Below are 60,363 nucleotides of genomic sequence, written 5' to 3' on the forward strand. Positions count from 1 at the left end.
CAATAGCTTAAGTTCTCTCTCTCTTTGAAGTATTGTTCATGCCTATCTAATGAGGTGTTATGCTTTTGTTGCTCTCTCCAACCAAGCACTCTTGCTATGCTCATTAGGAATCTATTCCTAATGAAACGCTCACTATGTCTATGTTATTTTCCGCTACACACAAGTTACTAGACCATTAAATGTTACACCAAATGCGCTGTACTTTTGATGTCACACAAAGTTTTCGACAAGCTTCCTATCTTGGATAAAGAACATGCACAAGCTATGCATGCATCAACAAAATGCTCGACTGTTTTAAGCTAATGCAAATCGAAAGACTTGCCTTTTTATGCCGAACACATCTTATTTTCCTAAGCTTGCCCCGATATCTACACCTGCAATGCCCTTGTAGAGGACATGCTTGTAGTGTTAAGCAAGATAATCACATAGAGAAACGGATTCATGTTGAGATTGTTGTCAAGGATACTTGAAAAAATATGTCATCTAATCAATGTGCATGCCAAATGCGGTGTAATTTTGATGCATGCAAAGTTTTCAACGAGCTTCCTATCTTGGATAAAGAGCATGCGGAAGCTCTATCCCCCCCCCCCCCCCCCCCTCTCCTCGGTTTGTCTCTCTTTGCAATTATTACCTTTTGTTTATTCCTCCCTCTCTCCATGCTCCCAAAAAATAACTATGCTTTTTGTGTGTGTGCATGCAATTGTTACTTTTGTGGCTTCCCATCCCCCTCCCCATCCTCTCAAATAATAAATATGCTAGACATACAATATATCTTCTTCCCCTTAAATGCTAGACTCGATTAGAAGCATGAATCCACAAAAACTACGAATTGTGTAGGTAGAGGAGCCATTGATAAACGGGGGTCCTCTTTAAGGCTACTCTCTCCTCCTCCTCCTCCTCCTCCCCCCCCACTTTAATACCAATAGGTACCATTTAAAGCACACAAGCAACCAAGAATTGATTAGTTGATTGCAAATGTGTTAAGCTCGTATTCGTGAAGGTGGAGGTTCTGTCATTGTTGGCAATCGCATCTCTAAATACCCCTTGGAGGGTATTCTTATTCAGCCTTGTTTTTGTTACATATGTTTTTAAATTTGTTGTCGCATTTGAGCTATATAGCACCATTCATGCTGCGGTCTTTTGCTGCAGATGCGAGTCGTGATGCATGAGATGTGCCCTCCTCTGCTATGTGCAAGTGGCACCAAGATTATGGCGCCTCTAAACTGGCTCCTCTACCCTTGGACCATAGGTTGAAAATACACACATTAGAAGTTGAAATGCTAAGATAGCAAGCAAAGCACCTGATGCGTAATGGACAACCTTACGTGAGTGGAATATTTGTGCTTAATGGAATTGTTGTAGTGAGTTGTACATTGTCGCTGATCTTTGTCGCGCGGGTATCACTGCCATTGGTTGCTGTTCTTTGATTCCACACAGAAGTCGAGATGGGTCGTTGACACACACTGTCTCTCTCTCTCGCACGCACTTGCGCGATCTGAATAGGTTGTGTCTTCTCTTGTGAGTGGACGGGAGAGCAGAAATGAGGTTGGAGAAATGCTGCATCTGAAGCCACCGGCGTGGGCAGAAGCGTTTTCTGCAAGGGAGGAGGAGGAAAAGAACGGGCAAATAGCTAGCGGCAGGGAAATCAACACATCTGTTTGTTCATCGTCAGAAACCTCCTCGTCAGTGTTGCCACTGCCTTCTTCTGCATCGCCAGCCTCCCCCTTAATTGCAGAACTTGTGAGCTCTTTGACTCACCGTCGCCTTTATCGGGAACTTCTACTTGCTCTTCGTTTGGGCCTGGAAAATGCACAGGCAGACTTCTCATTCCTACGGGTCAAGGGCCTCAAGGCTCTTATCAAGGCTCTTTCATCTCTCTCTGCATCCGATGTCTTGATCCGTCTATTCCAAGACAGCCAAACAGACAAAACTTTGCAAGGTTGGTGCTTTGTTGTCTTTCCTTTAGCTTGAGTTGCTTTCTTAATTTTTTTTCTGGGAAGCTGTTGTCTTTTCTTGATTGTTCTGCACAAGACAATAAGCAGAGAGTGCTTAAATTGTGGGCTTGGATGTTTTTGCTCTGAAAGATGAAGGAAAGGTCTATATTCGACTGAAGTGTTCAAGCTCTTCATTAATTTTTGCTATTAGTTTTTAAAAGGTTGGGTGCTCAGTATAGCTGCACATACACCATTGGCACAAGTGTGTCGGAACCCTCCTTTACTTTGTTATTTGCATCTAATGCAAAAAAGCTTGCAGCGACGTCTGTTTAGCTTAATTTTTTGCTCAAATCAAAGCTTTCATGAAGACTGGAGCAAACTCTATGCTGCAAAGACTTTGTCTGCAGCTGATGGCTCATGTATTTGAAACTTGTGTATTGTGCTCTACTTTGCATTTTGGACAGAAGATGAGCTGAATTCAAGATATATGGTAGCAAATTCTGAAGGAGAGTATAAACCTAATTGGTATCTTATTGAATACCAAAGCAGATAGGATGAACAAGGATTTCATTGCTACGCGAAGAGAGAGGCGGAAAATTGAAATGCCTAGACTTGGTGGGCGAGCCTACTTCTGTGCAAGGAGGCGACTACAACATGGATAAAATTCAATCATGTTTTCACATTTGCATGGCTCACTGAAGAATATCTGCTTGGAATCATTTTAGGATGACCAAGGAGTATGCACGCCGGCACATTGATGTACTCGACGGGCAGGCCAATGTCTGCTCAAAAGGCGCCAACTCCGTTCAATGGTAATAAGAAGAAGGGGAAACAACAAAAGAAGAAGCCAACCGGCCCTAAGTCGTCGGCCGAGCAGCATGCTGAGTGCTATAAAGAGGGCAAATGTTACGGATGTCGGGAATAGGCGCACCTTCTTGCAAAGTGTCCTAACAAAGCGTCCGATGAACAGACCAGGACAAGCCAAAGAGTTCCAAAGCGGTAGAGGAGCTAGCAAAGAAAGGAAAGACAAAGGCAGGACTGGTTCCGGATTTGGCTGAGACTAACTAGAACAGACTAATGAAAGTACGGAGCTTTGTAGAGGGTGGAGCAAAGTATGCGATTAGGAAGTCCTTATCTTCTTTGACGGAGGAGCCAAGGCCAACTTCATCTCGACTGAATTGGCGGCTTGCTTGGGAATCACACCAAAGGAAATGGGACCACCTATGGAAGCAGTTCTAGCGGCACCAGGGCGGGATGTTGCCATTACATTTGTCATATAGGCAAACTTCGGTTGCATTGTTGGGGGTATGTAGGGCACGAGGACTTCTGCATCATGCATTTGGAGGGTGTGACGTCCTCTTGGGAATTTCTTGGTACGTCATTGTGGTCGACAAACGGGCTCGGAAGGCCTCGTTGAAGAATGAGAAGGGCAGAGACATTATTCTTGACGTAAAATTAAAGGGCGAGTGCATCCCACTTGTATCGCTTCGACCATTTCAAAATTAATGAAGCCCAATTTTTTTGTTTACTTGATCTACTTGAATGAACTAAATGAAACTAAGATGTCAAATATGTCGGACTTAAAGAAAGAATGACAAGACTTTTTGCAAGCTTAAGCCGATTGTTTCTCTGAGGGTTTGCCGAGAGAGCTAGCTCCTTAGCAACGTGAGGATCACACGATTGATTTGATACCCGGCAACACGCCATGGAACCGGCCACCTTACAAAGTAAGCAGAGCTCAGAATGAGGAAATTATGAACCAAGTGAAAGAGCTTCTTGAAAAGAGTCTAATTCAACCAAGTATATTACCTTATTGTTCGTCCATGCTTCTCGTATTTAAGAAAGATGGATCTTGGAGGATGTGCATGATGAGCGCGCGGCGGTGTGTGCAAGTGATAGAGCACGCGAAGATGTGTAGGCCTTGAGGCTTGAAGCGGAGGCACTGTGCTGCAGAAGGGAAGCGCTAGCAAAACGAAGAGGGAGAGAGAGAGAGCTCACGTTTTTTGGGAAAACCAATAAGTGAGTTTTGGGTTTTCCCACTTTTATTATAAGTGACCTTTAAAAAACGTGTCCAGGTTCATATTGAACCTGGACAAAGTATAAAAATGTACAAAAAGGGGTTATTTAGGCCTGTAACCCAACAACCTCCCACTTAAAGGCATAAATGACGCCTTTAAGTTAACCAACTCCCACCAGCTGTATGCAATGCTCATGTTGAGCCTTAGCAAGACTCTTGGTGAGAACATCTGCAGGGTTATCCTGTGTGTGAATCTTAGTCAAAGGTGACTAGACCATCCTCCAATACCTGTCGTATGAAGTGGTATCGCACATCAATGTGCTTTGTCCGTGCATGAAACATGGCATTCTTGGCCAAATAGACAGCACTCTGGCTATCACATCCTAAGACAGGAGTACTAGCAGGCATACCAAGCTCTTTGACAAGTCTGCCCAACCATATGGCCTCTTTAGAAGCCTCAGTGGCTGAAATATATTCAGCCTCAGTAGTACTCAATGCCACAATTTTCTGCAGTCGTGAACACCAAGAGACAACACCACCAACAATAGCAAACACATAGCCACTAGTGGACTTCCTTGTATCCAAGTCACCTGCCATATCTGCATCACAATAGCCCTGCAACTTCAGGTCACTTTTGCCATAGCATATACACCTAGATTGTGTACCTGACAAGTATCTCAGAATGCATTTCACAGCTTCCCAATGTGCTTTGCCGGGATTGGACATGTATCTACTAACAACTTCCACCGCATGGGCAATGTCAGGACGAGTGGCAACCATAGCATACATAAGAGAACCACAAGCTGATGCATAAGGGATTCCCTTCATAGCATTCACTACCACGTCATCCTTTGGGCAATCGGCTTTGCTAAGTTTTGTGTGTGGAGGTAAAGGTACTCCAAGTGACTTAGCTTCAGCCATGTTAAACCTGTCAAGTACTTTAGCAATGTACTTTTCTTGAGATAAGAAGAGCAATTTCAGCTTTCTATCCCTCTTGATTCTCATGCCCAAGATGTGCTCAGCATCACCTAAATCCTTCATTGCAAAAGATGAATTCAACTGATGTTTAAGAGCATCAATGGTAGATTTATGCTTCCTAGCCCCCCATTGTCAGATCTCAGACATTTAAGCTTACTACCCTTTTGCGTGCTCACAAAAGCATGAAACCTCATAAATGCATTAAATGGCTCACTCTTATTCTTTAACAAATATGCCCAGCCTTTCCTAGTGCAATCATCAATGAATGTAACAAAGTATAATGCACCACCAAAAGACTTAACAGGCATTGTACATACATTGGAGTGAATTAAATCAAGAGCATTAGCTTTGCAGGAGACACCATAATAATAAGAAGACTTCTTTTGTTTACTATACAAACAGTCATTACAGAAATCTAACTTGGTGCCCTTTACATCAACCCTCTTCAAAGAGGAGAGCACATCAAGTCCCTTCTGGCTCATATGGCCAAGTCTTTTGTGCCACAACTTCAAATGAGAAGCAACTTCGGCCACTGCAAGAAACTTGCCAGGCAAAGCTTTGCCATGTAAATAGTACAATGTACCACTCTTGCATCCCTTGACAATGAGCATTGATCCCTTAAGTAACTTCTATGACCCCCCATCAAAAATGGTTGTATAACCCTGTGCATCCATCTGGCCAACAAACAATGGACTCTTCTTGATGCCTGGTACATATCTGACATCTTTAAGCATAAACTCTTAGCCATTGTTTAATGCCAAGTGCACAATGCCCATTCCTTCAATGTCACAAGCATGATTATCCCCAAGGTAAACCTTGCCATACTTGCCTGCATGATAAGAAGCAAAACACTCCACAGATGGAGTCACATGAAATAAGGCACCCGAGTCTACTATCCAAGACTGTGTAAGGCCATCATTTGCACTTAGAAATGCATCAATGACATCTCTACGTGAGATAAGCATGTCTTCTGCATTTGCTACAACAAAATCTGAGGGGCATGAAGCTGCAACTAAGATCTCTTCACTGTCGGATAACTCTGTGATAACCACACTAGAGGATACATTGACAATCTCCGAATCCTTGGAGGAGGTACGTGCTGATTTTTCCCCTTTCTTATCCTCTGTCTTCTTCTTCTCCTATGATTCCTTCTTTCTTTCCTGCTCTTTCTTGAAATACCTGCAATCTGGCTTCTTATGGCCTTTTCTGCCACACTGGTAACAAGTCACATCCTTATCCCTAGACTTGCTTTTGCTCCTGTTTTGAGTCTTGGTACCTGTATTTTGCTTCTGACTTCTGCCTCTCGCATTGTAAGCAGAACTGCCACCTTCCCCACCATTAGACTTGCGTCTAATTTCCTCATTTAAGATGGAGCCTCGCACTCCATCATATGTGAGGTTGGGGCTATTACTCAAAGAAACCACAAGCGTTTCCCAAGAGTCTGGCAAAGTCATCAACAAAAATATGGCTTTCAACTTGTCATCAAAAGGTTGAAGCCCAATATCTTGTAGCTGACTCATAACACCGGTGAAAGCATTTAAGTCCTCAGAAGCCGACTTGGCTTCGTCAAGCATCATGTTCACCAGTTTGCGCATCAAATGCACCTGATTCACAGGGGTGGCATTGTCATAAGTGGCCTTCAACTTATACCAAATTGCATGTGCACTGTCCAAGCCCTTTATGTCCACCAGAATGTCATCGGTCACAGCCATTTTGATATAGGCCTTTGCCCTCTTGTTGAGCTTGGCCTAATCCTCATCTGGCATATCCACTGGCGTTACAGCCAAAAGGGCGTCCTCACAATCCTTGAGGAAAAAAATCCTCTGCATCCTGTCCTGCCATAGGTCGAAACCTGTACCGTCAAATCGCTTGATTTCCATCAAGCTCTTGGCATCAGTCGACGAGGAAGTAGAGGCCATTTGCACGGAAAAAAAATGCAGCAGAAAGTGTCTACACAAAATCTGAAAATTTCTAGTGATCACAATGTACTGTACGTTGCATACAATGTGCTGAAAATTTCAGCAATTAGCAAGTATCCCCAATGCGTACTTGCATAAACCCACAAAAGGCGTACATAAACCTCAATTTGTGTACATAAAAACAGTCCAATTCTGAATTTCTGCAAATTTATTGTTTTGGCGCATCAATTTGCATCAAATGGACCTGTTTTGAGTGGGAAAAGCAAGGGGCATTCACGGGGATTGATTTAGAACACTTGCGTTTTGCTGTTTTGACTTATAATTTTTTAGTTTTTACCTGTTTTGACCTAATTTCAGCCTGTTTTAGGTTGTTTTGGGAACCCTAATCACCCTAGGTGACACCCGAAGCAAGGGGCTTCGCGATGAAAGCGGAAATTTGACGCGAGAGAAGCCTGTCCAGCCACTTGCGCAAAGCTTCTGAAACCCTAATCTGGCTCTGATACCAGTTGATGAGTGCGCGGTGGTGTGTGCAAGTGATAGAGCACGCGAAGATGTGCAGGCCTTGAGGCTTGAAGCGGAGGCACTGTGCTGTAGAAGGGAAGCGCTAGCAGAACGAAGAGGGAGAGAGAGAGAGCTCACGTTTTTGGGGAAAACTCAATAAGTGAGTTTTGGGTTTTCCCACTTTTATTATAAGTGACCTTTAAAAAATGTGTCAAGGTTCAATACGTACAAAAAGGGGTTATTTAGGCCTTTAACCCAACAGTGCATTGACTATAGAGCTCTCAATGATTTCACCCTCAAGAACAAGTTTTCAATATTCAGGATCAACGATATGTTGGACATGTTACAAGGTTCTATATGCTTTAGCAGAATCGACGTGAAAAGTGGTTATTATCAGATCAGGATCGCTCTTGGAGATGTATGCAAGACTGCTTTCAGGACTTCCTTCGAATTGTACGAGTATTTGGTGATGCCTTTTGGTCTCACAAACGCTCCTGCAACATTCAACAAGATGATGTACATGATTTTCAGAGAGTACATGTCATTTGTGGGCACCTTTTTTGACGATGTCATTGTATTCTCCAAGAGTGAAGTAGAGCACATACATCGTCTCTTACAGGCATTATGGCAACATAGATTGGTGGTTAACGGGAAGAAGGGAGTTTTTCTTGCCAGAGATACACTTTTTTGGACACACCGTCTCTTCAAAGGGTGTAAAAATGGACTCGACCAAAGTAGAAACTATCAGAGATTGGCCAGGTTTGAAAAATGTACATGAAGTTCGCAACTTTTTGGGCTCATGTTTGTACTACAGGTGGTTCATTCAAAAGTTTGAGGAGATTTCTTCTTCCCTAGATATTTTGACTTAGAAAGGAGTTTCTTCTTGTGAGGATTCTAGGTACTAATCCTTTATTAAGTACTTAAACTCATGATTAAGACTTAAAAAACTGAACTGAACTCAAAGAAAGACTCAGAAGACTCTGTGTTTGATTGATTGAATGACTGTTTGAAACTGAGTACAATAGGCTCCTTATATAGGAGACGAAGAGACGCAAATGAAGAGACACATCTCTTGGTGAAGAGACATGACTTTAGACGTAAAGACACATCCTTTCGGCGAAGAGCTACAACCATTGGGCGAAGAGTCGCACCCGTAGAGCGAAGGGGTGTGACCAGCCGTCGAAGGAGTGTGGCTTTTGGCGAAGAGGCACGTCTCTTGGGCGAAGGGGTGTGACCATCCAAGCGCAGGGGTCCTCCTTGGCATGGCACTTCTGGTATCTGCAACTAGGAGTAGATACTGCAACAGTCACAATCGTGACATTCCCTCCCTCTTTAAATAAAACCCAGGGTAGTTGTAGAAACTCCGGGAAGAAGGAAATGTATTGTTGTTGTGCTTCTGCATCCAAAGCTCTTTCTGTAAAGTCCCACGTCATGGGAGTGTTATTGACCATGACTATTCTGCCAAACTGAAATCTGATCATATCTGCAACTTGTCTCATCTTTGTCAAACGTATGAGTATCACATCTGCAACTTGATTATTGCCTTTGTCAAAGTCATTTGTAACTTCGAGCTTTGTCCAAGAAAAGATTGAATCTGTATCTGCGTCGAGTGAAATTATTGGTAAACTGACTTGAGTTTTATATTGAGTGATGACTACTGGTTGGAAATCTGTAAGGGATTCCATTGGTTTATCTGGAACAGTAAAATCTTCCTGAAGGGCTGTCGCAGACTGAGAGAGAGTAGCGTCTGAAGGTATATCCATCTGTAAAGGTTTATCATCACTGGAACAAATTGTATCCAACGATCAATTGCAGCGACTGAAGTCGTGCTACAAGAGTCTGTAATTAAGTCATCCTATGCACTTTTTGAGGTAAGGAATTTAGTCTTCAAAGTTAACGAGGAATTTTCATTCACCACGGCATTGGGTATCTGTTCAAAGACAAGGACTTTATTCTGCCCGGGCGATAACAAGGCTACTGTTTTTGCCTGGATCACGACCAATGAAAGGGTTTTGTGCTTGTTGGGTGTTATACAATAACCTGAATCTTTAGCTTTCTCAGCGGGTATTAAGGCTTCCAATTGAGAAGGGGGAGGTCAAGGGAGTTGTTGCCTCTTAGACCTCTGAAGGATCCTCTTGCACAAGGAAAGGATCAATTAATCTTCAACTTTACCACCATCGAATAAGAAAGACTTAAATGTAGTGCATGGCTCGCGAGGGGGAACTTGTCCAACGTCGTGGCATTCACGACCGAGTACTTGACTAGGGTCGGATATATGTGCCACTAAGTAAGCCCATCTTGATATTGCTGATGATCCTTTGGAAGCTTCATATTGCTGCTTTTGTTGCTGATGATTCCGATAAGAAGTTGGTTGCTTAGAACTGTAAATTTTCCAAGAATATTGATGCTGAGACTTTTGCTGCTCGCATGAAGGTACTTTGCGTCTAGTTGTCTTTGAGAAACCATGCTTTGGGTGGGAAAATTTAAGTTCCGAAGGCTTTTGTTTGAGTGGTTCTTCTTGGTCGACCATTGAAGCGTTGGAAGAAGATGGCAGAGAAATTGCATGTGTAGTCCGAGAAACAGTATGATGGCTTCGAGAAGAGTTTTGTGTCTGCATCTGCTCCAATCGAGTGTTGATTGAAGCGAGGCTTATGGAAAGTGCTGCCATCTGCTCCTTGAGAACTGCTATCGGATCCTCGGGTGGAGTAGAGTTCATGCCATCTTGTGATTCGGCCATGCTGACTCCTTATAGAAAGTAATTGATAACTTGGAATAACCTCACGCTGAGGCTCAAGAACTGGAACCTGTGCAGAAGTAGGTGTTGCTGCAGGAACAGGTTTTGGAACGAGTACTCCGGGAACAAGAACGGTTCCAGCTTCGGGATATCGGGAATGCTAATGACCTCAAGTGCAAAGAGAGGCTACGCGCCCCGATCCACCAAACCACAAAACTTTGCTGCGAACACTCGGCTGCGCATACCCAAGCCCACAATCACACACGAAAAGCAAAGCTTACTGCATCTCAACCAACACAATCGATTCTCGATTCTCAACCACACATACAACACCTCTCTCCTTCTCCCTCTTTGCACACACACCAATTGGTTCGGGGGGCTCACACACACCCTAGGGCCTACACACGTCGACGCCTTTGCACTAGAGAAGAGAAAAGAAGAAGGAATAGGGGAGACAATTTAGAAAAAACACGTTTTGCAAAAAATTTACAGAATAGGACTTTTTGGTTTTCCATTTGCAAAAAAGCTGGGCCACATATCCACTTCCTCTTTTATCAGTAACCACATGCCCTTCACTCCTCCACTTGCCCTTCATGTCCCAAGATGCTTTTCACATAGAGAACCCTCTTTGAAGCATCGGATCTCCACCATAGTCCATATAGCCATATAAATCATACACATCACGAACTTCTTCATCGGCACTGGATCTTCACATATGCTTTGACATCTCGACACACATCTGCAAGCACCTTTGATACCACTTTTCACGTTTTCTGGCATCGACACCTTTTGGCTCACCATCATTGCCAACCCCCTTGTTGAACGTTCATGTTCAACCAAAAAAGATCTTTATTTACCTAGAAACTGCAACCCTAGCAAACATCGTGAGAAAACCGAAAGAGTCATTATCATATGCACAAAACCCTACTTCTGCGTCCTACTGCCAATCCTAAAGTGGATTGCCCCACCCCCTCTATAGTCTGTCCTCCTGGATCAAACACCTCGCTCTGCTCACTTTCATCCATCGTCAACAACCTCCAATAGTGCTTTACCCAAGCACGTAGCCATCCATGCACACAAAAGGCCCATAGCACTCTAGCACCTCTTCGAACATCATCTTGCCTCATCAATATATAAGGCTCTGCAAAGATATTACCTGAACCAACCAATACACCTAGTTCTGCAACCACATTATCTGTATGAACCAACACTTATGACCATCCCTCCCAACCATGTAAAGTAGAGCTCCTCTCAAGGGATCCCCGTATTCGATGGATAACATACTGCACAGCTGTACTTACAAGCATACCTTTCAACCATGAGTTGCATATCTCTTTTGAAAGCTTGGACACATCCTGGGAATCACCTTCATATGCCGTAGAACACATCTCTTGCACTGGCTTCATGCTCTCTTGCACCTCCTCTTCGAACTCAATTACACTGTCATCAAGCCCTTTATCATCGATTGGCCCTTCAAGATCAATCAGCACCACCGCTTTGTCAACTGCATCTGCCTGCTCTTCCACTTCATCCTCGGCCAAAGAAGATAGAGAATCATTCCCTACCATATTGCCTTGGTCTTTTCCCAAATCCAAACTTGCTTTACCTTTCATGGCATAACTCCGTATGTCACGAGGACGTGGCAACTGCTAACCTTAGTTGTTGGTTTCTTTATTATGATTTTTGTTTAATTTTTGAGACCCTCTTTTTGAAGTTGCAAATGGTTGGACGTTGTATGGCCAATGTGAACGGTAGTTTCACCCGCTGACGGGAAGTTGGTCGGCATTGGAACTCATAAAGTAAAAGGATGTCTAGGCTCAGTTCAAGATCATGTAGGTTCCCTGCGTCGCACTTAGCAAGTTGGTGGATACTAGGAAGTGAACTCAATAAAGGAATAAAGTCAAGGTGGGATCACCAACAGAAAGTATCCGACAATTGGGCCACATTCCACTTTTGGATGCGGTCCCAATGAGGGTAGATGGTCAGATGAACAGTGGGAGCCCAACGGAAGTATCTCCTAAAAATTACGGAATTGCTATTTTGGGCCGTGAAATGTGTTCGTGTCATTACCTTTGGTATGACCAGGGGAACATTTTATTACTCTGTTGCAAAGTCAATTGATGCACCAGTTGAGAGATTTTTAAGCAGGAATCCCAATGCGGGGAAATTGCATGCATGAGTGCCAAGTGACACTTTTTGGTCAATTTACCAAGTTTGGGAGAACAAAACTCGTACCTGACTCTTTGGAGCAGTTTTTGAGGCTGTTAACTCTGATTTTCAGCCATTTCTCTCCATTTTTGAGCTTCCCATGACTTTACTTAGTTCCAAGGAGCTCATTTTCAGCATTGGAAGGCATTAGATGCGTGTTTACAAGGCTGTTTTGGTGCGTTTTCAGCGATACGCAGGTTTTGGCAGCCATGGAAATCTTCCCCTTTTTGCATCTATTTGTTCACAGATGCATTACAGGTCAAGGGCAGAAGAGGGGGCGCTTGATTTATGCGGGGGGGATGCTTCATTGAGAACTTGTCACAAGTTAAGAGCTATGGAGTGCTTTCTTTCCCTCCCATGTATAGTGTGGTGCTAGAGTGATGCCCTGCATGCTACACACCGCTCTCTCTCCCCCCTACATGCAATTATGTGATGCCCCACAAGAGGGCTTTTCATTTGACTGATGTACAGATGTGTGGTTTCATGCTTTTGTGCTGAGGCAAGAGCCTCCTTGAGCAAGAACAGGGGTAGCTAGCTGCTACTCCAAAGCAGGCACCGGTGAGGGTCATAACCTCACCGTACAGGTGCAAATTCAGCGCTGTGTATGCGCAGAAAATTGACTGTTTTTCAGCCATACGGACGCCAGAACCACTGGGAATCGTGCCCCACTGGCAGAGGACAGTTAGGGGACTGTTTGGGGCTGAAAACAGGGCAAAAACCAGTACATACAGCATGCTGATTTTACTGTTTTTGGGCAGGAATCAGAGGGTTTATGCCAGTGGAAGAGAGTTCTAGCAAGGGAATTGGTTTCGCGCAAGTTTTGGAGCTGTTATGTTGCCGAAATTTGACCAAAACAAGTGGTATCTAGCTTGATACGAATAAAGGATTCCCAGGACTCTTCTTTGTAATTTACCCTCCTAAAGAATAAAGAAATACCGAAAGGGGCGCCAATTGAATAGTGAAAGAAGCACGGTCAGTGTTCGGCTCGCTGCTGCTGTGCTCTCCCGCTGCGCCTTCGCCTTCGCCATCGCCTCCCCCCCCCCCCCCCCCCCCCCCCCCCCCCCCCCCCCCTTCCCCCCCCCTCCCTCGCGTGCTCCCTCGCTCTGCCCTCAGCCCCCGCTGCCCCTCGCTTGCCTGTCCCCTCCCGCCTGCCCTCTGCCCCCGCTGCCCTCCCCTCGCGCTGCCCTGTTTCAACCATTCCGCCCGCCCTCAGCCCCTTGCTGCCGCCGCACGCCTTCAGCCTCAGCCCCTGCTGCCACCGCACGCCCTCAGCCCTCAGCCCCAACCCGCTTTATCCCCCCCCCTCCCCCGACTCGGCCCGTTCATCCATTAGTTTGGGCCCTCCGCCTCGGTTGCTCCCTGCAGATTCGGCAGTTTCGGTAGCTGTTTCAACTCCTTGGAGCAGTGTTGGCGCGTCCTTTTGCAGCATCCTCCCGTCGTCCTCTTCTTACGCCACAGTAGTAGACACAGATGGAGGCTCCAGCTTTGACACAGAGGGACTCGCCAGAAGCCCCCTCGCCCGACCCCGCTGAGCCCACCATTCGACTTGCTCTCTCGCCTACAGAGCAAGCGAGCCTTGCCGCCGAGGTAGAGCGATTGCAAGCAACCTCGGTCATCTGCAAGATTCTCGGCACCTGACCTAGCAGAGGAGAGCTCCGAGACCTTCTCCAAGCCCGTCTTCTCGCAGAGGTGGGAAAGATTTTGGATGTCCAGATTCTCGGACGGGGCTACTATCAGATCGAGTTTGAGTCCTCTGAGATGGCGTCCAAGGTCATAGCTATGAGTCCACTGGCCATCCGAGCCTCACGTGCCCACTTCCGACAGTGGCGACATGGTTTTGACCCAGCTTCGGATGTTCCAGTAGAGGAGGCAGACATCCCCATCTCAGTATGCTTTTCGGGTTTACGGAGGGAGTACCTACCACTTCTTCCCAGGATCGGTTCCGCCATTGGGACTGTCCTGGAGACACCTCGCACGGCAGCATCAGTAGCTGCCAAGGCGGCTGGCATTCCCTCAGTTCGAGTTTTGGTTAGAGATACCCACACACTCCCGAAGGTTATCCTTCTACCTCGGGTGAGTGGGGGTTGGTTTCGACAGAGTGTGGAGTACTCGGGCCTCCCGAACCAATGCTTCATTTGCCGCCAGATGGGCCATCTAGTGAAGGCCTGTCCACGGAGGAGGCCGCGACCTGCACCACAGCCTCAGCCCCAGCCTGCCAGGGCTGGCCCGCAGCCACAGCCAGCGGCACAGCGTACAGATGCAGAGCCACCGTCCGAGCCTGGGGCTCCAGCGGAGGAGGGGTGGCAGCAGGCCCGTGGCCACCGATGCCAGGTGCCACAGCGACAGCGTGGCACTCAGAGTGGCCCTCAGGTGCTGACTCAGCAGCAGTGGGTTCCCACGGGGAACCGTTTTGGTCCTCTTGAGCAGGAGGAGATCCCTACGCCAGCCTCCACCTCCACTTCTCCTTCGACAGCCGCACCCCCCCCAAAGTTCCCTCCCTTTGCCTCATCCTCCCCGCCTTCTGCCCCCGTCGCCTCTCCACCCCGCCCCTCTACCTCTGTCGCCCCATCCCGCCCCTCTTCTCCTCCTCTCGCCCCAGCTCCCTCTCCTCCTCCTGCTCGAGTTCCTCAGTCGGCTCAGGCGACTGGTCCCTCTCCGGCGGCTAGGAGATCTCTTGGCAGCGCTTTTGCCACGAGTCGCCTAGCGCGAGAGGGTCAGCCCTTCTTGCGGCCCCCTCTGCAGATTCAGACATCCTCCCTTGCAGCCATCCCTCGTGGGCTGACGAGCATTGACATCAGACGCCGCTGGGACTTCTTCGACTACGGGTTCACTCGTTTTCTCGGCGACTCCGCAACAAACCATGAGGCAACCTGTTTCAGGGTCCATGTTTTGTTCCTCGCCGCTAGGGGGACAGAGGCCCATGACTCGGCAGTTGGTTTCTCCTTCCCCCTCTGTGGTAGGACCGATACAGAGTGGTCCCTTGACTCAGTGGTGGGATGGTTGCATACACAGGTTTTAGAGTTCTCTCACCACATGGGAAAACTTGGAGTTACAGATATGCTGCAGACTTTGTGGCCATTGGCCAAGTTTGCGGTGACACCCCCAGATTCAGCAGGATGTAGGCACATTGTGGTGTACTTCTTTGCTGATACGCAGTGTTTGCCTTGCTATGTATACATTCATGAGGACTCCTGGACAGAGGAGGTTGCGCTACGTACGGCTCGCTCTGCTTGGGCTTGGGCTAGGCACTCACTGTAGTCACGCCTATCTAGAGGCCGCTCGGATGCAGATTACTCCCCATCCAAGCCTGCCTCGAAGATAGCCCGTCTGGCTGCTGCGGGAGCATCTGTTCTCTCTCGCTCCCCATGAGGATCGTCTCATGGAACGTGCAGGGACTAGGTGGGCCCCAGTTTCAGCGACAGCGGGGCCGATTGCGTTAGGAGCTTCAACGTTGCCTTGTGGGAGGAGAGATTGATCTCCTTATGCTTCAGGAGCACCATCTGTGTGAGAGCCGCATTCGGCGTTGTGGTCAGATTTTGCGTGGACGGTATGATACCTTTTGGTCAACTGCTTTTGGACCTGGAGGCATCCAGGGAGGGGCATGTATGACTATTGCGGACTCATTGCAGCAGGCCATTGTAGGCAGAGGGATTATTGTGCCATGCAGGGCTCAGTGGATTACTATGCAGGTTCAGGGTGGCCTTGTGGGCTTCCTGAACATCTATGCGCCCAATGTGGCGAGTGCTCGTGCAGAGTTTTGGTCACAGATTGTTGAGTCTTTGCCGCAGGCCGATCATTGGTGTATAGGAGGGGACTTCAACATGTTGGAGGACCCTTCTGATAGGATTGGTGGCAGCCATGCTACTGTGCATGGAGTCGAGTTGGTTGCTTAGGAGAGGTTTTGTATGACTTTGAGGGTCTCGGATACATGGCAGCACTTAGGTTTTGTGAGGCCTCCAGACAGTCTTGCCTTCTCTAGATCGGACCGTAGAGTGGGAGGAGTGAATCTATCGCGGATAGATCACTTCTACACTAGTGACCACTTCAGTGAATTGGGGGGTTCAGTGGGCATCCTGGCAAGGACTTCCTTCTCGGACCATGCACCAGTGATCCTCACAATGGCAGACAAGCAGAGGAGTGGGAGCATCCCAGAGAGGGTCTTGTTGGACTCGGCACTCACAGAGAGGGTAGAGGCTCTCTGGACAGAGGGTATGGACAAACAGGATTCACCTGCAGACAGAGTGGCCTCAGGCCTAGCTCAACTTAGCCACTTTTTTCTTCAGGAGTCTTTGGCTCGCCGCGCTGCAGCGAGAGAGGCGGAGCAGCGTCTCAGACTCAGCCTTGTACTTAGATGGCCAGGACGCCAATCTTCACAGATGTGAGCAGGCTTTGGAGACTGGACGCTGAGTTTGCCGATGACTCAGCCTTGTACTTAGATGGCCAGGACGCCAATCTTCACAGATGTGAGGAGGCTTTGGAGACCTTCTGTTGTGCATCGGGCGCAGTGATCAACTGGAGAAAGACAGTGGCTTTCTCGGTTGGTAGTGCTCCTATGCCAGATTGGATGCCAGGAGAGGGTTTCAGGTGGATTCCCCCAGGGACTGCAGTTCGATACTTGGGTTGTCAGGTTGGTTTGGACTTGTCTCCCGAGCAGCAGATTGCTCCTCTTCTCCTGTCCATCAAGAGAAAGCTGTTACATTGGAGCTCAGCACGTCTATCGCTAGCTGGTAGAGTGGAGTAGTTGCCAACCAGGTGCTGTTGGCGACTATGTGGTACATCACCTCCTGTTGGATCTTCTCGAGTTCTTGTATCAGCCAGGTAGAGAGGCTGATTAGGCACTTCCTTTGGTCAGGACGTGACACTCAGATGGCCCGAGCCAAGGTGGCTTGGTCGGTCATCACGCTTCCTTGTTCTCAGGGAGGGCTTGGGATCATTGATTCAGCACAGCAGAGCAGAGCCCTTCTAGGGAAGTTCATAGTCAGAGGACTTCTTCCAGGTGAGGAGCCCTGGAAGGAGTTCTTGTTGCAGAGGCTTCATGCCAGGGTGCCTCAGTCATGAGGCCCTTGGCAACCTTCGACCAGATGGATCTTTGCAGAGATGCGCCGAGTTGGTTTGAGCAGGAGACTGGAGGACTGTTCGTTGTGAGTTTGCTTCGTTCTTGGGAGCTCCTACGGCGTGGCCTAGAGCAGCGACAGCCGATGTGCACGAAGGAGCGCCTACGGCAGCCCCTTGTTTGGAACCCCATGGTTAGCACTCAGAGAGGCCACTTGGTTGGTAGTCGACCTCATGTTTCCTGGGGTCCCATGGCAGCAGGTCCAACGCGCTCTCTAGGTGACTGGCTAGAGTTCACAGGTTTTTCAGAGGAGGTATAGGGTTTCCAGCTACTGCAGGGCATGAGAGGGGTGCAAAGCATGTGTCAGGACATCTCAGAGTCAGTTCCAGCTGAGTGGCTGACGCCTCTCGAGCCAGTAGCACCCCGGTGGATGGGAGCCTTCACACGACTGGAGGTTCTTTCAGTCAGGGCCTGCCCAGAGATTGTCCCAACCCTGTTCTTCGAGCTTCAGGGTGGGGGATGACTACAGCGAGTTGCAGTAGAGGCCCCGCAGGTAGCTGAGTGCTGTTTTCAGAGGATCCGAGTTGTGGGCATCTGTGGGAGGACTTGTGTCATAGACCCTGACCTGTAGCTCTTGAGACTGGACACTGGAGGCTTTGGGCTTGGGAGTGCTGTGCTGTCCACTGGCACGAGTACAGTGGGATCCTGGTGAGTGGCTATGGAGGGACCCCTTCTCTTCTGCAGACCACCCAGGAGTCCCCTTCTTTCAGTACACTGTTCGGCTTGGACAGCACATACTAGCAGCACAAAGAGAGGCCCTCCCCACTGTAGCACGTCATTGGTAGGAGGAGGGTCTCACCGTGGAGTTCTTGGCAGACTTTTGGGAGAGGTTGTGGGACTCCAGACAGCCGAAGCGAGTCACCTTGTTTCAGTGGCTGGTCGCACATAGAGCCACAGCAATAGGGAGCTGGCTAGTGCATAGTGGTCTCTCGGCCACATGTGCAGCTTGTGACCATTTGGTGGAGAGTCAGCGTCACTGTCTTTGGGACTGTCCCTCGGCCCAGCAGGTGTGGCTACGAGTTCTTCGGCTGATGCCTGCTCTCTCCACGGCTCGACAGTACACTTGGGGGGCAGCGGCTTGGTCCACCCTCACGGGCCCGGCACTTCAGTTTGAGCTATCTTCCACCAGCAGGATGATAGTGATGCAAGGGGGACGTCCTACACTCCAGCCTGCTACAGAGCTTACTCCACAAGAGTGGTGCAGTGAGAGAGAGGAGTGTTGGGAGCTCATCAGTGGCCCGACACTTGGTTCATTTGGCGGGCCCGCTGTTTCCGCATCTATGAGGCTCGCCCTGTGCCACCAGCAGAGACTGTTCGTGACTTTTGGCTAGAGCTGATCCATACTCTCAGAGGACAGCTTGAGGGACTACAGGGCAGCTCCGACCGCATGCGGGAGCGCCGCGAGGCTTTCCGTCGACTTTGGCGCCTTGGGCCTTTCTACACCATAGTCCAGGGGGTGCTCAGATGGCACTATTGTCCACCTGTGTGGCTCTTCCCTCCTCCCATCTCTTGATTTAGCTCATTGTATATATGCTGTTTTTTCATTGGGAGAGTCTCCCCATCATACTTGTTGTAGCCCTCTCTTGCAGAGGAGGTTGTAGCCCTATGGGCAGTTTTCATTAACTAATAGAAGGATCTTTTTCTCGGAAAAAACAAGGGGCGCCAATTTTGGGGCCTACATGTTGTCCGCGTTTGCTCCGGGCATTCTAGCTTCCGAGCCGTGTGTGTATTCAAGTGTTAATTCCCGTTGCAGGTTCCCTTTGCAAAGTGCTTTGTGTGTGTGTCTAAAGAAAAGAATTTCGGGTGAAAGCCAACCCCTACTGCCCCACGGGCTGGTTTCATGGTTCTGTTGTCGGAACATCAATCACTTTTTCCTCAAAGAGTGAGCCTCGGTTGTTTTGGGTGAAGACACAAAGTACAGGAACGTGGGATTACACTATGACCGACAAAGAAAATGGCATTATGGAAGAGGGTTCCTCTTCATAGGACAGACATGAAATTTTGCATGTACACCCTGCTAAAAAGTGGTCAAATTAGGGTTGATTTTCTGCTGCGTTTTTAGGGTTTGCAAGGATGAACCAAGATGAGATAGGGAGAGGTCTCATGGTGGTAGATTGGCCACTAGATCTCCTGCGGGAGTGATGTGGGTCTGCCAGGTGACACGGTGCTTGCCGATTCTCTGAGGCGATTGCTTGGATTCTTTGACGCATCGGTAAATCATCTTGAAATTTGAGCTTACTTGGCCATGGGTTGTGGAATTATGCTCGTTTGCAGAGGCAAGAGCCTTTTGCACACGTAAAAGTTAAGGGACAGGTTGCAAGATGCTATGTGGTGAAGTTCAAGAACTGTCCACCTATGGATGCAAAGTGGATGGAAGAGCATGAACTGTCAGAGTCACCCTATGTATTGCAGCTTTACCTTGAGGCCTTTGGGTTACAGCCTACGTATGCCCCAACCCAATGTCTGCAAAGGAGGGGTAATGATAGAACTAGCACATCAAATGTACTCATGGATTCAGTGCAACAGCAGTGTACAATTTGACAAAAGTATGAAGGTCTCATTAAGTCATTTGTACATATGTTTTTACAATCTTTCTTGCGGATACATGCGATGATAAAAGGGTGCTTACCACACAAGATCATCTATGGCATGTATTTATGGTATGCAATCGAGGACGTTTGCGATCTCAAGAGGGGAGTATGTCACGAGGACGTGGCAACTGCTAACCTTAGTTGTTGGTTTCTTTCCAATGATTTTTGTTTAATTTTTGAGACCCTCTTTTTGAAGTTGCAAATGGTCGGACGTATGGTCAATGTGAACGGTAGTTTCACCCGCAGACGGGAAGTTGGTTGGCATTGGAACTCGTAAAGTAAAAGGATGTCTAGGCTCAGTTCGAGATCATGTAGGTCCCCCCCGTCGCACTTAGCAAGTTGGTGGATACTAGGAAGTGAACTCAATAAAGGCATAAAGTCAAGGTGGGGGTCACCAATAGAAAGTATCCGACAGCTGGGCCACATTGCACTTTTGGATGCGGTCCCCATGAGGGTAGATGGTCAAATGAACAGTGGGAGCCCAACGGAAGTATCTCCTAAAAATTAGGGAACTGCTATTTTGGGCCGTGAAATGTGTTCGCGTCATTACCTTCGGTATGACCAGGGTAACATTTTATTACTCTGTTGCAAAGTCAACTGATGCACCAGTTGAGAGATTTTTAAGCAGGAAGCCCAATGCGGGGAAATTGCATGCATGAGTGCCAAGTGGCACTTTTTGGTCAATTTACCAAGTTTGGGAGAACAAAACTCGTAACTGACTCTTTGGAGCAGTTTTGGAGGTTGTTAACTCTGATTTTCAGCCATTTCTCTCCATTTTTGAGCTTCCCATGACTTTACCTGGTCCAAGGAGCTCAGTTTCAGCATTGGAAGGCATTAGATGCGTGTTTACAAGGCTGTTTTGGTGCGTTTTCAGCGATACGCAGGTTTTGGCAGCCATGGAAATCTTCCCCTTTTTGCATCTGTTTGTTCACAGATGCATTACAGGTCAAGGGCAGAAGAGGGGGCGCTTGATTTATGCTGGGGGGGATGCTTCATTGAGAACTTGTCACAAGTTAAGAGCTATGGAGTGCTTTTTTTCCCTCCATGTACAGTGTGGTGCTAGGAGTGATGCCCTGCACGCTACACACTGCTCTCTCTCCCCTCTACATGCAATTATGTGATGCCCCACAAGAGGGCTTTTCATTTGTTTGATGTACAGTTGTGTGGTTTCATGCTTTTGTGCTGAGGCAAGAGCCTCCTTGAGCAAGAATAGGGGTAGCTAGCTGCTACTCCAAAGCAGGCACCGGTGAGGGTCATAACCTCACTGTACAGGTGCAAATTCAGCGCTGTGTATGCGCAGAAAATTGACTGTTTTTCAGCCATACGGACGCCATAACCATTGGGAATCGTGCCCCACTGGCAGAGGACAGTTAGGGGACTGTTTGGAGCTGAAAACAGGGCAAAAACCAGTAAATACAGCGTGCTGAATTTACTGTTTTTGGACAGGAATCAGAGGGTTTATGCCAGTGGAAGAGAGTTCCAACAGGGAATTGGTTTCGCGCAAGTTTTGGAGCTGTTATGTTGCCAAAATTTGACCAAAACAAGTGGTATCTAGCTTGATACGAATAAAGGATTCCCACGACTCTTCTTTGCAATTTACCCTCCTAAAAAATAAAGAAATACCTAAAGGGGCGCCAATTTTGGGGCCTACAGGTTGTCGGCGTCTGCTCGGGGCATTCTAGCTTCCGAGCCGTGTGTGTATTCAAGTGTTAATTCCCGTCGCAGGTTCCCTTTGCAAAGTGCTTTGTGTGTGTGTCTAAAGAAAAGAATTTCGGGTGAAAGCCAACCCCTACCGCCCCACGGGCCGGTTTCACCGTACCTGTTGCACTACTGTGGCACACTCCATAGTAACCTTAACAAGAACAGGCATCAACATGGCACCGCATAGCATCTTTACCTGCATGTCTACCTCTGTATTTCTGGATTCCTCCACTTGGAAATCATCAAGCACATCGGTTTGCACTTTCTGTTGCTCCTCCAACACAATTTGCACATCTTTATCTACATGCAAAAGATCAAATTCTTCATACTTCGAGTGAGAAGAATCGGTCATGTCGTGTCAGCATCTATGGAACTGCTATCCTCTGTTTCCACCTCTTCTTCCGTCTCAAGATCTGGGATTTCCACTACCTTTACCGTTTCAACATTGTCTGCAAACTGCACTCTTTGATCCCTAGCACTTGTCAATGGAGCTTGACCAGCCATACTTGAGTTTGCTCGTGCATCTTCTACTCGACTTGGAACCGCTTGCAGTTCTTTCACAATTGGAGCTTACCTAACTGGCATCCTTGGCATTGAGATTGCTCCACCTTTTTGCAACCATAAAAGCTCGGTTCCTCTATCATCGGCATGTCTCTTTGCAGCACCCTTGGCTTCACTTCAACCACTTGAACTGGCTTAGGTACCACCGTATTTGACAGACTTTGCCTCGCTTGCCGCTTCTTCAAGGTCTTCTTGGTCCGGCCTCTTGCCAAATTTACCGCTTCAGCGTACGTCATAGGCCCATCGGCTTCAACCTTGTCTCGAACATCCTAATCCAAAAATTTGCTCAATTTCAAATAATCAACACTCCTGGAAGCAGTTACCTCCATCAGTTGTCTCCAAAGGGCCTCCAATTCCCATTCAAAAGCTTGAAAATCACCGTCCAGGCTCTGCTTTAGACCATCCAACCTTCGCTTTACTTCATGCACTTGCACATCCGGCACATATTGGCGTCGGAAAGCCGCTTCTATAGCTATCCAATCCACCTTTTCTTCATCTCGCAATCCGTCGTTCCATCTTTTTGCTTTTGCACGAACCAAGAGTGGAAAAACTTGAATCGCGCCTTCTTCTCTCGATAACCTGCTTTCCAGCACAAATAAACGATAATCTTGCAACCATGTTTCCACATCTTCAACCCCACTGAAAATAGGAAAACCCATCCAAGCCATCTTTCACTGCATCTGCTCTTCGAAATCTGCACTTCATCCGCTCCGAAACCACAACTTTACCTTCAAATAGGAGCAATCAGACGATCCTGAGTGGGGGCACCAGAAGATGGAAGGGGGGGAAGGGGAAACACACCCGACAACATACACACGCCTCTCTATAGCTCAGATGGAATCACAACACCCCGATCCACTTCACCCCGATCCACTTGAAGAAACACACCAACCCACAAAACTTTGCTGCGAACACTCGGCTGCGCATACCCAAGCCCACAATCACACACAGAAGCAAAGCTTACTGCATCTCAACTAACACAATCGATTCTCGATTCTCAACCACATACAACAGCTCTCTCCTTCTCCCTCTTTGCACACACACCAATTGGTTCGGGGGGCTCACACAGCCTACACAAGCCGACGCCTTTGCACAAGAGAAGAGAAAAGAAGAAGGGATAGGGAAGACAACACCAGAGACGTGCCTTCGAAGCTTCCTTCTTCTCCAACAAGTGATTGGCTATGGTGGAGCATACACCAGAAGGCTCCCTCAGAGCTCTGTCCCCTTCTCTTTCCTTTCCGCAGCCTGAAAAGCCGCAGTTTACGAAAACCGAAATATCTTTCAAACGGTGTAGAATTAGCTTATGTACGTGAGACGCAAAAAAGTCCCAAAATAGTTTTTTCCTCCCATCCTCACGGGCCGTTTTTAGAAAAAAACGCGTTTTGCAAAAATTTTACAGAATAGGACTTTTTGGTTGTCCATATGCAGAAAACCTGGGCCACACATCCACTTCCTCTTTAATCAGTAACCACATGCCCTTCATGTCCCAAGATGCTTTTCACATAGAGAACCCTCTTTGAAGCATCGAATCTCCACCTTAGTCTATATAGCCCGCATAAATCATACACATCACGAACTTCTTCATCGGCACTAGATCTTCAGATATGCTTTGACATCTCGACACACATATGTAAGCACCTTTGATATTGTTTTTAACGCTTTCTGGCATTGACACCTTTTGGTTGCACCAACGTGGACAAGCTACTTCATGACATGGGTTCAGTTCAGTTCAGTTAGATTAGGAAGTGTTCTGGCACTTTTGTGAGTCTGTTCGCAAACCGTGCATGTCCAAGCACTTAGAATAGATGCATATCCTTTGGTTGCACACAACATGATCATCAGATTTCCATCAGAACCCATTAGGAGCATTTTTACAGTGCATAGACCTATTTGCCCTATTTTAGCCAATTTTCACTTATTATTTTTAAGTGACTTTTGTTGGGAAACTAGGTAGGGCAATTTTACCAAGCAAGTACTTAAGAAACCTAGCGCTAGCACTTTCTGGCAGAAGAGGCAGCAGGAACCGCGTGTTCAATAGGCACCTTCTCAGTAGGACCCCCATAGGACACCTAGCATTTTTGGAGCAGATGACCCCTAGCGAATCTGCATCAACACAGCTCGCGTTTTCAACAGAACAAGCCCAACGTTTTGCATTGTAGCAGCCTGGCGACAGAAGACCACAGATGCCCTAACGTTAGTAGATTTGGATCAGCAAGACAAAATTCAGCCTAGCGTTTTTGGATCAGTAGAGCAACTTAGTGTTTTGTAGATTCATCGCGACAGAACCTCAGTTAGCACCAACGTTTTCAGTTTTCAGCAGCTAGACACCGCAGTAGAAGTCCCGAACCTTGCAGATCTCACCTTCCCGCAACAGATCCTCGCCACACGGTCAGATCCTGCGAAGTTTGTAGATTCAGCCCGGAAAACGCAGATTTCAGCATCTGCGTTTTCAGCACGTTGTCTTTGCATCGTCGCCATCGACATCGTCATCGACATAGAGTCAGAATTCAGCAGACAAAGATTTGCAGATTTCAACCATTAGCGTTTTCAGATTCCAGCCCGTCTCGTCGTCGTCCTCATCGTCGTCGATATCGTCGGCAAGTCCAAAGCATTGTAGAGATTTGTCCAATCAATAGTAGACCGCTCTCGCCATAGAGAGTGGGGCCTTCAGAGAAGGGTTTTGACAACATTTTGGTGGCGTATTGTTCTCTCTCTATCTCTCAGTCTCAGCACCTTCATTCACAATGTTTATCCACTTTGTTTGTGTCTATTGCACTCTCTCACTAAAGAAACGGAAGGCTCTCCCTTTCGTAAGTAAAAGGAACCCTTGAGCACAGTTCGGAGCACTCATCTTGAGCAAAGTTCAACATTCACTTCCGCTGCACTTTATAATGAGAAGGACCGAGAAATTGTACTTCATGTAAAGCTAAAGGGTGAGTCCATCCCACTTGTATTGGCTTTGGCCATATCCAAATTACATCCAATTCTCTAAGTATCTCCTTTGAAGTGTCATAGAAGCTTGTCTGAGCATTTCCCGTCCAGACATTGAAGTCCCCTAGGAGGATGATGTCACTATCCTTGGAAAACTCCCTTATGTCATTGTCTAGGATCGAGAAAGGTGACTGGCCTCTAGGCCCAACATAGACTGATGTACCTGGGGGAAAGTAGCATATGGCAATGTATAAAAATTGGCCTACGTCGGCCCTCAACCTCACCCACATGTATCTAGCATGATCATCTCTTTGTACAATGTGTATAAGTGGTTGTAGCTCCTCTCTGGATAATATTGCCACTCCCCCCGATACTCTGCTTCCATGCTCAGATCTTGTGTCAGTCCGGCAAGCTGTCTCCCATCTATATCCTGTCACATGTGGCATCATCTGTCTAGGGGCCTGATGAGTCTCTAAGAAGAATATAATGTACGGTCCCATAGGTCTCACATTGTCATGTAGAGCGTCACTCTACAATCACCACCCTACCATCTCTGTAGAAGGCAGTCTTTCCCTTCTCCCTTGCTGCTGTAATCTCTAGCATCACACACACACACACACAGAGAGAGAGAGAGAGAGAGAGAGAGAGAGAGAGAGAGAGAGAGAGAGAGAGAGAGAGAGAGAGAGAGAGAGAGAGAGAGAGAGAGAGAGAGAGAGACGGGCGGGCGGGGGGGATTTGTTGATTCTCGTTAGCATTTAAAAGGCAGCCATTTTTATAGATGTTTAAGAAGTCACTTAGAAACGACTACTTGAAGATGGTATAACTGTACCATGATTTTAATTCTGCTAGGAGTTGTGGTACCAAAGTGCTGATGCTTTATCAATGACAGATCCATAAATGTGGGCTTGTTTTGCTCAGTGGTTCCAGTCTTATTTGAGCATAGCTTGGCACCTGCAAGGAGTCCACCTGTGCTTCCAAGTGATCCTCTGTCTTTAGAGGGGCCATTGCAGGTCGTGAGTGCTCCAACAGATTATGAAGTTGCACTGGCTCTAAGAGTGTTAGAAGGGTGCTGTCTTCTTGACAAAGGGAGCAGAGTTTTAGCATCACAACACATGGCTATAAAGGTATCAAAGCTGACATCAAATTAAATAGCTTGTTGATACAATCAAGCATATTCGAGTCCTTTTATCTGTTGAGTACTACTTATCGGTGAAGTGGGGCTGTCTTTCCGCCAGGAGGTGATTGAGTTATTGTCAGCAGGTGGAGTTCTCGAGCAGGGTGCCTGCTTAGATGCTTTGCCCGCTTTGTTGCTCGATACACCCATCAACCAGCAGGTGGTGGTTATCAGAAGGTTGAATTCTCCACTTTTCTTTCTCTATGATATATATAGTAATCATTTGGTGATTATGAGTTTCAGGACTTTCTAAAGCATCAAGGTGTAAAGAAGATTTCAGAGCTGGTGAAACATGGTCATGTAGATAAAGCAATGAGGTTTGGTCTTTTTCTCATTTACTTTCTATTCTGGTTCCTGAAATCTTCTGTCACATAATAAGCTGATTAGGTTGGAGTACTCGATATGTGTATCATACCTTTAGCATGTGTCATGGAGTGGGATTCAAGGTAGGCTTAATAAATATGTTTATTCTTTTCGTTACTTGGTTTTATTTTTTGCTACCTTTATGCTTTTGACATTGTTTATTTTTCATTTTAGATATTCAAGTCTTTTTTATATATGTTAAGAGGCCCATTCGACTTTGAATATAAAGTATGTCTTATGTGTGTGTGAGTTTGGTGTGTGTTGTTTTGGGAGCATATGTTAGTACCTAGTTCTACACCCACTACTGGGCACTGATGATGTTAGTGGGGATGTTGTAGTATTTAGTCAATATTATGCATGATGAAGTGGATGGTTATATTGTCTTATGGGTGACTACCCTGAGTCTATAGCTGCACTTTCCTTCATAGGTGAATTTGGGCTTTTCCTGGATTCATCTAGAAATATATACAGTTTGTCTCATAAAAGGCATGTTCTGCAAGTACGTTGAGTAACTTTGACCTCGGAACTTGGCTGCCCACTCATCTACATAGACCAACTGATCTAGAAGCTTTACATTCATGATCCGGAAGCCAAAGCATAGTCTTTTTTTAGGTAGCCAACTTTGCTCCCTGCGCATCATGGTGTTGCCATTATCCACTCTCTTCAAATGCATTGTGCATGACAAAATATTGTGAGGGAGTGCCTATGAAAAGCGGTGGCGGGAGAGGCGAGAAATGACAAGGCTTTAAACAAGAGGGGGGGATCCCATAAAAGATTGTTATGATTACTCCCCAAGAATACAAATTCGACCAAAACACAGTACATGGACCTTTATGTTGATGTATGCTCATGTGGATGTGTGGCGCGTGTGTGGTGTTGAGACCTAGTGCAACATTTACTATTGGGATTGGTGTCGTTTAGTTTGAGGATGTTGTAATCTTTAATTAATACTAAACATGAAAAATCTGAAAGCTGAAAGTCGAGACTGTAGTCTTGTGAATGAGTACCGTTTACACTTTCCTTTATAGGTAAATCTAGGCTTTTCCTGATCAGGGTGTAGGGTTTTTTTCCTACTCTTCAAAGGTACTCAATTACGAGGAAAACTCTGGATAGTTGATTCCACTACTGTCCTGCATATGCTTACAACAGCCAATACAAAGTACGTCTAAAATTGACCGATGTTCAATTAGGACATGCACAGAGGGTGTCCAGTCTGGCATGAAAATAAGCCATTCAACATGATAAATGGTCTGGTGATGAGAAAGAGGAGATAGTGAAGTGCAGAAAGCTATTGAGGGTGAAGGCAGAGAGGTGCCATGGAGAAGAAGCAGATGAGTGCACTTAAAACAAAGAGAGATTTCATTTAGGTTTTCTTGGGCCTTTTAAAGGCTTTACAAAAGAAAGACATGGTTTACACCTAGGGTGATCGCCCAGGTTTGACTTCAACAGAGCTCTTAACACCTCTTCTTGATACCAAAATGATGTTCGTGTGAAGATACTGGGCCCCATGTTACTTTTGGACATCCGCTGACAACTACCTGGAAGGCTGGTGAGGCTCTCTGTGAGCTTGCAGACTACTGAGTGCGTGCAAATCACTTCACCTCTGAGGGAAGTTTCATTTCTTGATGTTAAAGGTAAAAAATTATAGTGAGAGCTCTCTGGGGATTGGGCAAGACTTTTTTTTTGAATCTGGCAGAGGCTTTGCTCTGGGTCTTTTGGGACCCTCACACGATCATTCAAGGACTTGGACGAGCACTGGAAGCCGCAGCCTTATCATGATTCCAAACCTTGCAGCTCAACATCTTGGCTCATTTTGAGACTTTAGCTAGAGCCTTTATAGAAGCTCATTCCAAAAGCGGAATTAAACACAACACCCTAACCAAAAATTTAGACACTCATCAAGCAAAAAGAGGAGGAGACGGTGAGGCACTGGGAGGGAGAATGTGAGGTTGTGAGGGAACGAAGCAAGGAGAGGGTTTGGAGTATCTGCAAGAAGTAGAGAAACCGAGGTGGAAGTAGGCGGGCTCACAATGAGGTGGAGGATGGAAAGGCCGGCATTCTAAAACAAGGCGTTTGGAGACAGACGCAGGTGCTGCCTTTCACTCCAGTTATATGTGTGTGAGAGAGAAATGAAATGAAATGAAATGTTATATTAACGTCTTCAAAAGGCCAAAGTGACCTATGAGACCAGAAAGTTACAATGTGGTGGATCTGATACAAAGTCAGAGTAACAAGATGACAAAATGACAGAATGACAAAATAAAATACTATGGAATCTTAAAGTGCTAGGTATGAACTAAGCAGCTAGCTGGGATAGCTAGATCACAAGAGATCCAGCATCGGTCGCTGGCGGATCTCATCAATCTCCTCCATGGTCAGTAGTCTGACCGGGCGTCGTGCATGTCGGGCCAAAGTGATCCGAATTCTTTGATGCAGCCTCCGTCGATGCTGTGTAGTCCTCCGCAGTCGTGGGCGTCTGGATCTCCCCAGCTTAGTCGCTCGGTCGATCAATGTGCCGCTGGTGTGAGGCGACGAGCTCTGCCGTGGTAGTAACTCCTCCAGGTGTCCAGTCGCAGCTCTAAAGAAGTCTGTGATCTGTCTCTGAGACTGGCTAGCCTCTCCTCTCATCATGCTCTTTCTGTGTATGCGCAGCTCAAGCAAAAACAAACCTAGGCATCTTTGATCCTCGTACCGCATGACTCTGGAGAATGGTCCAAACCCCTCTCTGAACAAGCAATGGAAGCGGCCTCGTATCTTGTAGTAGACGGGGCAGTGGCATGTGTAGTGCAACTCTATCTTAGGCTCGATGTCACACAGGGGGCATGTCCTCGCCTCTGTTGGTACTCCGCTGTGTGTATCTGGCCAATAGCACATCGTATCCCATGAGACAAGTGGGTGTCCATGTATCTGGGCCTCGTCACAAAACCATCCTCTGTAAGCTGGAGGAGATGCCCTCTGTAGAAAGCCATCTTCGTGCCTAGCTCCTGTGTTGGCTGTATCCATGTCCTCTTGGTGTCTAGCTGGGTCAAATCCTGGCGGATGAGCTTGGTGATCTCGGACTGTGTAAGAGTCAGAGAGGGTGCATCCGGTGAGTACTGGAAGGGAGGCAATCTGTCTATGCTGAACCCATGCGCCTGAAACCATGATGTCATCTCCCCATACCAGCATGCTGTATCTCCCTGCATGGCTAACTGTCGAGAGGACTCAAGTGCAAGGCGGGCATATCTGTCTCTGGGAAGTTCCCACATGGGGTGTATGAAGGAGACAGATCTGGTGAGCGCCTCCGCCACTAGTGGGGGGCCAACTAGCTCTGCTCGGACAATAGCATGTGGTACTGAAGCCTTGGCTCTAATGAGCCGCGAGATCATAGAGACCAGAGGCTTCTCCATGTCCCTCCCATCCATCACTGCGGCTTGTCCTCCCGTGATGATCCAATGAAGGTCCCCAAATCTCAGCTCCATGAAGCAATGCAGAAGCCACCAAAGTGTCAAAGAGCCAGAGCTTCGTCTGAGGCTCCTGAAATTGAACCTGTGAACACATCCTTTCCAATCGACGCAATGCTACATGGGCTCTGGTCAATCTAGTCTCTGCTGCCCTCCTCAATGAAAATGCTGGCCACCTAAAAACCACTCCAAGGTAAGTGTAAGCATCTGATAGTCGACTGTCTCCTGGTCGTATGCGAATGCGGGCGCTGACCTCCTAATCCACTATGGGGTGGTATTAAATACCATGACCTTGGTTTTACCAAGGTTGACGGACAAACCACTTTCCTGAGCAAACCTATGCAAAGCATCCAAGTGACGTTGTATCCCTTCCGGAGAGTCGGAGATCAACACAATATCATCAGCATATAACAATAGTGGAATCCATGTCCCTGCCAGCTGTGCACCTCTATCACCATCTCTCTCAATGTAGTTAGAAACCTCATCCACATACATACCAAATAGAGTAGGAGAGAGCGGGCAGCCCTGCTTCACCCCAATAGTGGAGTGAATCGGTGTGGATAGACCCTTTGAGGTGCGTACATGCCCCACTACTGACATGTATAATGCCATGACCCCCCAAATGAGCTCTGTGGGTACTCCCATCTGCTGTAATGTGCGCATCATTTAGCTCTGGGCATTGTGTCAAATGCTTTGCGGAAATCCACAAAGCTACAATAGATCTGTCTCCCACGCGATCTGCCCTCCTCAATGATGGCTCTGAGTGTCAAGATATGGTCAAGAGTAGGAAAAAAAAAAAAAAAACCCTCCTGAACCCTGTCTACCCAGCTGTGCGTATCCCCTCCCTCTCTGCCCATCTACTCAATTGCTGCTCAAGAATAGATGCGTACAACCGTGCCAATGTGTGTCCGATCATGATAGTGCGATAATTCCCAGGCTCCATAGGGTCTCCCGACTTGAAGATAGGTACAATAGTAGATAGGCTCCAAGTATCAGGCAAGCCCTCACACATGGCACGGTTAAACATAACTACTAGAAGCTCTGCTAGTAGATCTCTGTCATGCGTGAAATGCTCAGCCACTAAGCCATCATGGTCATATGCTCTCCTAGTCCTCATCCTGTCAATGGCCTTCCTCACCATCTCAGCGGTGAAAAAAGCACATGTGTGGGCATGGATCGGGGGGGGGGGGGGGGGGGTTGGGAAGGGGGGGGGGCTGCTTAGGAACTGTGTACAGAGATGATGCGTACTGGCCCCAGGCCTCTGTAGAAGTGATGGCAGAGGGGGGGGGAGTGCTCCTGAATGAGCCGCCATGCCCCACGTGAGTCCTGACTCAAGAATAGCTGGTATAGATCCTGCTCTAGGCGAGCCAAAAATTCCCTCTTCTTCCGCCGCACTAGGCGTCGGAAGTCAATCTATGATTGTCTGTGAGTGATGTCCCCCAAAAGCACCTCCCTCTGAAGTCTAGCTCTAGTGTCCCTGCATTTCCCATCATACCAACTGTTCTGGGGCATGCTCCCCGAACGGCATCTTTGATCAGGCTGGGTATGTGGGTATACCTCTGCTGCTGCATCATGTAGTGTCTGTGTCAGTATAGTAGTAAGCTCCTCCAGAGGTCGCCCTGGCTCCTCTGTGCACAGGCGTTTGTAGATCCCATCTATGTATACAGAGTCCGTCTCCCGCGTGAAGGTGTAGCGAGTAGGGGCTGCTGCCCGTACCCTGTGTGTTACACTAAACTGAAAAGAGATAGTCAACGACACAAGAGCATGATCCACTGCCACACCAACGGGTCTGGGTCCAACCATGAGATCCTGGATACTAGAGACGAGGCTCGGTTATGGCATGACATCATCCATTGTGCTGGCTCCATGTCTGTGTGGAAAGCATGTAAAACCCCCCGTAGCGGGAAATCTCTGTAGGCCATTCAAGATGGCCAATCCACGTGTAGTCCCCATGTCTATCAAGTGTCGTCCATACTCAGTGTGTTCTCCATCTTGTGATAGTCTGGATAGGCCCGTCTCTGCAACATCCAGCTTTCTCAGCATCTCCTCTGAAGTATCATAAAATACTGTTTGATGATGAGTAGTCCTAGCATTGAAATCCCCTAGAATGAAGATGTCACCATCTCTAGAGAACTCCCATATGTCATCATCTAAAATAGAAAAGGGGGACTGTCCTCTGGGTGGTGCATAAACTGACGTACTCGGGGAAAGTAACAAATAGCAATGTAAAGGTATCTGTCTGTCGTTGCTCTCAATCTCACCCACATGTACCTAGCTTGCTCATCCCTGCGGGCTATATGTATCCCTGCGGGCTATATGTATCAGTGGCTGCAACTCCTCCCTAAATAACACTGCCACTCCTCCTGAGCCCCGCCCTCTGTGCTCTGATCGTGTCTCCTGTCTACAGGCTCTCTCCCATCTATATCCACTAATGTGAGGCGTAGACTGCCCAGGGGCCTGATGTGTCTCAGAGTAGAAGACGATGTCTCTTCCCGTAAAACTATCCTCAAAAGCACCCAAATCAAGTCGCATAGATCCATTACAATTCCAAGTGGCAACTTTGAGTGTGGTCCCATAGGTCTCGCACCATCATGTGGAGCGCCGCTCTACAATCACCACCCGGCCATCTCTGTAGAAGGCCGTCTTTCCCTTTTGCCTTGCCGCTTGAATCTCTGGCATTACCTCTCTCATATGCACAAGCTGTGTGAGAGTGAGGTCATCTCCAAGGAATATGCCCGTTTTCTTTAGTGTAGGACGCTTTTTCAAGAAGTCCTTCTTTGCCTCCATGGATGGGAAACGGATGATTAAAGCTCTCCCTTTTGAAGTCTCCCCATTGCCTTGTCTTCTTCCCCACCCTCCATGCCTTTGTATGAGTAGCCTCACTACCCATCATGTAGAGTTGTTCTTCGACTTCCCCTTCCACATCATCTCGGTCTTTTAGACCGGTTACTCTTATATGCAAAGCTCTAGTTTTCCTTCGCTGCTCTTCTTCTAGAGTCATGTTGATGATTGTAGGAGTGGGGACATATGTGGTTTCTTTCCCTTTCCCTTTCCCTTTCTTAGCGACTTCTATCCATTTCTTGGCCTCATCCGCCTTCTTTTGCTCTTCGTGATCACATCCATCCATAAAGACGTCTTTACCACCTTCTGTTTCTCCTCCTCTTTGATCATCCGTACCTGCTCCTTGATGACCTTGATTTCCTCTATCACCGAAGGCTGGAATTCCCCTTCCTCTAGTCCACTGCTTGCTCTATCAGCAAGCTCTCGCTTGAGGTCTGAGACCTCTTCTTTAAGTGCTTTAGAGTCTGCCTTAAGTGCTTGTAGCTCTGCGTGCAGGTCCTCTTTCTCTTTCTTCCATTGCGCGCCTTCGCTGAGAAACATTTGAAGAAGATTGGCCTTCTCTTTCCACCATCCCTCCGTATCTGCTTTCCATTCTTTCATCTCCCTTTCCATTTGTGTTATCCGCTTGTTTGTAAGCACAAAGGTTGCCTTCGGATGGGGCTTACACGCTAGCGAAGCGCTCATGACCTCCATCAAAAACACAATCTTCACTTCTGCAAGGCCAACCCACTTATGTCCACATCACGCATACATCCATGTCCCGCATAATGCATACATAATTCCTACATTTCTGATTTTTTATTTGCTAATTTTTGTCAAAGTTGTTCTGTATTTTGTAAATCTGCAGGTCCTTGCAATTTCTGCCAAAAAAATCCTTGCAATTTCTGCCTTTTATAAATCTGCAGGTCCTTGCAATTTCTACCAAAAATTCTCCAATCTGATTTTTTTTGAATTTCCTGTTATTCTGAATTTCTGCCTGTTGGGGGGGGGGGGAAGGATGTACTCCCTCAAATTACACTCTCCCTTTCTGCTGAAAGGCATTGCCAACAAAAAAAATGAGAACGACCCATTTGAGGCTCTTAAATGAAAGGACCCTTTTACAAAGTAAAATACCTAAGAAGATTTCAATCATTCATATGCTTCACATGCGAAAGGCATATGTATGCCCAACTCCCTTCTTCACTAAGGCTTGTTTTAGAAAGCCGATAGAAGGGATCTTGATTCATGTCCAGGCTCTTTTTTACAGGATTTCTTTGTTTTTTAGATTATGTCGTTCTTAGCATGCATGCAATCTGTGAACCTTCACAATCTACGTTGGCTGTGGGCCTGAGCTTGTTTTTGGGATCCCGCAGGCTGAAATGCTCGGAGTTCTTACTGCTTTTAGTGGGTGATTTACTTCCAAGTGGCAACGAAGAGAACGCAGAGCTCCAATTGTCAGCGGAGGGTGCGTTAGAAGAGTTGCATGAGCTGCTCGGAGACGTGTTTTTGAGAGTTCTAGAGCAGGTAGACCAGGCGACGGCGTCCCTGTCCATCAGCAAGGCAAGAGAAGAGGTCCTCCGCTCGCAGGCCAAACTATTGCTAGAATTGATAGATTCCAGCAGTTGGTGACAAAGTTGGGTTTCTCCTTTTAATTCTTTTTTCTTCTATTGAGAAGTTGTATTCTACAGTTTGTGTTTGCATGATAAGTTTTTGCCTTTTCTTCTGGGTCTCCTGCACATGCTCCAAAGGTAGCTGACGCTTGTATGGCTTCTTGTGTTCAATGGATTGTGAGTTTCAAGTTTAAGAGAACACATCACTACCTAGTAATAAGTGATGGTGCACTTGTTCAAATACTGATTCCATTTAGAGCTCTCTCTCTCTCTCTCTCTCTCTCTCTCTCTCTCTCTCTCTCTCTGATAGATTGGTTATTGCAATTCCTTCTTTTAAAAAGGGTCTTGAGTTTGAGACTCATCGGCGGATAGATCTTTGAGGTCTCTTGGAATTGTTCCTAAAAGCCGTTAGAAGATTCTCTCTCTCTCTCTCTCTCTCAGTCTTGGGATTGTTCCTACAGTGTTAAAAGTTCTCTTATGTGTGCGTGTGTGTGCAGGTGTGAATAACAAGAGGAAACCGGAATAACCTTTCTATGACACCCATGTTGTAGGTTGGTTATCCCAGTTCCCTCTTGAGTAACAGGTCTGGAGTACAACACCATCCGAATAGATCTATGAGGTCTCTTTGGGATTATTCTTACGACAGTACAAATTTTTTGTGCTCTCTCTCTCTCTCTCTCTCTCTCTCTCTCTCTCTCTCACCCCACCCCTACCCACTATTTTCTTTTCAGTTCTTTGTACTTTTTGTACCCAGATCTTGTATTAGATTCACCACATGGAACGAAGGGTTCACTCTAGATGATGCGAGAGACCATCATGACCTGTGGTCTATCAGTCTGTCCACCACAAAGTTGTAAGTCCATGCGCCCAAATTGCTATTGCATACATCATGGCAGGGGTAACTAGGGTGTGAAAAGCCACCCCTATGTGCGAGGCACCTGGTGGCACGAATATTGTTCTATCATCGCTAATGGAGTACACCCCCTAGTGAGCCTACACTCACCATTTAGAAACTAGTTGTGGTGGTTGTGAAGGTAATCCCATGGTATACATAAGATTCTACCACCTCCACTTGCACTCGAGCTAGTGTGAATAGAGCTCTACTCCTAATCTGTGTAGATCTATAACCTTGGTCATTCGAAGGTTCACTGTGTATCCTCTGTGTGCAAAAATGTAGATGGAGCTGTAGTCCTTGCGACTCAGATACCAAGACAATATCATCAACACAAAGAATGTACTTTGATATCCCATTGCCGTAAGAGGCAAAACAAAGTGGGTGGGCACCCTTGCTTCACTCCAATGGTGCTAACAATGGGCTTTGAGGTACTTCCTAGGCAACGTGCTCGGCTAGTTTGCTGCTTGTGTGTGCATGTGAGCACACTCGCGTGTATAAATATATGTGAGAGAGAGAGAGAGAGAGAGAGAGAGAGAGAGATGTCGTAGCACCCTTAGGTATGGCTAAGTGAACATACAACTTACATGTGTGTGTGTGTGTGAGAGAGAGAGAGAGAGATTAGAGGGGAAAGAGAGAGGACTTAAGATGACAAAATAAAGTTACATATGAGTGTGTGGATCACAACTTCAAGGACAACTTTTGAGGAAGCCTCTTGTATTACACTACTTTTCCTTTAGCAAGCAAATGTGGGATGCAAGTTTGAGCCTCATGTATCCACAAAAATAGCTAAGGCAACACATCTATATTGGTTTGACAGAATCTATGTTGTCAAACTTAGTGTTTGAGTTAATTTTATGCTTAGCAAGTTTTATCAAATTCTGAGTCTAGTGCAGTATCTAGTTCTTTGTATGGCCCTTGTGATAAGCACTAGCAGCTCCTTGGAAACCCCCATAAGGTTCATCAGACACCCATTTATGATTACACAAGGCGTCTCCTACAATGGAGAGACCCATTTTTGTTCCAAAAAGAGAGAGAGAGAGAGAGAGAGAGTCTTTTTCCACTCTTAAGTATGATTTCACTCTGAGTATTTTATAGCTTATTTGAAATACTACTTGCACAATTTAGAAGGTAAATAGTAAAAGTAAAGAAGTTATTGATGTCAAGTTGCTACAAAGACACCAAATGTATGGTCCTTGAAGTTTTGGTTTTACTATAATTTTTAAGATATAGTCAACCTTTGTTATCAATGGCTTGACATGACTAGCTCAATCATGTTGAGTATTTTCTAACTAACCATGTAAAAGGTAAGATAGTGTTAAAGCTTCTCCAATGTAGATGTGAATCAGAGTTCTGGAAAATTGTCTCAGCTTAATATCATGTGGTCTTCAATTTCAAAAATGCCAATTGAGGGCACGGGAAAAAGGAGAAATGCTGCCCCAGAATAGACAAAAAATAGCGTAAAAATTTTAAAAAATAGCCTGATTTTTTCAAATTTCCTCTTGAAATAAGCAAGGAAAGGAATTTGGTATGTTTGGAAAAATGAATTTTCCCAAACAGAACCAAGTGAGGTAGGGGCACAAGCTTAGGGAATGCTGAAGCACCAGGCCAATTGATGCAATATGAACCGCACTTTTTGTATAGTGACAAAAAAGGAGAGGTTTATAAATGTTAGAAACAAAAGGTATTGCTGTAGTGATTTTATACAGAAATTAAAGCAAAGCATGTTAGGATTTTGATAATTCAGTGACTGCAAAATCTTTCATCACCCTTTTACGTCATTGATCCTTGCAGCTTGAACGGTTGCCCCCTGGCCAATTCTGTACAGACAAAGGAAAATATATTCCACAACTTAGCCCACTCGGATCCGCTTTGGGTTACGGGTGGCACATTCCAGGTCGCCCAGAAAGAAGAGCAAGTCATTAACAAGGCCTTCCCGAGAGCCAGAGGGCTTGCACTGTGAAGTCAATGAAGTCTCCATGCGCATTGGCTTCTTTTCGCACACATCATCATTTGGGCCTTCTTTCTCCATTTTGCGTGATCCAAGAAGACGCAAGAGCCTGCCCTCATGAACTAGGATATAATCGAGCCCCTCTCGTGTAATGCATACATCCCTGCACCATACACCAAAAACAGAGAGCATGTTTTCATGAGCTGCATTCAATTTGACAAACAGAAAAAGTAGCATTGCCTTCTGAGCACAGCACTAACCTTGAAAATTCAGTAAAACATAGAAACAACTTACCTTCCAATCCGCTCGCAGCGGTCTTGAGCCTCATATGCTGCCTCCCAAGACTTTAACTTGCTGAAAATGGACGTACCCTCTCCCCATCGCTGCTCATACAACCGCTGCCACAAGTGTGCTTGCCTGCTTAGGCTGTTCCAGCTTCTGCAAACTGGCTAATCATCAAAATCATGTTGTCAACAGCATCTTTGTCTTCATGGCATCACATACACACAATATCATACTGTACCCAAAACAAAATCTTGATAAGCTTTGCAGCAAGGTGTAAATATTCTTATGAAGTATCATCCATCAAGTTCCCCTTATCCTATCTTTCATCTGGTCCGCACAGGCTGCACTAGATGTTGATCTGCTTTTTATATCATCAGTCTTATTTCCAAAGAGTCTTCAATATGTTTTGATACCATTTATCACAGGAATTTACATCTCACATTCTTTGCAGTACAAGGACTATGTTGGAATATGTGCAATGGCTTCAACAATCTGAAGCCATTCAACCTATTGTTCCCTTGAGATCTCTGCCAATCTGCTATAATCTCATAAGCACTCCGAAACTAAAAGGCAACCAAGCCTGACATACACATATAATTTACAGAAAATGCAAAAAATTAGGATCTGGAATAAGAAGCTTGAGCAGTTATTTGAGCCCCTGTTCTATCTCATTATGTGTTGCTAAAGGTAGTCAGAGATTAAAAAACTTGCTAAAGGTAGTCAGCTTGGAAGCGAGTAGAAACTACAGATACAGAATTCCTCTCTCTCTCTCTCTCTCTCTCTCTCACACACACACACACACACACACACACACACACACACGGAGCTTAAAAAAGAGCTTGACCTCGTGCTGCACTCGCAAGATGACGGTGGTCAAGCATGGATAAGATCCGCAGTAAGAGGTCGGAAGGCAACTCGCCCATCGGAGATCTCTTTCAACTCGGAAGCAAGAAGGAAAATGCCGAGGGAGAAGATTCAGATCTGCAATACGGATTAAATTTGAATTCCTTGTCATAAGCTCTCTCTCTCTCTCTCTCACACACACACACACAATGCAGGCGCAAACCACAAAGCTTCTAACCTTCGCGCTGCTATTGGCGATGGCGGCGATGTGCAACGCGATGCTGTTGAGCTTCCTGGTGGCCTTTCCCTTTGCAAAGGCTTTTTGTTGCCTAGCTGTAGTAGCGGGATTGCGCGCGGGGCAAACAGCAGTTTGACATGCCACATCATTCTTGCTTTCAAATTTTGAACTTTTAAAAGAGGGCCCATGAGGTGTCCTCATTTCAGCCTCCCAACCTGGGTTTTCATATTGCAACCAATCACACCCTCCTCTTCTAATTCACACGGGTGACCCGCATATGGGGAGGGGATCAACACTTGAGAGTACAATGGCCATCCGACGCACTTTCGTAAATTCGGAGCTGATTTGTAAGTTCGAGTGAAAAAGTGAATTCGAGTAGCACCAACCCTTCGACCCTCCGCGTCTTGAGTCCAAGATTTTGCCCTTAGAGGGTTTGTAATCTAACTTGGAGCTAGCTCGATGCCATGAATGTGGATGTAAAAAGTAAATGTGGACATGATTGTGGAACAAATAAATTTGAGGCACAAGATCTATGGCCTTGATTTCGCCAATGGCCCCAAAAAGTATGCCCCCCCCCCCCCCCCCCCCCCCCCCCTCCCCTTGATACCCTCCCACTCATCCATGCTCATGTGAAATAGAGATGAGGCTGACCAATCCATCCTATGATATTTAGGTTGGGTTCATACCTACCCGGAGGAAGAAACATGAGCTGCAAGCCTGTCGCTGCTTAGTCTGAACGACCTTGGAGGAGGCAGAGAGAAAAAGAGGGAGATGTTGAGAGAGGCGTGCAGTCTTCCGGGGGGGAGGGGGTTGGAAGAGCTATGGCGGGCCCGACAGAAGGGAAGGCATGCCTACAGCAAACCAAGTGCAACCACGGCATTTGGACACCCTTGTGCGTAACACTTCTACCGCGCCGTCTGAACCCAGCCTTAGCCTACACACTCATGGCAAAGGTTTTTTAGCTCTTTCCAACGATGGGCAAGTTGCACAAGCAACGAAAGGACGTTTTAAAAACAACCCTACATGAGCAAAAAAATATTATAACAAAATTACAAAATCTGAGTGATAAATGTATTTAAAACCAAAAAGAAAGAAAATACATAGGAAGCCATGCTCGTCTCGAGCCATGGCATCAACTACCACACCCAACCAGACATACTAGATACATCGGCTAATGAAGGGTGCCACCCTAGAGAACAATAACAAAACACAAGGGAACTTAGGCTGACTCGAGGTTGCCACCAAGGAGTTAGCCCTGCCACAACATCCCCCTTGACCACCAAATCAAATTATCAGAGAGAAATCTAGGCTCGTTATCTTGTTCTTGAGTACCATGACTATGTTCCACCATACTTCTATATTGCACTAACATAGACCGTGCAATATCTACCTTTTTTATAATTTCTACTTCTGTTTGTAGTTCATCAAAGGCGAGTTTTTTGAAGTGTGTACTTGTTTAAGTGAAACCACTACAAATAAGGTGATTGCTCTATCTTGACAGAGTACATCAAGTAAACACTTTCCAGGTCGCTATGCTCATGTTTGTCGTACATGCAGCAGCAATTCATCGATGGGTCATTGCTAGTTTTTATGTCCATTGGATGGGGTCGTGTGGTACTAGATGTAATCAGACATATGAGACTCTCTCTCTCTCTCTCTCTCTATATATATATATATATATATATATATTCTAGAACATTTGAATTTTACACACTCTATCAACTTCTTTCTATCCTCTTAAAAAGAGAAGGATATTACTTTCTACCTCACTTAAACTATCTGCGTAATAGTAAAGTTATAAGTGGCTGTCCATCATCTAGATAGTCTCTCCACAATAAATGGAAAGAATTTGTATTTGTCGTGTATTGATAGCTTTCGCCTATTTATGTGAAGCTAATGCCTCAACAATAGCTTGAAGTCTTTGCTTGTCGTGTAATGCCATCACTAATCTTTACCTTTGGACGTTTGTGCGACAACAAACTTTCTCTACATTCATGGCAAGATTTGCAACTTCTACAAAGTGACAGACACCATTGTTCGAAGTACTTCCAAAAGGTTCGTTGTTTGCCTGGACTGGACTGCACAACTTCCATTTCTTATGATTTCTGGGGAGACACACTGCCAACTATCCACCATACTTCTGCATGGGACATTTGTATGATGCGCACTGTTCCGTCTAAACTTCATTTCATTTAACGTTGCCTGATGAAAAGTTTAACTCGTTGTATTGTTCTTTTGTAGCATCAAAATACTACCTCCTTTGTATTATTGCACACTCCCATGAAATTCATACTCAAATATCACCTTGATAGTCCACTTAAAATTTTGTATCGCAATTCTTTATTTATACTCTTAAATTGTTTACTTTATGGATAATAGGCCAACCAAGCAAGACTAGTTACGACCAAAACAGAAGAACCCTCGATATTGGTCCACAAATCATGGTTTTTTGTAAATTGTCTGTAAGTCATAAGAAATTAGGATAACACATGGCAAAGAAAGGCGCTTGAGTTGTTGTTCGCCAATGCAACAGACATGGTGCAGGTTCTCAATCTCGAATTGCCCCATGACAGAGCAAGTCTCCGCATTCAAGAGGCAAATTCAAACGCATATGTGCAAAAATTTTCCCCCTTGTGATAGAAGGCTTTGTGGGAAAGCCCCACTTGTGGCAAGCCAGTCCCTATCAAGGCCTTTCTTGACATGTTTTAGCCTAACTCAATTTGCTTCTCCCGCGCATTTGGAGCTGAGGCTTCCTCGAGTAGCTCCCAACAAGAGCGGCCGAGCAGTAGCGTGATAGCCAAAGAAAAGTCTCTTTGCCTGCATGCATCCCTAGTGGTGGTGCCGGTGGTGAAACTTACGATCGAGGTAGAAATGCAAAAGTTAAGAGTTAGGAAGTTGTTCCATCATTATGCATAGTGGATGTTGCAACAGGTGAGAAGAAGCTAAAGATTTTGGTCATAATGTGATCCGAGCCTGGGTATGGTGTGGTGGCTCTCACTTTATCTTTTGATGGAATGGAGCAAGTGCTCGATCAAAGCATCTCTAGAATTCACTTTCACTTAAGTGGAGTAGCCACCAGCTCTTGCCCACCTCTTGCACAAGCATTCGGAGCTTGCAATTTCCTCCTCTTTTAATTTACTTGGTCGCATGATTGTAGAGGAGGACGCGAGCCCAATCGAAGAGAAAGCCATCCCAATCGAGGGGAATTGAGTGCAGAAGGATGTGGAAAAAGAGAAGAAAGTGTTTAAACTTGGTGTTTTGCATGATGAGTTGGTAGTGCACTACTCATGTTTGTCTTCACCTCAAGCTCTGATTCTATGCAGCTTTGAAGCTTCAAAGGAGGAAAGCATTTCCATACAAGATAAGTCATCAAGATCAAAGTCACATGGCTTGACTGAACAGGACAATTGTCTGTGCATGGAGGGAAACCTTGTGTAGCAAGTGTTTAAGACACACATACCGTCAACTATGCTCATACTTCTCTTGATGTGAGGGAGCACACAACCTCAATCACAATGCATGGTGCAAGCGGGACGAGCTTCCTAGCACGAGATGATTCTTGTTGCAGCGTAATAGTGCTGAAATCTTGGCATGCATTGCGGAGAACCACCCCTACCTTCGGACAACGAGTTTTTCAAGAGTTTGGGCTTGGGCACCACTCCTCAATGTCTCATATCTTTTTCTCTTGGGAGAAGGGCCACTGTAAACATTGGTGGAAGTTTCTCATGTTTCCTCTTATGTAGAAAGCCACGATATAGAAATGAGCCAATTTCTAGAGTAGTTTATATGCAAGCAGAAGAGGTAGGCTGAGAAAGTTGTCAATAAGAAGAGCAAGGTCGAGTTATCACTTGAATATGCTACCCAGAAACACAATGCTACATTTCATATCAACCACGGGATATCGCTCGATACCTACACAAGGTGCATGGTTTGATGGATTCTTTCTCAAGTGGTAGCCTCTCCAATCCCCGAAGTGATTTTGCAAGTGGTAGAGGAGTAGAAGCTCATTGAAGATTTTCTATAAATAATAGGCCTATTATGTTTTCTTTTTCTTTTTGTCATCTCAGCAAAGGCCAGCGATGAATTGTATGATCGTATGCAGGGCTCCTAGGCTCCTCTGATAATGGTGAGCGGTGGCACCAACAGATTTTCATTAGAACATGGAAGGCTTGGCATTTTTTGCATCTCCAAAAGGGATTATGCTAGCATCACGGTCCACCTGTATAGATTTTGTATGAGAGAGCCATTGTATATTCCAGCTGACATGTGAGAGTCTCCCTTTTCCAGTTGTATGTCTTACAAAGGGATATTTGTAGCACTTTGGGAATATTTTTTTATTAAATCCCTGACACTACAGACCACACAGATGGCTTTTCCCTCCTATCGTATGAGATAGCCAATGTATATTGTAGATGATATGGGAGAGTCTCCATTTTCCAATTCTATGTCTTACATAAGGGTTTTTGTAGCCCATTGAGCAAGTTTTTGGTTAACGGAAGGATCTTTTTGTGAAAAGGGCGGTGATGAGTTTTCATTTGTTTTGCAACGCTCGCATGACCTGAGACTTCAAGATCATATTTTATTTCCTAGGTCATCTTTAGACTCTTATTTTACTTCCCAATCACCTGACTTTCCGGGATGTCAAGAGAGTCTAAGAAATTAAGTCATCATTATAGGCCAACGGAGTGACTGGTGACATCTTTGGGCTTCGCTACAACAGAAAACACCATAGAGACACTCAAGCGGATTCCCAATCAAGTGACTTTTTGGCTCCTTTTTGCAATGCCAAGGTAGCCAAAGAAATCAAGTCATGATAGGCGTGTGAGTGGTGGCAGATTTGCATTCTGCTACAATAGAAAGTGCCCCAAAGGTGCATAGTGATAGGAGGATGTCGACCGGTGAGATTGGAAAGTGTCAAACATCAATGGATTTTGGGTTGTGGTTTTGCTTATAGCTGGATACCTTGACCCTAACAAGGCTACCTATGACCTCTTATGCATACTTAAATGCTTTCTCAACTAGGTCACTTTGTCTTGTTTTGGTGTGGTAGTATTGTCTTGTTGTTGCATCCTAGTAGTTTTTAGAGTGTGTTCAACTCCAATGATATTACTTGTGGGGCCATGGATTGTTTGATTGTGCAAGCCTGCAATTTTGGTACACCATTTATAAATTTCGGCTCTAGTTGGAATGCAAAGTGGAATAAACATGCCATCAAGCAATGAAGTATGGCTTTTGAGTTTGTTTGCATGCTCCATGTGCTACGAGTCCACCAAAGTGATCCTACATTTTAACATTGTTGCTCTTTCGGGCATAGTCTATTTGTATGGAAGTTTGTGTTTTCTGGAAGAGATAGAGAGGTCTTTGATGGAGATGATAAGGAAGGAACACGTCACACCATGGCTTGCAAAACTTTCAAAGTGTAGAGATCGAAAATGCTGCCTATGTTAATATGCAGAGCTTTCACATATAGACATTTACACTCGAGATGCGAATTCTTTAAGCTATGCTCAAGATATACTAAGGCTTCCCTCTTGTTTCTTTTAGAGCCTCATCTACTCCTCCCCATTCCCAACTTCAATATAAATATAAATATATATATATATATATATATATATATATATATATATAGTGAGAAGATGTAGTTGTAGTAATGGTTTCCTCTCCTTTGATACCAAAATCTTGTAACATAGGACCAGGTTTGTAGGAGTCCTATAGTCATGCATCACATTGAGAACGTTTTGAAAGATTTGATTGATGAAGTAAGCATCCCAACAATCACATGAACACCGACTTCGGGACTCCTACAAACCTGGTCCTATGTTACAAGATTTTGGTATCAAAGGAAAGGCAGCCATCACTATAGCTACATGTGTACTTATTATATATATATTGAAGCTAGGGATGGGGAGCACTAGAGGAGGCTCTAAAAGAAACAAGAAGTAAGACTTAAGATACCTTGAGCATAACCTAAAGAATGCACATCGCGAGTGTAAATGTCTGTACATGAAATCTCCACCTATTATCATAGGCAACATTTTCAATCTCTACACTTTGAAAATTTTGCAAGCCGTGGTGTGACCTGTTCTTATTCCTTCTCATCTCCATCAAAGACCTCTCTATCTCTTCCAAAAATTACAAACTTTTTTACAGGTAGTCAAGCCCAAAAGAGAAACAATGTTAAACTACATGATAACTTGGTGGACTTGTAGGTGGCACATGGAGCCTGCATGCATGATTTTCTTAGAGAAACAAGCAAACAAGAAATCCATACTCCACTCCTTGGTGGAATTTTTACTCCACTGTGCATTCCAACTAGAGCCAAAAATTTTAAATGGTGTACCAAAATTGCAGGCTGCACAATCAAACAATCCATGGCCCCAAAAGTAGCATCCAAACCATCGGAAGAAACACTCTAAAAACTACTAGGGTGTAACAACAAGACAATGGCACCACACCAAAACAAGACAGAGAAACCTAGCTAAGAAAGCATTTAAGTAGGCATAAGAGGCTGTAGGTAGCCCTGATAGGGTGAGTGTATCCACCTATATGCAAAACCAATGCCCAAAATCCATTGATGTTTGAAACTTTCCAATCTCACCGATCAACATCCTCGGTCTCCTTATGTGCCTTTGGTGCGTTTTCTATTGCAGCAGAGCCCAAATCTGCCACCACTCACATCGTAGGCCTATCATGATTTGATTTCTTGGACTGCGTTGGCATCGCAAAAAGTCACTTGATTGGGAATCCGCTTGAGTGCCTCTACAATGTTTTCTATTGTAGGAGAGCAAAAATCTATCACCAATCACTTTGTTGTCCTATAATGATGACTTAACTCCTTAGAATATCTTGACATCACAAAAATTTAGGTGATTGGAAAGTAAAATATGAGTCTGAAATGACCTAGGAAAATAAAATATGATCTTATTGTCTCAAGTCATGTGAGCGTTGCAAAACAAATAAAAACTAATCACCAATCTTTTCACAAAAAGATCCTTTTGTTAATTAACAAAAATCTTGCCCAATGGGCTACAAATACCCCTATGTAAGATGTAGAATTGCAAAATGGAGACTCTCCCATATCAGCTACAATATAAAATTGCTATCTCACACAATAGGAGGAGGGAAAAACCATTCATGTGGCCTATAATGCAAGGAATTTAACAAAAATCCCTTCCCAATGGGCTACAAATATCCTTGTGAAGACATGATCTCCTATTGGAGATGCAAAAAATGCCTAACCGTCCATGTGCTAATGAAAAGCTACTAGAGCCACCGCTCAACACTATTAAAGGAGCCTAAAATCCCTACATATAATCATACAATGATCACTGGACTTTGTTGAGCTACAAAAAAGAACAAAAACCCAAAATAGGCCTACTATTGCTGGAAAATCTTCACTAAATTGCTACCCCTCTACCACTTGCAAAATCACTTCGGGGTTTGAAGAGACTACTACTTGAGAAATATCCCACCAAACCTTGCCCTCTGTGTAGGTATTAACACTAGAATGGTAACAGGACACTTTTATGTCCTTGGACACTTTTGTGTCGTGTTAAGTGACCATTTTGCTTGAATTATTTGAAGAGTATGAGAATGGATTTCTAGGTGCTATATATCCACAAATTTGCCTTATGATCTGAAAAAAACTTAGCATTTTTTTTGGAGTATAGATCTCACCATTAACCTTACTCTCGCACAACATTTTTGAACCTAAACTATGTGAAAAAACGGGTCCTGTTTTTGCCTTTTTTTTTTCAATTTTTGGCAACTATACCACTCTAAACTTCATGTTTGTGAGGTTTAGATGGCTAGAGTTTAGGACTTCATAGTTCTCAACATGTTTTGATGCTTGTAGGGAGAGCTAAGTGTTAAAATTGAAAGTTATGACCAATTTACAAGAATTGCATAATCCTGTTTTTTGGCCAAAATTAGCACTTTTATGATTTTTTTGGGGGCTTTCTTGATATCCAAATTCAATTTTGATTGTGTAAGTGTAATATATAACATAAATCTAATCTTCCTTGAGTTTTGGGGGACCTAATATGCTATATAGCATAGTATATGATGATGGTTGAGTTTTTTGATTGCTGAAGAATACGATACATTTTAGAGTAGCAAGTATAACTTTCTCAATATTGCTAGTTTCTTAGGCCAATTGTGTGTATTTTGTAGGTAGTAACCATATCTAATCATAGACTACAAACTTGGCTAGATATTGAGTAGTTTCTATGGGTTTCCAGAGGTCAGAATGCTAAACCCAGTTTTTTCATGTTTGCTGTATTTAGCACTTTATCATTGCCCCCAAGGTTCCAATTGTAAGAGATCCATTATCCTTTTGACATGCTCCATGGCTCCTTTTGAATCCAAAGACCCAAAGGGAACTAAGAAAATATGTATATAGTATCTGTATTGAGCGTGACTATAGAAACTTTGATGATAGGTCCGCAGAATGGCAAAAATGCGACTTTTTTGTACCTATTTTTTTTGCCCAAAAAAAAATTAGTGAGGTAAAAGCAACCATATGTTTTGGTCACCAACCCATTGAAGTTAACGGGGAATTTTATTTCATGTCCTACAAAAATCCCCACTCTTATTTATATGCAATCAACAGTAAGAAATTGTTGTTTTGGGAAAAATGCACCGGTCCAGCAACTTTGGAGGCTTGTAGTGACCAAGGGATGAGAAAAATTACAAGTTTCTCATTTTTTCCATATGTAGTAGTTATTGAACTATAAGCTCATGAAAGGATTTTTCAAAATGAGTGGATCTAATATGGTTTTGGAAATTTTTCCCAAAACCCTGAAAGGACACTTTTATGTCCTGTTAGGTTACCATTCTAGTGTTAAGTAAGAACCCATGGTGGATGTAAATGTAGCACTATATTTTTGGGTAGCACGTTCAAGCGATGACTAAATCTTTCGCTTCTTATTGACAATATTTCTTAGCCATTGTACCCTCTTCTACTTGCATGTAAACTCCCCTAAAAATCAGCTAATTTCTATCTTGTGGCTTTCTACAAAAGAGCCAAACATGAGTTTAAGGTTGGGGACTATGTCCTAGTTTACACTCTGAAACAGCATGCTAAGAAGCTTAAAAAGCGAGGGATGGGACCTCTGGTGATTAAAGATCTATCACCAAGTGGAGCCGTCAAGCTTGCTACATTAGACGGAGAAGAAATGCCCAATTGGATTAGTGGATGCAGAGTAAAAAAGTATCTTTTGCCGCTAACCCAAGACATGCTTCTCAAAATACATCAAGAAAAGCTGCGTGTCCAGAAAAAGAAAAAGATTGTGGAGGAAGCGCAAGCCGAGGCGAAGGAAAGAATGGAGAAAAGAAGACTACTACGTCAGAAACAGCGCAATGAAGGAGTAATACGAATAAACGCAGTCAGTATAATAGAAATGGATAATGACAAAGAAGAACCCATCATTGAATGCAAAGTAGGAACCAACCAAATCAAAGCCAGAGCACTATTGGATTCAGGAGCTCAAACTAACCTACTTTCACTCAGTTTGTATAGACAATTGACAAATGACACTAAATTACAAACTGCCAAGCAAGAGTTAAAGAGTTACTCTGAGAATTCAATCAAAACTGTCGGATGCACAGTTTTACATATACAGATTAACCAGTATGTGTATCCTCATATGTTTTACGTGGTTGAAGACCAAGCTACACAACATCTATTATTGCTAGGACAACCATGGCAGAAGCAATACAATGCAATGATTGACTGGAGTTCTAAATCAGTGCTTATCAAATACGAAGGTGAAAGTCAATCAGTTAAGTTCACCAAAGGAGCAGAGCCAACTCCAAAGGAAGAATCCAAGAACAAAGGTAAACAACAACCAGAGAAAAAGAAGAAGCAATGGCAACCAAAAGTTTCTATACAACTGGATTGCTCTTCGACGAGGAACTCTCAACATTGGATAAGGAAGACAAGCAATAATATAACAGCTCAACCTTGGGAAAAAACGGAGTCAAAGTTGGTATGGAGACCAAAAAAGGTTGTGCCAGAGAACACAAAGGTGGAAAACAGAGTCTTCAATACCAGACAACAGAGTGATTCCAGACAATCAAGGACAGTGAAACAGATCTGGATTCCAAAGAAGTTCATGACGGCACAAATCTATAGCAAGCAAATTTGGATCCCAAGGATTTGTAAACAGGAACTCCCTTCAGTACAATCCACGGAAACTCCTAGGTATTTCAAGGCGAGGAAATCAACACAAAGAACAAAGCAGGTTTGGGTCGCAAAGAGTTTGTGGCAAGCACAAGCGAAACGGAAGCAGATTTGGATTGTGAAAAAGAACAACAAGGTAAAGAAGAATCCATCTACTGATTCTACTACCGAAGTGCCAAAACCAACCCAAAACCCGACCACCAATCCTTCAATCAAACAAAGAGCAGCTTTATTGGAAAGACTGTTGTATCATCGCTCTACAATTGCATTGGGAACTTATGACCAAAACAACTACAATGCTTCGCCCACAGACACTTCATAGTCGTCCGGGAGGACTCAGACTAGGAGGGGGGGAGGTATACAGGTATACAGGAGCTACAAAGCAGCTACAAGCAAAAAAAACAAAGAAAAACAAAAATTATATTACAAGGGCAGTGTCTTACATGATTTTGCAATTTTTATGTTTGATTGTGGATAGATAATATTTATGTCCTTATATACCTTGTTTTGCAACAAGAAGAGATCAAATGATGAATTTGGGTCTTTAGACATGTAAATATCACTAAATAAGAGTGTTTTTGGAGATAAAAAGTGGAAAAAAGTAGTAATCCAAGTCCAAAAATCACAAATAAGTGTATATTCATATACACAGGGTTACCAGCTATTTATGGTGTATGTTTGGAATTTTTTGGCTTCAATTTGCTATTTTCTTTTATTTTTTATGATTTTCTTAATAAAAGTAAAAGAAAAATAAAAAAAAAAAGCAGGTGAAATGAGATCGGAAAAAAGAAAAGAATAGACGGTGATGGTCCTAATGACAAGGGCAACCCATGGTAAAAATTGGGTACAATTCTGAAAAAGTTGCGGAAAGTCCGAAACGGCAGAATTTTGGCAAGTGGACGGAATTCTAAGAAAACAGGTCAAACGGAGTCCGATTTGGGAAATTTCAGATCCTGAAGCGCATCTCACAACGAGATAGGAGCACATGACAAATTTGGTGGCAAGTGAACCGGGAAGTCCGAAGTTAAGTATTTTTCACATCTCTTTCAAGCTCATTCACACTATTACCTTCTTGGAGAAGAGCAGAGAGCCACAGGAGCACAGATCTTCTACGACCTTCTACGAATTCCACGAGAGCTCAGAGGACACCAGACATGAGAGGTAGACTCGTTGCCATAAGCTTTTGATGCTTATCATTAACTTTTGTCACGAAAACTGACCAAAACCAAGAAACAAGAGCAGACGGGGAATGAGGTAGAATGCTAGGTAGTGGCACAACCGCCTAAACAAACCTTGCAAGAACTTATAGGTGGGTTACCCTAGTATAGAAGATGGGTTTCTAACACTCAAAGCTCGAGAAAGAACGATTGGAAAAACCCTAGGTCAACAGAGCCTGCAAGAGGCAAACAGGAAAAAGTTGTCGAAACAACACGAAACTTCACAAGAAGTTCAACCACATCAAGGACAATGCAACCATAGAATATCTCCAAGTTTGAATCACAAAAAGTAGGTCGGAACAACCGATTTGGCTGCGGACACACAAAGCGTCATTTTGTCATAACGGCTGAAATTGACGACCGAATGAAATGAAACTTCACAAGCAGCTTCAAGTAACTATCGATGACTTATGTTTGCAAGCAAAACCCAAAAGAAAGCTGATTCACTTACCGATGGTGAAAAAGACGCTTTCGGGCAACCAAAGGGAGAAAGATAGAGAACGGGGAGCCAAAGTCAAGTTCAACCAAATAGATGGCTTCACAACATATCCAATGAGCTGGAAATGCAACTCTCGAAAAGAAAAGTTGAAGAAATTCAACTCCAAGGCAAAAAGACGACTTCGGAAACTGAAATGCCTATAAGGAGGCTTTTTAGCTAAATTGATGACTTTTTAAGTTGAAAACTAGTTAGCAGGGCTTAGGGCACTAGCACAAAGCATTCTTTGCACAAAAAGACCAACATTTCAAGAAAAGACATCATACGCATATAATGTCTCACAGCATGAATTTCACATCCATTTCAATATTTGAGTGCATAGCCTCATTCCACATGTTAATCACATCCTATGAACCAAGTATCATGAGAATTGGAGTTAGAAAACCCAAGGAGAACCAAAAAGACGCAAAGTAGGCCATAAAATTGATTTTTTGGTTCTAATTTTGTCAAAATAACTCCAAACTCATTGAAACTTTGTAGGATTGTTGTTAAACACATCTACAAGCTATCTGAAACCAAAAAGCACCATCTTGACACAAAAGACATCATACGCGTATGATGTCTATTTACACTTATAGAGCCAAAACTGCTCATTTGTCATCATACATCCATTATATATATATCTAATACATGCTACATATGAAATTTGGAACCATTTGGTCAAGAGGATCACCCCATTAGCCCAATTGAGGGAAAATCCTTCACCTAAAGCCTATTTTTGGCTCAAATCCAACATACTTAAGTCCAAACCAAGATTTGAGTAGGAACAGTCCTTCACTAGTACATGGGGAGTCCACAGAACCAATCCCATGCAAAATTGATGAAAAAGACATCATACGCGTATGATGTCTCCAGAGCCATTTTTAGCCCAAAATCTATCCAAACTTCATAAATCCACTGAATAAGCCTATCTAAAGCCAAATCCAAGCTTATGGAGAAATTTGGGCCAAAAATACACTAAAAGACATCATACGCGTATGATGTCTCACTATGTGATTTTGGCACCTCAGGGCTTCAACCACCAAACAGAAGTGATCTACATGCCATTTGAAAGTGAACCACCAAGTTTTATCCAATTTGGATCATAAAATCCAATTCGCTTTCAAAATTTTGCCAAGAGCCGGAACTGGACTAAATTGGCCAAAACTTGACCAAATGGGATCCAAACTCAAATCCAAGCATATGATAATCATGTATACACTATCAGCTACAAGCACAACCAATATGAAGTCATTTTGACACAAAAGACATCATATGCGTATGATGTCTCCAGCATGATTTTGAGCCCACTTTGCATATTTTTTCACCTACCTTGCATCCCTAGGCCCTGAATAGCTCATGTTTCAATTTTCAAGTCATTTGGATAGTTAAAAGCTTCATTTCGGCTTTCAGTACTAAAAAGACGCTAACTTCTGAAATTGGAGTTACAGGATCCATGGATTCCACCAAGTCATCGGCAACGAAGAGAAAAAGACCGACAATCAAAGATGCTATTGCAGAAGCGGAACCATTTGACATTCCAGCAGAAACCCTCAAGCCAACCAAAACTTGGGTGGAGGAAGCAGTATTGGAGAAAGAGGGAATAAAGATCTACCAGGGGACTTTCAGAGATCCTCAAGGGCAAGCGGTGGATGTACCGATGATCCCACAGGAATTGGTAGATTATAGCAAATGAGAAGACATCAGCAGGTACCTGGAAAGGGCAGACTTGCACAGTTTCTTCACCTCGAGACCATCAGGTGTGGATACAAGAAGAGTGTACGAGTTGGCAACATCCATTCAGAAGGATGGAAAAGCCACATTGACAGCCATGGATGGAGAGAAGGTAGAAGTACAGATCACTCCGCAGCTAATTGCAGACGCATTGAAGCTGCACAACAAAGGGAGCTCGGTCAGGGAAAGAAGGGAGGCCATGGAGGTCTATGGGCCCAAGAAACAGAATGCGACCTATGGAGATATGAAGGACCCAAGAGCGGCAACACTTTGCCGACTGTACAACCAATTTCTTCATGTTTGCAGTAAAAGACCGCAAAAGTATACGACACCACCCCATGCCATTGCGACCACCATCACATGGGCATTAAAGAGCAATATGCCAAAAGAGGTGAATTACGCTCAACACATCCACGAGCAAGTAATTGCCATGCACAACGAGAAGCCAAAATACATAGGAGGAGCGGAAATTCTGACAAGAATAGCTTATGAAGCGATTGGAGCTAGAGATCAGTGGCCAAAGGCTCCCTCCCAGAATGAGTGGCTTAGAGAAGCCGACGAGAAGGAAGAACAGCCCGAAGTATCCAAGAGGGCAGCCACAAGAGCACGCCGGAAACTAGAAGTAGTTTCAGAACCTGAAGAGGATGTGGACGAGCCACTTAAGAAGAAAGTAAAGAAGAAGGTTGCTCCCAAGCAAACCAAAAGTCAGAAAGCGGCAAGAATGGAAAGATTAGTGGAGCAGTTTAGAGCGGAAAGAGCTCTGAAGGGTGACTTTGAAGAAAAGTGGGTGCCAGACCCCACTAAAGTCGGAACTAGCTCAGCCAAGCCACATATTGATCAATACGATCAATATATTAAAGCTTATGAGGAGTCAGAGGCTATTTTGGAGCAGCAACCTGTCGAGCCATACACTGAAGAGGAGGTACATCAATTAAAAGCTGAGCTGAAAAAAGACGACAAGGGGAAAAGGAAAGTAGATGGGTCTACTAAGCCTCAAGAGAAAGATGGGCAAGCCGACAAAGGGAAAGCCAAGGAAGCTGAGGACAAACATCCCTCTATGACTGATGTACCAAGCCCGAAGAAGACGGAAAAAATTGTGGAAGAGACCATAGTAGAGGTGGACACAGATGTTTTGGAAAAGCCAAAAGCCGAGACCAAAGAAAAGAAGATAGATCCAGTTCAGCAAAAGAGAAATGATTATGAGGATCTAGTAGAGATAGGATACACCGAAGAAGAGGCCCTTGAGGAAGTTTATGGGATCACCCTACAAAAACAAGATGAACGGAGAGGGACGGAGAAAAAGACAAAGAGTAAAAAAGAAAGTGAAGAGAAACTGGACGAACCGAAAGTACTAGAAGAGCCAAAGCCAGTGGAGGTGGTGGCGGAAAGAGCTTTAGAGTTGACAGATGATGATGAAAAAGACATGCACATGGTGCATGAACTGCTCAGCAAGATAAAAGAAAGGTCCAAGGCAAAGGAAGTAGAGATTGAGACAGCCAAACAAAGGGAAACGGAGTTGCAGAGAAATTTAGAGAATGCTATGACTGAATCTGAAAGTCATAAAGCATCACTCTATGACGCGGAAAACGAGAGAGACGGCTTGATACTCCAACTAGCCGAGGCTTCAAGAGAAGTAACAAGTGCACAGGAAGCAAGGGAGCGGATAGAGGATGAGTTGGAGGCGGCTAAGGATGAGCTCATTGAGCTAAGGGAAAGAGTCGAGCTCCAAGAAAGAACAATCACTAGACTCAGGTCTACCCCTAGAGCTAGCAGAGCAGGGACCAAACAAGAGGGAGCTATTGTACCAGTTTTGGAAGACCAGGTCCGAAGCTTACAAAGAGAGCTAAGATTAGAGCAAGTGCAAAGGTTGCACATTGCGGAGGGATCATTGGCCGCAGAGGAGAGGCTCACATTAGAAAATCAAACACTACGGATAGAGAATGAGGCCCTCCGCAAACAGCTCCAAGATCTACAAGAGCAACAAAGAAAAGAGACAGAGACACCACAAGAAGAATTAGGTGGAGCAGCCATAGAGCTACCAGAAACTGGAGAGGCAACCACAATTGAAGATCCAGCCCCAGCTCAAGAGGTGGCCTCGACTTCAAGAATCTCTGAAGAAGAAGAACAAAGGCTCCATAACCAAATAGAAAAGTCAGCAGAGGAGAGTGCCAAGGCGGAAATGGAATGGGAGAGGAGACTCCTAATCTCCATTAGACTTCAGGGACTAGACACAAAAGTGCTCCATGAACAGTGGATGCAACCCAGCCTGCCTTTCCCTTTGATGAAATTTGAAGTGCTAAAGACGAAAAAGAGAATAGAGGAGGAGCAGTATGTCGCTCTTTACGAAGGCGCCATCACAAAGGAGGAACAATCAAAGAAGATAATAGATTCACAACCTAGATGGAGGAAAAGTTGGCTGAAAAAATACCCAGCCTACCTCATCTACTTGGTGGAGGCACCAAAGGAGATCTGGGAGGATGCAACCTTCTGCCCGGTGCCAAGAGTCAGAAACTGGAAAGAGCATGGCAGGATTGCAGAAAAGAAGCCAAATTGGCTTAATTATCCCAGGATGCCAGGACCAAAGGCAGGAGAGAGAATAGGTAAAGCCTACATGGTGAAAACCCTAACGGGCACCATCAAGCTCTTTACTGGCTCTCCTGACCTTTCATGTGAGATGCTCAAGAAAATCTGCAGGACTCTCTTAGCTTGCATTGAAGTGTTCGCGCCAGATAAAGCCACGACCTCGAGTCTACTATCGACGGCCGACACGGTGTCTGATATGATGTACGATCTTTCATTGCAGCCTTCTCCAAAAGTGTTACACCTCCTATACCAAAGGATTATGTTTTTGCCTAGCTTCCACATGCAAACATTCGAAGAAGCTTTCTACACCGGCTTTTTCACCCACGAAAGCAAAATATTCGGCCCAACCTTGACCATCGGCAACCTACGATACGAATCACATTTGCAGATGCTCAAGACGACAGGACTTTATTGACCAAGCATAAAAGTCATGTCAGGGACGACATGAACGTGGAGGGGGGGAAGTGTTGAGCCAGCAGAGGATCACACCCACATTTTTGCTCACACTCATCATTTTGTAACCATTGATTGTAATAAATGTCTTTCCGACATTAATTTTGATTTGAGCCATTCATTAAGTAACGGGACTCAATTGAGTTTCCAGCTTGTAATCCCGAAGTAATTTCACTTGCTGATGTAATTAGTTAGAGATGTTCTCACCTCCAAGGCTGAGGTATATAAGCCAAAGTTTTTGTAACCTAAAGGGGAGAGATGATTAATCAAAGTGAGTTTTTTGAGCGCCGTGACTGTGTCTGAGAGAGAGAGAGAGAGAGAGAGAGAGAGAGAGAGAGAGAGAGAGAGAGAGAGAGAGAGAGAGTCTTATCTACTTGCTACGCGAGCTACGGAGCCGCCATTGGAGAAGCGACACCACCATTGTGTTAGCAACGACGAGAACTACGCACAGATACCAAGAGTGCGCGCTATCGGCTTCTATGTGTGGTAAGTTCCTACGAGCTTCGGTGTGAGTTTTCTTCCAACTCGTGTGTCGGAATGGAGCGCGCAGCATATCTATAGAACCACAACGAGTAGAGCTACACATTAGTACCATCGGGGTCAAGTTTCGATCACCTGTATTTTTCGGCCTGTCTTCATATGCGTTTACCGCACGGAGTGGTTATAGGTTGATTTTGCAGTTCAAGTCTTTAGGGTGTTGTTCTTACCTAGTGTATAGACTTCCCCTTGAGTTTGAGATCGATTCAATGATTCTAGATCCTGTTTCGTATAGCATTCGTTCGTAGTACGGATTTCAGTCACTTGCGTATTTTAGAACTTAGATTTGATTTCCTTAGTAGTGATTGTCATTAGAAGGTCGAGTAGGTGATTTGACACCCACCTAGTTGTTTCCATGCGCCTGCGGGTCAAGCTCCGTCCTCGTCTGACAAATTCTGTTGTTGGTCGAGTTCTCGCTATTTAGCTTCCGTTAGCGGCGTAACCGCCTTAACAGCCACTATCTTCTCTGGGTCAGGTGCTAAACCTTTAGCAGACACCACATGGCCTAGAAGTGTGCCTTCAATGACCAGAAAATGACATTTGTTCGGATGGAGTGTCACGTGTGTCTCTCTGCACCTGAGGAACACAACAGAGAGCTGAGCGAGGTGCTCCTCTAGATTCTCCACAGGGGTTGAACACTCAGCACCCAAGAAGGTTGAAAAATCATCCATGAAGATGTGAAGATGATCCGTAAGCAAAGGGAAAAAATCTAAGATATATTGTGCGATTAAAGAAAGGTGGAGCATTTTTCAACCCAAATGACATTCTAGTGTAGTGAAAATACCCCAGGGAGTCACGAAAGCCATTTTAATCTGATCACTTGGATGGATGCCCAACTGATTGTAACCACTGAACCCATCCATGAAATTGTACAATACATGCCCTGCTACATCTTTGAGCACACACTCAGTGAAGGGTGTGGGAAAACCATCTGGGATAGTTACCTTTTTCAGAGCGCGATAATCAACGTACTCATGGATTTTATTGGATTTCTTCTTAGGCACTATCACCATGGGTGATAACCACTCAGAGTGCTCCACAGGTACAGTGATCCCTGCTTCTTGAATTTTTTCTAATTTTGACTTTACAGCTTCTACATACTTTGGGTTGAGCTTGTAAGCTTAGCCGGCTTAGCCCCTTCAACCAAAGGGATAGTATGGACACCCAATTCTGGTGAGATCCCTTCCAAGTCCTTGTAGGACCAAGCAAAAACATCTTTAAAAGAGTGCATAAAAGAGATTACCTAATCGAGTAGCACGGGATGCTTCCATAACCAGGCAACTAAGAGGATATTCTGAGGGTTGTCAGGGTCGCCCAGGTTGACTTCTTTGACTGGGTCAGAAGGTGTAGCTAGAGATGGTGCCTCAGAAGATGAGTGAGCTACCTCTCATATCATGGGCTGGTGTTTGATCGATTTGAAACTCCGTATACTCCTCTTGTAACCATCTTGGTGGAAGATCCTCGAAGGGTAAGTCTTCAGACATAGCAAAGTGCTTTTGAGTGGGCGGGGCATCAGACCCAGGGGATGTTAAGGGAAGAGGTGGAATGTTGGCGAGCTCTTCTGGAGGAGATTTATTTTCCCTTCATTGATGTGTTAAAGGTTCACCAAGGCCGATGACTTCCATCAGGGGAACCCTTGAAGCATGGTCATCAGGGACTAACATACTTGCTTTTGGGACTAGCACACTTTCTTCTGTATGACTTGGGTCACTGGTGTCAGCCTGAGGATCCGGGAGAGAGAGTGTATCCCCACAGGTAAGGCTTGAAAAGAGACTACATAGCACGGTATCGATGTGGTAGCTTCTAACCACTGCAACAATTCTCTGTCAGACTCGTCAGGTGGGGTAGGCTGCTGGAGGTTGGGGTTGGATTGCACTGTCAGGACAACGGCAAGGCCGGACTAGACAAGGGCAAGGCCGGGCTAGGCAGTGTGGAAAGGGAGTCCAACTAGGGCAAAGGGCTAGGAGCCATGCTATATAGTGGGTGGTTGGGAGGTGAACTCCAAGGTTCTAGTTCCCCTTGCCTAGCATTGGTATCAAGAGCAAGGTTCCTATTTTTGGGAAAGGATATGCGTGGTGTTTGAGAGCCACACAAAGCTTTGCATGTTTTGCATGTCGGGGTCAAGAGCACCGTGGAGCTCATCCCCTGTGTGAAGAGGATGACGAAGAGGAGTGGGTGGGCAACCCCGCTTGCGAGGAGAAGGGGCTGAAATGAGACCTGCACCTAATCCCCCCCTATCGGGCTTGACGGCATCACACGGGCCTTTTGAGCACTTCGCGTGCCTGTGGGCAGGTGCTTTCGACCAACACCCAAGGCGAGGTGAGAAAAGCTCGCACCTCACGCTGCCTGGAGCCCGCCATCGACTGTGTTGTGTTTTTTTTTTCACACCCAGTGGGCGCCAACCCTTTGGGTTAGTGGCTACACTATTTTTTTTCACAACCAAGGGTTGATTCCCACAGCAGGGTAGCCCCCTTCCCTCTTGGAAGCTTTGGGCAAGGCTTGGCATACCGACAAGAAGGCAGTCCGTGCCTCAAGGGCAAGGCCCAGAAATACAAAGGGCAAGTTGCTAGTTGTGCTGCATATACTACATATTATTTTTTTGTAACTTCATTCAAGTCGTCTTCAAGTTATCCAAAATACAAAGACCAGTGCAGTACGGGTGCTCAAGGCAAACACACCTACACTATTGAATTGTTTTCTTGGAACCCAGAGCAAGATAACATCCTCGGTGGCAATTGGAGCACGAAAAAAATTAGCAAGGCTAATTACCGGTATCAACGAGATTCTTTATTGGTATTTATCGGTAGCGGTACATCGTACATCTATGGAATTTCTTGTCGACATCAGGTATTTTTCTTGCTATTCCTTTCACTGCACTGTGTCGCCATGGATTCAGATATCAATATGACTTTTGATTTTGAGCAAAATACACCTGATCTTGCCCATGATGGCTCGCGGCCGGATGCTCTCATGGAGAGTGCCCGCGACGCTACGACAGGTGACGACACTTATGAACTGCTCGATATTCAAGAATTTCAGTCATGGAAGGAAATTTAAAATCTTTAAATGAAAACGTGACTAAATTATCCACGTTAGTGATCCAATTAATGCAACAGTAGTCCAAGGGTCCTGCTGACACGCACATGCATGAGCACGTTGCTACGCAGGGGCAAGGCCCTTCTAATCAGGGACAAGGTCCATCTCCTAATAGTTTACACACTCTCACTGCAAAAGAGGTGGATGAGTTGTTGAAAAAAACCAAACCACCAACTTTTAAGGGAGAGGACCACGATCGCACCAATAAGGATGCAGTGAATATCTTTCTCAACAAGTGGGATGGAAGTCAGGCCTTACGGCGTACCCCAGACATAGTCGGAGCACTACAAACAAGCTTAATTCTGGAAGGCAAGGCCTACAAATGGTGGATGTCTCTCAAGGAGAAGAATATTATACCACAGAGTTGGGCAGCTTTTGAAGCTATGTTTCACAAAGAATTTTTGCCTACAAATGAGAAAAATCGGAATTGGACGGCTTGGGACACGTGTTCCATGCGCCAATACCCATCATTACTTGAATATATATCTCACTATCGGGATGTTATCCTCAAGTTGGAAGGCCTAGATACCTTTCAGCAAGTACGGGGGTTTATACGTGGTCCAACACCAGAGCTTAAGAAGCACGTCAAGACCCAAGACCCTAAAACACTTGAGGATGCCATAGTGAAAGCACATATTCTTGATGATCCAGATGAAAAGAAATCACATCATAATGACGTGCCTGCTAATACACATGGTAATACACTCACACAGTATGGGCACAATAAAAGGAAATTTATAGTAGCCAATTCATAAGCATCTAAAAAACCCAAGGGGTCCAGAGGTCCTCTCTCTCCTGAGGACTTTGATAAAGCTAAGAAAGAGAAATTATGTTTTCAATGTTTAGGAAGCGGTCATGGCAAAAAGGATTGTCCCAAGGGGAAATCTGCTGCTCGTGGCAAGGAGAAAGCAATGCACACGATGCAACTGTTGCCTCTTAAGTCTTCCTCACGATTCTCTACAGTGGAAGTAACACACACCGAGGTGGTGCATCAATGTTGTCTCCCAGCTTCCATGTGGCAACAAACCTTCGGACCACATGAGTTAGTACATATGCACGGATCTCTGCAAGGGCACAAGGCACGCATCTTGGTAGATGACGGTGCTACTCACAATTTTATCAATTAGGATTGGTGAAAAAACTCAAATTGCCTCAAACTCCGAGTACCCACCACTACAAGGTAGCAATGATGAATGGACATGATACCGAAATCTAGGATACTCAAGTTCGAGTTGTTCCGTTGGAAGTACAAGGCTACTCCACATCCTTGGATTTTTA

General features: G+C 45.0%; 2 protein-coding genes across 3 annotated transcripts; one reads left to right on the top strand and one right to left on the bottom strand.

Moving 5' to 3' along the window:
- Positions 1–1,314: 1,314 nt before the first annotated feature.
- On the top strand, positions 1,315–34,860 carry ISI1 (binding protein). 2 transcript variants are annotated; one of them, XM_086510799.1, is made up of 5 exons: positions 1,315–1,939; positions 26,116–26,312; positions 26,424–26,522; positions 26,606–26,679; positions 34,362–34,860. In XM_086510799.1, exons 1-5 carry the CDS (start codon positions 1,555–1,557, stop codon positions 34,615–34,617), a joined length of 1,011 nt encoding a protein of 336 aa, XP_086366925.1. In that variant the 5' UTR covers positions 1,315–1,554; the 3' UTR covers positions 34,618–34,860. The 2 variants fall into 2 exon arrangements, with proteins under 2 accessions (XP_086366925.1, XP_086366924.1); XM_086510798.1 differs by having other exon boundaries at positions 1,318–1,939; positions 26,107–26,312.
- Positions 34,861–37,284: 2,424 nt separating this feature from the next.
- On the bottom strand, positions 37,285–38,945 carry LOC147459548 (uncharacterized). Its single transcript, XM_086510800.1, has 4 exons — positions 38,808–38,945; positions 38,571–38,707; positions 37,736–37,886; positions 37,285–37,604 (listed from the first exon to the last, which is right to left on the bottom strand). Exons 2-4 carry the CDS (start codon positions 38,647–38,649, stop codon positions 37,343–37,345), a joined length of 492 nt encoding a protein of 163 aa, XP_086366926.1. The 5' UTR covers positions 38,650–38,707; positions 38,808–38,945; the 3' UTR covers positions 37,285–37,342.
- Between the last annotated feature and the right edge of the window lie 21,418 nt (positions 38,946–60,363).

The sequence above is a fragment of the Adiantum capillus-veneris genome, chromosome 4 (assembly GCF_014529385.1).
Source record: "Adiantum capillus-veneris isolate H3 chromosome 4, ASM1452938v2, whole genome shotgun sequence".
Taxonomy (NCBI): domain Eukaryota; kingdom Viridiplantae; phylum Streptophyta; class Polypodiopsida; order Polypodiales; family Pteridaceae; genus Adiantum; species Adiantum capillus-veneris.

Bases quoted from the DNA above. Each gene is read 5' to 3' on its own strand.
- ISI1 (XM_086510798.1), top strand. From the start codon at position 1,555: ATGCTGCATCTGAAGCCACCGGCGTGGGCAGAAGCGTTTTCTGCAAGG. The intron at 1,940-26,106 runs GTTGGTGCTTTG...TGTTTTGCTCAG, and splicing joins AACAGACAAAACTTTGCAAG to TGGTTCCAGTCTTATTTGAG. The intron at 26,523-26,605 runs GTGGTGGTTATC...TATGAGTTTCAG, and splicing joins ATACACCCATCAACCAGCAG to GACTTTCTAAAGCATCAAGG.
- LOC147459548 (XM_086510800.1), bottom strand. From the start codon at position 38,649: ATGGGCGAGTTGCCTTCCGACCTCTTACTGCGGATCTTATCCATGCTT. The intron at 37,887-38,570 runs GTCAAGCTCTTT...ATGATTAGCCAG, and splicing joins TCTTGCGAGTGCAGCACGAG to TTTGCAGAAGCTGGAACAGC. The intron at 37,605-37,735 runs GTAAGTTGTTTC...TGTATGGTGCAG, and splicing joins CGCTGCGAGCGGATTGGAAG to GGATGTATGCATTACACGAG.